The sequence below is a fragment of the Paramormyrops kingsleyae genome, chromosome 3, assembly GCF_048594095.1.
Source record: "Paramormyrops kingsleyae isolate MSU_618 chromosome 3, PKINGS_0.4, whole genome shotgun sequence".
NCBI lineage: Eukaryota > Metazoa > Chordata > Actinopteri > Osteoglossiformes > Mormyridae > Paramormyrops > Paramormyrops kingsleyae.
Window position 1 is genome coordinate 39,100,175 of NC_132799.1, and position 72,089 is coordinate 39,172,263.

Below are 72,089 nucleotides of genomic sequence, written 5' to 3' on the forward strand. Positions count from 1 at the left end.
CTATAGACAGGAGATTGATCACCTGGTGTCCTGGTGCAACGGGAATAACCTTGAGCTCAATGCCCTGAAGACAGTTGAGATGACTGTGGACTTCAGGAAAAGCTCTGCCCCACCTCTACCCATCTCCCTGCTCGGCTCACCAGTCACCGCTGTGGAGTGCTTCCGCTTTCTGGGCACCACGATCAGCAAGGACCTTAACCCCCTGGGACCGGCGATCCCGCCGGCGGGATTTGACAGAATTCTCGCGAGATCGTTTAAATAACTCCGCGAGTTTTTGTCATATACACATTTTAAAAATACCCTCAGAAACTTTGGACGGTCTACTTTTCAAATATATATAGGTAGAATAAATATATTTTTACAGCTTCGTGATACGAATAGAAAGAACAAGAGTGACTGACTTAAGCGTCTGCGTCTCGAAGCGGCTCTTATCACCCACCCACTTGCAAATCGCGCTATTCGCATGATAATAACATGATAATCCGACAGTTAGTATTGGGTGAAGAAATATGTGAATACGCCCATTGTGACCGAAATAAACAAGAGCACATGTCTGGGTAGTGTTTACACTGATCGGCTACAATATAGCACACGGATACGTCTCTGCCGCTGAAGCTTTGCGCCAGTGTTGCCACTTTCAGCAGCGAAGCTCATACCTGTGTTCATAGCTCAGTGGGCTAAGCCTGTGTGCCTGCAATCACGTGGTCGCCGATTCAAACGCAGCGTATTTAGAACGTGAATAGCGATCTTCCGCTGAGAGCGGTCCTACACGCTCCCGACGCAAGTAAAACAAAGAAAGGTGACACGATTTGCTTTTTTGCCTATTTAACCTAATTTTAAAAACTTTAATACTTCTGACAATGGAAGTTTTGAAAAGAAGACAGATAACGGATTTAGTCAGTGTTTTTTTCATGATTCTACATAATGATTTCAGCGAGATATAAACTGAAATACACGAGAAAGATACGCGGTCGATGATGCCCTCGTCCCCAGAGCGTCAATTATAGTCACTGCATCATATTTATCGCTTTCTATATTTATATAGTCACAGTTTTTCATTTTTCATTCCATCTATCAATAAACTGTGAAAGGGATTTTATTGTTGCTACTTTTCTTGCGTTTCAAACTGCCTTTCCAAAGTGATGGGTGTGGGGTGCAGTGACATTCCAGACTGATGGGCCATTGACAGTATGCAAACTACTACAGGTGTGAGGACACCTATCTCATCAATATTCATTGTGAAGACCACTGACTTTGAGAAAAAGAGTGTCACTCCAAAGTTCTAACACTTTAGTAATCAAACCATATAAAATTTCTGAAAGTCACTTTCACCTATGTGTAGCCAACCCCTGTGCCTATAAGCTTCAGAGCTCAAAAGTCTTACCTAGAAATGTCTATAATGTGATTTTTTACAATTTCTCAGCATGTCTGAAAATAGGTTTTTGAAAAGTATATGTTTAAAGTTGATTTTAACAAAAAATTTAATAATAACATTCTAAGAGGTCTCAGATTATTGGTGCTGAGTTTGTGCTGAATAAAAGCAAATGTATCACTTTGGGATAAGTGTTTTTTAGATAGGTGAAATATTTTAAAATGTCAAGGCATGTCAGACTACTTCGAAAGTGGAAAAAAGGCCTCAGGCCCCAGGGGGTTAAGTGGGAGATGAACATCTGTTCTCTCACTAAAAAAGCCCAACAGAGAATGTTCTTCCTGAGGCAGCTGAAGAAGTTCAGTCTGCCTAAGATTATGATGGTGCACTTCTACACTGCCATCATTGAGTCCATTCTCACCACCTCCATCACTATCTGGTACCCTGCTGCTACTGCTAAGGACAAGAGCAGACTACAGTGCATCATCCACTCTGCTGAGAAGACAATCGGCTGCAACCTTCCAACTCTACAGGACCTGTATGAGTCCAGGGCTCTGAAAAGAGCAGGAAGGATTATGGCCGACTCCTCTCACCCTGGTCACAAACTCCTTCGGACTCTCCCCTCTGGCAGAAGGTTGCGGTCCATTGGGACCAAAACATCACGGCATAGGAACAGTTTCTTCCCCACCGCGGCCCGCCTCATCAATAAGGCCAGGAACACCCGCTCAAATCCATCCTAGCACAAGTATGCACTGTGTTACATATGTATATATTCCACTGCTGTATTATATTCCACACACACTCCAACTATTTATATGTATATTAGTACCAGAACATACCCCATGTACATTTATATTTATATATTTATATGCTTATATATCAACCTCCTCATCTCTGGCACCAACCACCAAAGCAAATTCCTTGTATGTGTACTTGGCAATAAACCCGATTCTGATTCTGAAGAAGGCTTACTTCCAATATTTTACTCACTAGATCACATATTTCTGTTGTCAATGCATTACAAGCATCCAATTTTTGCACGATATCTAGAGTATAGAATTGCGTTGGAGTGGCTCGTAATTCTGATTTACAAGGTCATATCCACTTTGAATGTGTTGGTTTATTTTGTAAAGATCCTCTTTCGAACACAATTTCTTAAGACTTTTCCTACATTCTTTTGCTATCTGCTTCCAGGATCCATAAGCTTTCAAGAATGCCTTTACATGCCCTTTAGCTCCTTCTTCACACACCTGCTTGCCTCGTTCAGTGAATCGCCTCTCACGAGAACCAGAGACTATGTCTTGCGTGCCGACTGTTTTTTCTTCTCCTGTTGGAGGTTCTTCAGATAAGTCTCTCTCATCAGTGGATTTACCCTTTCCTTCTGACACAGACATCTTTACCTTAAGACTTCTGATTATGTGATTTGTAATTATCGTTAAGTGATAAAACAAAACTTACAGTGAGCTATGCCTTTAAGACTGTTCTGTTGCTTCTCACTTTAAACATTAGAGCATCAAGAATGAAAGGACAATGGGCCCATCACAAATAAATACTTTTTTAAACCGCATTGAATAATTTATGCCTATGCTTGCTTGATTTATCTTCATCCATCCATCCATCCATCCATCCATCATCTCCCGCTTGTCCGGGGTTCGGGTCGCGGGGGTAGCAGCTTCAGGAGAGACACCCAGACCTCCCTCTCCCCAGCTACCTCTACCAGCTCCTCGGGGGGGACGCCGAGGCGTTCCCAGGCCAGCCGGGAGATGTAATCCCTCCAGCGAGTCCTGGGTCTGCCCCGGGGCCTCCTCCCTGTAGGACATGCACGGAAAACCTCTCCGGGTAGTCGTCCAGGAGGCATCCGCACCAGATGTCCGAACCACCTCAACTGGCTCCTTTCGACGTGGACGAGCAGCGGTTCTACTCTGAGGCTCTCCCGGATATCCAAACTTCTCACCCTATCCCTAAGGGAGAGCCCAGACACCCTGTGGAGAAACCTCATTTCGGCCGCCTGTATTCGCGATCTCATTCTTTCGGTCATTACCCATAGCTCATGACCATAGGTGAGGGTAGGAACAAAGATGGACCAATAGATCGAGAGCTTTGCTTTTTGGCCCAGTTCTTTCTTAGCCACGACGAACCGGTTAAGCACCTGCAAAACTGTAGACGCCGCTCCGATTCGCCTATCCAGCTCCCGATCTCGCCTACCCTCACTCGTGAACAAGACCCCGAGATACTTGAACTCCTCCACTTGAGGCAGTACGTCTTCCCTGACCTGGAGTGGGCAATCCACCCGTTTCCGGCTGAGAACCATAGTCTCGGACTTGGAGGTGCTAATCCTCATCCCCGCCGCTTCACTCGGCTGCGAACTGCCCCAGAGCACGCTGGAGGTCCCCAGCAGATGAAGCCAACAAGACGACATCGTCTGCAAAAAGCAGCGAGGCAATCCTGAGGCCACCAAACTGGACACCCTCAACACCCTGACTGCGCCTAGAAATCCTGTCCATAAATATTATAAACAGGATCGATGACAAAGGGCAGCCCTGGCGGAGCCCAACCCGCACTGGGAACATGTCCGACTTATAACCGGCAATGCGGACCAAGCTTCTGCCCCGTTCATACAGGGACCGAATGGCCCACAACAGTGGACCCCGGACCCCATACTCCCGAAGCACCCCCCACAGAGCACCCCGGGGTACCCGGTCGTAAGCCTTTTCCAAATCCATAAAACACATGTAGACTGGATAGGCGAACTCCCAGGCCCCCTCCAGTACCCTTGCGAGGGTGTAAAGCTGGTCCAGTGTTCCACGGCCGGGACGAAAACCGCATTGTTCCTCCTGAATCCGAGAATCGACTATCGATCTCACCCTCCTCCCCAGCACCCTGGCATAGACCTTCCCAGGTAGGCTGAGAAGTGTGATCCCCCTGTAGTTGGAACACACCCTCCGGTCCCCCTTCTTAAATAGGGGTACCATCACCCCGGTCTGCCAATCCAGCGGCACTGTCCCTGACCTCCACGCACTGTTGAGAAGGCGTGTCAGCCACGACAGCCCCACAACATCCAGAGCCTTCAGGTACTCCGGGTGAATCTCGCCCACCCCCGGGGCGCGGCCACCACGTAGCTCTTTAACCACCATGGCCACCTCAGCCCCAGTGATGGACAAGCCCCCCCCAGCACCCTCGGGCTCCTTCAGATGTCTCAAAGGCAATGTGCGTAGATGTACCTGAGGCAGGATTGAGGAGGTCCTCAAAGTATTCCTTCCACCTCCGGATGATGTCCCCAGGTGAGGTCAACAGCACCCCCTCCCCACTATAAATAGTAGGAACCAGGAGCTGCTTCCCCCTCCTGATATTCCGGATGGTTTGCCAGAACCTTTTTGAGGCCGACCTAAAGTCACTCTCCATGGCCTCACCGAACCCCTCCCACACCCGGGTTTTAGCTTCAGCGACTGCCCGAGCCGCGTTCCGCTTAGCCTGCCGGTACCTGTCTGCTGCTTCCGGAGACCCCTGGACTAATAATTCCCGGTAGGCCTCCTTCTTCAGCTTGACGGCCCCCCTCACCCCTGGTGTCCACCATCGGGTACGGGGGTTACCGCCACGACTGGCACCGACCACCCTGCAGCCACAACTCCGTACGGCCGCTTCCACAATGGAGGTCCTGAACAGTGTCCATTCAGACTCAATGTCCCCGACCTCCCCCGGTATGCAGTTGGAATTCTTCTGGAGGCGTGAGTTAAAACACCGGCAGACAGGAGCCTCTGCCAGACGTTCCCAGCAGACCCTCACTACACGTTTGGGCCTACCAGGTCTGACCGGCTTCCTCCCCCGCCACCTGAGCCAACTCATCACCAGGTGGTGATCAGTTGACAGCTCTGCCCCTCTCTTTACCCGAGTGTCCAAGACAGAAGGCCACAGGTCAGATGATACGATTATAATATCGATCATCGACCTGTAGCCCCGGGCATGTTCGCACCATGTCCACTTATGGACACCCTTATGCTTGAACATGGTGTTTGTTATGGACAAACCATGCATTGCACAGAAGTCCAATAACAAAACACCACTCGGGTTCAGATCAGGGAGACCGTTCCTCCCAATCACCCCCCTCCAGGTCACACTGTCATTGCCCACGTGAGCGTTGAAGTCCCCCAGCAAAACAATGGAATCCCCTCGTGGCACGCTAGCCAGCACACCACTAAGGGAATCCAAGAAGCCGGGTACTCTGAACTGACATTCGGCACATAAGCTTGATTTATCTTAACCATGTAATTTCAAACATAAACAATTTGCATTTGAAATAAAGCCATTAAACATTAATTTCAATTAAACATTTCAAGCATTTTAGATAACCATATCATCTCAAGCATTTAACTCGAAGCTTCATTCACAAACAAAAGCACATTACCCATTGCTTAAATCAATCAGAAAATGGTGCTGCAAAGGTCCAGTTCGATTGGAATTATACCATCTCTCACCGCATCTGCAGTCTCTGTTTAAGCCGGTAGCACATTGCAACCTTGTCCGACTTCACGTGGAACAAAACCGAAGCCGGCTCAGTCTTCCAAAACGAAGCCGGCTGGAACAAAGTAGACGACTCAGATGTAGCGACGAGTTTCCCCTGTAGCAGCCCTTGGATCCCAAAGAGAGTCTCGACAGACGCTTAAGGTTTCTTTTATTTGAAGTTCATAGCAGCATCAACTTTAATCCATTTCGTCTTGTACCTTATAGCACTGTGAAAACTGTATCAGGACAAACAATAAACATTTAACAATCTAGTTCCCATGGATACAAGCTTCTTATCATGTAAATAAATACCAACACAAACATTCATATACACAACCGTCCATCTCATGCATACATAGATACAAGTTACAAATCATGACTAAACAAACATACCTCCCTGTGCTCACCAAAGAATGCAAAATGTATGATACAATAATCCTTTCTTCTGTCATTAAAACAAGCGTCAAAGTTTACTTTTAGTTATGTAAATGAAATACAAAACTTGGAGATAAAATTCATGCGGCTTAGGCCCAAACAAAGTGGCTTCCCATCATTTGCACCTGCAGGCTACCTTTACAAAGACCTCCCCCTTATGCAAAGTACGGTGTCACAAACAGGACAAAATTCAGTACCACAGGTACACAAAATATTCATTCACAAATTCACACACAAACCACATTAAAGCACATACAAAAAATAAAAATATTTGTGAATAAGTTAGAGAATAAATTAGACATATTTATATGTTGTTTTACCAAAACAAAATGACAAAACATACAAGGACAATTGTGGTCTTTTACAGTTATTCTTACCTAAAACGTAGGTTCTTTTTCCCCCCTCAACAACAAACATTAAGCGATGCTTATGTCACTGTTATGGGAGCGTATAGAGGTGGGTCAATATCTTATAAGGAAACACAATTTTGTTTATTTTAGCTTGTTTTAAAATCTAAAAAATATAGATTTATTTCCTCCCTCATATTTGCCACATCTTGTAATTGTTTAATGTTTTCTATGCCTGCCGCTGATTACAAACAGCCATGAATCTCTCAGTCTTAAGCTGAAATATGAGAAGCCGCACACTTGTCTGTGGGTGACATTGTATTTCTTATCGCCGTGTGTGTGGTGCTTTGGTGTGTGTATCAGGTGTATCAGTCAGATAAACAGCCAGCAGCACAGGAGATGAAGAAGAGAGCAGTTAGATTAGGGATGTTACTGTAGGAACTGCTGAAGGACAGAAGCAGGAGTAAAGCCTGCAAGATTTTCACTTTTTATGCAGTAAGCAGGAAGTAACTTTCCTGACTTCAGTATCACACCTACATTTCTGTGCTGTGGACCCCCCCCCCCCCATCTCAGAGCAGGAGAGCCCAGCAGGAGTCTCTATGGACAGATGTAGGCCCAGGAACCTGAAGCCTGGGACCCACTGCACACGGTCTCTGTTGATGTCTATGGGCTGAGGGGCAGATGTGTCTCTCCTAAAGTCCATGATGATTTCTTTGGTTTTTGTGGTGTTCAGAGTCAGCTTGTTCTCGCTGCATCATGTTGACAGTCTTGCCTCTTCATCCCTATATGTGGTCTCCTAGCCTCCCGAGATGAGACCGACCACGGTCGTGTGGTCCGTAAATTTAATGATGGCATTACTTGGGTGGGTGGAGGTGCAGTCATGAGTATAGAGAGTGTCCAGTAGGGGGCTCAGCACACATCTCTGTGGGGAGCCGTAGCAGAGGCTGAGTGCTGAGTGCTGACAGCCTACGTTGACTCTCTGTGACCGGTTAGTTAGAAAGTTTTTAAACCTGAGGCAGGTGGAGTTTGGGAAATCGAGGTTCTGTAATTTGGTTACCTGTATGTTTTTGGATGGCTGTGTTGAAGACTGAGCTGAAGTCAATGAAGATATGTGTGGCATAACAGCCCTTCTGCTCCAGATGTGCAGAGTTATATGGAGGGCTGTGGCTGTGGGGTCCTCTGTCCTTCATCATGGATAAGGGTCCATACCCCTGCATTAGAGTACATGAATGACTTCACCACCTCTAAGGGCTGGGAAATCCTGAGGAAAGGGATTCACACAGTATCTCACATAAAACCCATGGAAACTAATTCAATTCAATTCAAAAAACTTTATTTGTCCCCGAGGGGCAATTTTAAAGGCACGCACTAATGCCTTATTAATAAATGCAATTATATTTATTGATGCAATAATTTGCGAATGTGACAAAAAATGTCTAACCAAGGTGTAGAAGAAACAGAGGAGTTGGGTGTTACTGCATGTAACCCCTGGTTAACAAGAGTAAATGAACCCAAATCAGATACAGTACAACTTCCAGTTAGCTTGAAAGCTGCTGTTAGACCTGCAGACACTAGAAATCCTAGTCTTGTCTGCAGTTTACTGCAGTGACCCCAGCTGGAAATGGGGACCCTGTTCAAAATAAGGAAAGAGTGTTTCATCATTCGGCAGCATTCAGAGACTGATACACACCAGTGTTGAACAGAGGTATATTAGGGGTATATAGGAACAGAAGTATATTACATTAGGTATATTAAGATCAAGTTCAGACACGAGACATGAAAGAAGTTTGTGGTTTATTGCTGCTTTATTAAGGCTGAGTCTCTCTAATTTTCCATTCAGAAGGTAACCTTCTGACCACACATGCTCTGTGCATCCAGTCTTACACACAGTCCAAGAACCACCTGTTACTGTAGTTGGTGTTACACTTGAACAGCCATTTCACCTCACACAGAGCACCACAGTGTGTTCCATAAACAGCATAATTATATTACACACATGGCTTTAAACTAATGTAATACGTAAGAACATGACAAAAAATCCCTCTTAATTTTATATTAGAAACCAAAGAATCTTAATTACGCAAGAAGCATAGCGGCAAGCAACCTTATGAGGAGAAGGAGATGAGGAAGGCGTCTAACTTGCAATGCATTGCATGTATAAGCAGAAATAATTAAATGAATGGAGCAATAAGAAATGACAAATCTCTTTCCTAACTTCTATACCTATCGTTTTAGTATTTTGCCAATAACACAATGAAAATCATTCAGACCAATTAAATGTCACTTGTTGGAGACTTATTCCACCCTGCAATAAATGGGATTATGGGGAAAAAAAAAACAACAAACCCAGCATGATGATAAACTCGAGCCAAAAATACAGAATCAGAGTACATTTGAGACACATTTCTGATAATTGACATATCCAGGTACTGTTCAGCTTCAGTATGATGTACACAATAAAAACATGATCATTAAACTGAATTGCACCATATTGATTGGATGTCGTGTTCTGCCTGAACTATTTAACAACGGCACTTGATATTAGGCGATCAAAACTCAACAAATAAATGAATATCATCTCATGGAGTATTTTCACTCTCTTGGACTGAGATTCAGCAGTTTCACTTAACATCTTCCAGGACATGAACTTTTGTGTGTTGTAGCATCAAGTTGGGTTCCACAGGAAGAGGTTACCAGCAGATCACCTCAGTGCTCTCCCAGTTTGATGTGCTCCAGATGTGAGGTGTTTACCCACGACTTCTTACCCTGAAGCTTGGCTACTGATTGTGTGTCCAACAATACCCTATAGGGTCCTCATTGAGGGGAATCCAACTTCCCAGCCAACTGCAACCTGCCAGCTGGGTGTATGAGTCAATCCAATTTCAGCTGAAGTTGTGCTGTTCCACAAATGCCCTCAAATCCTCTATTGTGGGGTCTTTGCCTCATAGATGGTGTGAGTGAGTCCCTTTTGCTTTGTCGGATGTTTTGTCCGAAATTGCCAATCTGTTCTTGTGTTTTATCTATTTGTCTTCATGACATCAAATCCAATGGTACAACTGAAAGAAGCTTGAGTGGCAGACAAGGCGGTCCAGTCCCTTTGCCTTGAAGACAGTCAGCTTACTTTCAGGTTTCTACATCTAGCCCATCACTTTGATGTTGCATCAGGACTTGGGCCTTGGGCAAAACACTATGAGGTCCTGAGCCAGGCTATGAGCTTTCAATAGGGTCTTAAGCCGAAGCCAATGCTGCTTCCCAAAGATGATCTTGGTGCAGACTGTGGCTTCCTCCTTCTGATGTTGGGGCATCTTCCTCTCACTTCTGGTTCATACATTCACTACCAGGAACCATCATGACCAGACCTGCTGGGATCACAGCAGTGAGCTGTGGGGTGAGTAGTTATCTGCTGCAGCAAACGGTGAAGATTCCACTCCATCAGTATGACTACTTTTTACGTCTCATAATTTTGGTTAATAAATTGTTGAAGGGCTGTGGACTTTTGGACATAATATGTATAATGGTTTGTAAATGTATTTTAATATAGTTCACATTTAGAATCTGAGGCAATAAAAGTGAAAGTAGTTTTGGAGACTGTATGTCTTTAGGTAAATAATGCAGTGTCTTAAGAGATTTTATTTTTAAATCTTTACCCACAAAGTAACAGACCAACATTAATAGAATATGATTCTTTCCAGCAAAAAAGTCCCACTAAAGAGTATTCTTCTTCAGGGCTTAAATTTAAGTGTTTCTAACCCTGAAACGTATTTGATCTGATCCAAAGCCCCCCAGAGACAGCAGAATACATTCTGACTGTGCCAAGAGTTATGGTAATTCTTTCACACCTGCCTTTGCACTGGTGTAAGTGAGGCCCTTGTAGGTTCCACTGGTTGGAATCTCCAGAACACTGTCATCAAGGCAGGTAATTTTGACTGTGCCAGTATAGGGGAGATCTACTGGGGCCTGACCAATTGTGATGTCTGCTTTCACAGTTTTCCCAGGAGGAATATTGACAGTAAAATTTATCAGCTCTGTCTTCTCCTCTGTGTTCTCCAAATCATATGTGCTTTCACTTCCTAGTTTGTAACTGAATCCAGTTTTATTTTCTACAACCTCTGGAATTCCTGCATGCACTTTCATCTTGAAGGTTGAAGACATTTTGTTAGGCACAGACCAGGAGAACTTTTCGGTGATTTTCATTGAGGTTTTAGTTTTGTATTCTTGTGGTGCAGTGAATGTATTCTGGTAAGTCATGGATCCAATTTTCTCAACAGCCACACTGGGTACCAGCTGATGAAAAGTGTACTGAACCTTTGTTAACACAGTAGACTTGATGGTATTGATGAATACGAAGCCTAATCTATCAATGTCTGTACCTGATCCTCCTTTGATTCCCATGCAGATCCCAGATCCAGTATCAACCTGGTGTTCTTTTTTCAGCGGCCACTCTGTCATGTATGCGAAGAACTCCCGGCGGCGATTTGTCCCGAATTTGATGGCACCCAGACGTGTTCCAGCTCCATTATCCCACAGAGACAGAGAGGTAATCTGCTCTCCATCTTCAAATGTAAATTCTGAATAGTCCCCAGCAGGAATTCCAAACTGCTTGGACTGGTCATCAGTAAGCCAAACCTTCAAAGCTTTCACCTGCCAGCCACCCACCCACACCCTAATCTTCTTCAGTGTGGCTCCATTTGTGATACCAGTGAAGTCAAATGGTGAACCGCCTTGTCCGCCAATAATAATGATGGGAGCCAGGTATAACATGATGATGCTCTTAAAATAGACCTTAAACAAAAGAAAACGTTTTAATCAATTCAACTGGAAAGAAACATTTTGAAAATGGAGGATGAGTATGAAAATGTTTAAAGCCTGCATGAAGGAGGTTGTCCACCACCATCCAAGAACATCCTATCGCTTACATGAGATCTAGTTTTGTGTCATGAATCACTGTTCTTGCAGGGGGAAACAAGTCTATTTATGACTATGGTATGGCTTTGAAATGTTACTTGAGTTGTCAGGACTACAGTGCAGGCATGTGCAAGAGGAGTCCTGGCTGTATAGCACCTATATCAGAGATTTCCTGTTTTGCATTTATTTAATGTTAAATATTGTTAAGAACATAAGAACAATACAAACGAGAGGAGGCCATTCGGCCCATTGAGCTCGCTTGGGGAGAACTTAACTAATAGCTCAGAGTTGTTAAAATCTTATCTAGCTCTGATTTAAAGGAACCCAAGGATTCAGCTTGCACTACGTTATCAGGAAGACTATTCCATACTCTGACTACACGCTGTGTAAAGAAGTGCTTCCTTAAATCCAGTTTGAAATGTTCTCCCGCTAATTTCCACCTATGGCCACGAGTGTCACGTCCCGCTCCGTCCGCTCCCGATGTGTGCCACGCCCACCTCATTACCTCCTGTTTCGCCCTAATTGTTCTCACCTGTGGCTCGTTCTCCGTGGCTTGTCTTTTGTATTTAGTCCTCGTCTGAGTCAGTCTTCCCCAGACTCGTCATTGATGTTACCTGTTGTGCTTCCCCGGTCCCTTCAACCCGAATAAATCCCGTTCCAACCCGACCTCCTGGCTCCGTATCCCTGCTTCCCGGATCGCCTACCCACCAAACGTGACAGAATGACGAGTCTCCACGACAACACGACGCGGGAGACCGAGCACCACCGGCTCGGTCTCCTGCAAGATTTCGTGTATTGGCGATCCCAGCCCGAGGTCCTGGAGGATCCGGTAGCCCTGGAACTGGCCACCCGGGGCGCGGACCTCCTCAAGGAAGAGCGCCCGCCCGGACAACAGTACCCGCTGCAGAGGGCACGTAAGTGCCTTCGCCGCCTGAGCCAGCGCTTCGTTAACAGCCGGGAGAAGCGGAGCAGAGAGCTGGCGGAAGCAACTCCAACGCTCTACCTAGGAGCCTGCTCTCTGCTCCCCGCCTGGGAGGACACCGCCGCAACCAGCCTGGCCAGCTTCCCGACGGAGAAGCCGCCTCCCTTAGAAGCATACTTCTACCGGCCGGAGCGTCTGGGACTCGGAGGTATCCGCGCTATGCGGGACGGCATTCCCCGGGTCCCGAGAGCCCTTAAAGGGGCAGCGTCAACGCGCTCAGCACCCCTCCTGCCTGCTCCGGACCTGACCGCGGCACCGCCTGCTGCTGCCGCCGCCGATCTGCCCGCGGCTGCGCTGCCTGCTGCCGCCGCCGATCTGCCCGCGGCTGCGCTGCCTGCTGCCGCCGCCGATCTGCCCGCGGCGACGCTGCCTGCTGCCGCCGCCGATCTGCCCGCGGCTGCGCTGCCTGCTGCCGCCACGGATCTGCCCGCAGCTGCTGATGCCGCCGCTCTGCCCGCGGCACCGCCTGCTGCTGAGGCCGCCGCTCTGCCCGCGGCACCGCCTGCTGCTGATGCCGCCGCTCTGCCCGCGGCACCGCCTGCTGCTGATGCCGCCGCTCTGCCCGCGGCACCGCCTGCTGCTGATGCCGCCGCTCTGCCCGCGGCACCGCCTGTCCTGCCTGACCCGCCTGTCCTGCCTGACCCGCCTGTCCTGCCGGCTCCTGAACTGCCTGTTTCGCCTGTCCTGCCGGCACCTGAACTGCCCGTTTCGCCTGTCCTGCCGGCACCTGAACTGCCCGTTTCGCCTGTCCTGCCGGCACCTGAACTGCCCGTCTCGCCTGTCCTGCCGGCACCTGAACTGCCCGTCTCGCCTGTCCTGCCGGCACCTGAACTGCCCGTCTCACCTGTCTTGCCGGCACCCGCACTGCCTGAGGTGGCTGCGGTTGCGCCCCCTGCTGGTCGCGTGCTGGCGGCGCCCGCCGAGGCGCCCCCTGCTGGCCACACGCCCGAGGCGCCCGCCGAGGCGCCTCCTGCTGGCCACACGCCTGCGGCCCCGCCTGAGGCCGCCACTCCCGTCCTGCCCGCGGCCCTGACTCCCTCGCCTGTACCCCGGCAAGGCCAACGCCCCACAGGACCCCGCCTGTCAGTGTCCCGTAAGGGAAGAGGACACAGGCGTCGGGTCCGGGTCCCGCCCTCCCTGCCCCCTGGCTCGCCCGTTCGGCCCCTGGCTGTTGCTCGGTGGCTGCCTGCGGGTCCTCCGGCTCGGGGTCGGCGGTCGCCGCCGGGTCCCCCCCTGGATCCTCGGTGCCGGTCTTCGGTCTCTCCTCCGGCTCCATGTCGGTCGCCTCCGGGCCCCCCTGCTCCGGCTGGGCGTCGGACGGCGCCTTCGCCGGCTCCGGCTGCGCCTCCGCCTGCCACGGCTTCCCCCTTCTGCCTGCCTGCACCGGTGTTCCCTCCTGCTCCCTCCGTGTCCCCTCTGTCGCTCCCTCGTCCCGTTCCCTTGGCCCCTGGGTGGTCCCCTTCAGCTCCCTTCTCCCTCCCGCCTGCGGCCCCTCCGGCCGCTGCCCGTCGCCCGCCTGGGCTCCCTCGTGCTCCCCATTTTCCGCCTCCCTTTCCTTTGGTCCCGCCTGTTTCTGCTCCTCGTCCCTTTGTTCCTCCTTTTGGCACCCCTGGCCCTTTCGTGTTGCCTGTGGGTGTCCCCCCTGTGTCTCCCTTCTTGATCTGTCTGTCCGCCTTCCCTGTCCTCTGTCAGGTCCTGTCCTTCTTTTCGTCCCTGTTCTTGTTTTGCGTCTCCATCCTGTTCCCTGGTTTTGGTTGACGTTCTGTTTTGTCTTTCAGGTCCTGTTCCCCGGTTTCGTCCCGTCCGTCGCCTCCTCTCTGGCGCGCCCAGTGTGCGCGCCTTTGGGGGGGGGTTCTGTCACGTCCCGCTCCGTCCGCTCCCGATGTGTGCCACGCCCACCTCATTACCTCCTGTTTCGCCCTAATTGTTCTCACCTGTGGCTCGTTCTCCGTGGCTTGTCTTTTGTATTTAGTCCTCGTCTGAGTCAGTCTTCCCCAGACTCGTCATTGATGTTACCTGTTGTGCTTCCCCGGTCCCTTCAACCCGAATAAATCCCGTTCCAACCCGACCTCCTGGCTCCGTATCCCTGCTTCCCGGATCGCCTACCCACCAAACGTGACAACGAGTTCTTGTATTTGAACTAATGCTGAAGTAACTATTCGGTTGAACAGCATCCAAACCTGTTAGAATCTTATAGACCTGGATCATGTCCCCCCTCAGTCTCCTTTGCTTGAGGCTGAACAGATTTAGCTCAAATAACCTTTCCTCGTATGACATTCCTCTAAGACCAGGAATCATTCTTGTGGCCCTACGCTGCACCTTTTCTAAGGCCGCTATGTCCTTTTTAAGATATGGTGACCAAACCTGTACACAATATTCTAGGTGAGGTCTCACCAAGGAATTGTATAATCTTAGCATTACCTCCCTTGACTTAAACTCCACACACCTGGAGATATACCCCAACATCCTATTGGCCTTTTTTATTGCTTCCCCGCACTGGCGAGAATGAGACATGGAAGCATCAACATACACACCAAGGTCTTTCTCATAATCAGCTACCTTTATTTCAGTAGGTCCCATAAAATACCTGTACTTTATATTTCTGCTCCCTACATGGAGTACCTTACATTTGTCTATGTTAAATTTCATCTGCCAGGTGTCAGCCCAGTCACTTATTAAATTAAGATCCCGCTGTAGCTGCTGAGCCGCTAGTTCAGTGTCTGCTACACCACCCACCTTGGTGTCATCTGCAAATTTCACCAGTTTACTGTATATATTGGTGTCTATATCATTTATGTAAATTAGGAACAAAAGTGGTCCTAAAATTGTTAAAATGTTCAGAATAAAATGTCAGAGATTTCATCACTTTCCTGTTACTTGTGCGATAATAGGAACAGTCAAAGCTGTTTGTTTTTCATTTTAGATACAAAAAATACCTGGCAGAACAGACATGTGCCTAGAAGCATGAACTTAAACTCTGACAGTAACATTAAAGTACAGCACAGTAACAGTAAGGTAAAACACAGTAAATTGTTTTCCCCAGCAGAAGAAAATAACATTTTCTTCATTGGCATTTGGCAGACGCCCTTAGCCAGAGCGACTTGCGTAAGTGTTTAGAATTCTCATCAGTGAATAAATTCTAATGCCAGTTCAATAGAACCTGAACATATGTTTATAATACCAGAAAGCAGAGCAGTGCAGTGTGTTACAGTCCTGCATGAGGACAGCAGGACTGAGCGCCAAATAAACACACATCTTAGTAGTTTATAAAGAATTACTACAACCTAGAGAAGAACAATTTCACATGTATATAGTGTTATTTTATTCTTAACCTCACAGGAACAACAACGACATGTTTATAGTTTGTTAAATGTGTGCTAAATTTGTCAGGCTTAAAATATTTCATAAACTAAACATAGATACAAGATTATTTATTTTCTTTCCTCTTTTCCCCCAAAATAGTTGTCAACAACATGAATTAGTTGTTCTTACCTAAAATGTAGACTCTTTCCCTTCCTCAGCACAGCAAATTCTTGCTGGATATAATGGCTGATTTACCCTTTTTACCTTCATTTTATTTATTATGAAATGGGTGGTGTTTGTAGCATTGAGTAATGCAGGAAGTTTATCTCACTCCTGTTTATGGGGGCGGGTCTACGTCTTATAAGGAAACACCAATTTGTTTATTGTAGCTTGTTTTGAAATCCAGAAATATAGATTTATTTCCTCCTTCATATTTAGATAGATAGATAGATAGAATCTTTATTGTCATTGTAGCAATGAGACATTGTACAACGAAATTAAAGTGCAATTCTCCAGTGCAAAATAAAAACAGTCACTCTGAAAGAGCCTGAACGCTACTTTCTTTGCCACATCTTGTAATTATTTAATGTTTTCTATGCCTGCCGCTGATTACAAACAGCTATGAATCTAGCAGTCTTAAGCTGAAATATGAGAAGCCACACACTTGTCTGTGGATGACTTTGTATTTCTTACTTCCCTGTGTGTGGTGTTTTGGTTTGTGCTGTTACACACACCAAACATAAAATCTCTTTGTATGCGGATGACATACTAATATATATCAGTGAACCGATAACCTCAGTACCTGCGCTAATCAGAAACTTAAAAGAATATGGAGAACTCTCAGGATATCAAATTAACCAGTCAAAATCTGAAGCAATGATATTCGTTGGCCATTGGCCTCAACAACTAACAGAAAATTTGAAATATCGATTCCCCTGATATATCATACTTACACAAAACCAATTATGGTAAATTACTATGTGAAATAAAGAATGATCTCCAAAGATGGGAAATTCTCCCTCCATCCTTTTTGGGGAGAGTGGAGAGCATTAGAATGAACATACTCCCTGGGCTTCTCTTGATGTTCCACTCCCTGCCCATAGGGGTCCCCATATCCACATTCAAAACGCTCGATAAATGGTTATCCAAATTTAACTGGCAAAACAAAAGACCCAGGATTAAATTGAAAATACTGTTAAACTCAAAAGAGAATGGGGGTCTGGATTTACCTAATTAAAAAAATTATTACTTGGCAGCCCAACTTAGATCAGTAGTGGCATGGATATCCCAGGATAGAGCGACTTAGTGGGTAGGAAAGTAAAATCAGTAACATCTGGATAGGAAACACTCTGAAAATATGGTCAAAAGTGAGAGAAAAGCTGGGACTCCCTTCATCAACATCAAGAGCAATGAAAATTCCACATAATATTGATTTCATATCATCTAAACTAGATATTGGGTTTAATATGGAGATATTATTGGTGCAAAACACCTGAGCATCTGTAACAGTGCAATCTGTATCTGTAGAAAAGAGTCACACATGTGTATCAGTAAATTTGAAGTCACGGGATTTCCACAAACACAACACTTCTCAAATTCTTCATTACAAATGCACAAATCGTATTCCACGCATCACAGACTGTCAGGGTTAGGGTGAGACACTCCTGTTGCCTCAGTCTTTTGTGTCCCTTCCCCGTTTGCCCAGCAGGCATTGCCGGCCATCCTGTCCCTCTTGTTAGTCTTTGTGTTTCCCCTGTTTTCTGTCAGCCGCGTGGTTCAGTGTTGCCCTGCCCCCTCCTGGATTGGTTAATTGTCTGTCTCACTCCTGTTGTGTCGTTACCGGTTTAGTTTTGTATTTAAGTTCCTGATCCTGTTCTGTTCTTCCTGGAGTCATTGCTTGATGTCTTATGCTGTGTTCTATGTTGCCTGCCTGTCTGCCCACCCCTTGTTATAATTAGTCTTTGTTTATTTCCATTTATTTTTGACCCCCGTGGTCCTTTTGTTTTGTGTTTCTTGTGTTTTTTCTCTTTGTTAATAAACCTCTGTTTCTCTGCAAGCCACAAGTGGGTCGTCCACATTCCCTTCCTGTCTGCACCATGTCTCATCCTTGCGGCCGAAGCACCCAAGTCCATGACAACAAACTAATTAAGAAATTCAAACGCTCACAGTTTAGCTACATTTGCTGCAGTAAATATGGTGCAAAACACATTTGCACTCCCGTAATCCAAAAATGTGAACTTATGTACAAAAGTGACACACTGGCTTATTAGTTCGTGAATTCGTAGGCTACAGCACAGGTGCATCAGTCAGATAAACAGCCAGCAGTGCAGGAGATGAAGAAGAGAGCAGTTAGATTAGGGATGTTACTGTAGGAACTGCTGAAGGACAGAAGCAGGAGTAAAGCCTGCAAGCTTCTCACTTTTTCACACTGAACTTTCCTGACTTCAGTGAGGAGCATGTGAGCGGAGTGGAGCGGTGAGAATTTCCGCTCCTCGCTCACGAGGCTGTTGGCTCCGCCCGCTCCTCCGCTCTAATTCGCACTAAGCCGCTCCGCTCAACACCGCTGCTCGCTCCACTAAAATTTCCTCCCGCTCCAGTCAAATCTCTCCATGCTCGCTCCAATTTAAAAGAGGGACAAATTATCTGCATGCCTAACAAATGTCACCTTAAACCGAAGCCTTATATCATACAGAAATATGAGCAACGGCAACATTGTCACTCAGAACAGGAAATATATATTTTTAAACATCATATGGGCACCAACGGACACGTTTGGCAATGGCATTCCACACAAAAATAGGCTTAAAAATAAAGGAATCGGTGGGCTTAATAGCTTAAAGAATATACAAGCTAAGCATCCACGTTTAAAATTCCTCAATTTTTTTCTGTTGATGCTACTGCTGCGTCTCCCTATAAAATAAAATTTCACTGACAGGGTTACATGAAATTTTAAAATCCTATTAGACCTACTTTGAATGACAAATAAACTAATTTATTTGATTACCAATATTTACTTTATAGGCTTTTATACTTTTATTTACTTTATAGACTTGATATGCTACAACCATATAAAACTTGCTCACGTTCTGCTCTGGCATCCGCGTGTTTGCGTAGCACACTCTCATGTTTCCGAGAATGGTGTCTTTTTAGATTCCAAAGTGAATCTTTACTCACTGAAACAGTTTCACCACATTGTTGTTCTTGCTCTACATTATTGTCATGTATATGTTTGATAGGTCATACAAGTGTACTATTCTTATCAATTTCCTTTGTGAAATACTTTGCGAATTCCATCTCGGCCAATTTGTGTAACAGTCTTGATAACTGTAGTCTTGTGAATTCTGGGCAGATTTGCGCACGCCCCAAAGTCGCAGTGTGAGCGGTATCGGAGCGAAATCGGAGCGAGACGGAGCGACCGCTCCAACTTTAATTAAAAAACCGCTCCGCGCTCTGACCAAATTCCGACCACTGAACCAGAAAACTGAGGGAGGTGGTAATCAGGAAATGAAAAACAAAACAACGACAATGGAGGCAAAACAGCCTTGTGAATGAGGAGCGGAAATTCTCACCGTTCTCACCGCCAATCAGGGGCCAAACCCCACAGGGATGAAGAAGGTGCCTGTTTAAGCTTTCCAACCACTTGCCACATATGGCCAGCCAATTCTCCAGAGTTACCGTGGATGTAGGTACAGGACTCTGAACCCACACTATTGATCTCATAGTATCTGAACATACTAACCGAAGCCAAAGACCTCACTGTCCAGGCCACAACTCAGGTTTTTTCCATGTTCTTTCAACAACCATATTGGGTACCACCCAATGAAGAGTGAGGCACTGAACATTTGTTAACACAGTAGACTTGATGGTGTTGATGAATATGAAGCATAAGCTATCAATGTCTGCACCCGCTTGTCCTAGGATTCTCATGAAGATCCCAGATCCAGTATCAATTGGTTACTCTGTTTTCAGCCCCCACTGTGTCATGTGTGCGAAGAACCACCGGGAGAGATTTGTCCTGAATTTGATGGCACCCAGACGTGTTCCAGCTCCATTTCCCCACCGAGACAGAGAGGTAAACTGCTCTCCATCTTCAAATGTAAATTCTGAATAGTCCCCAGCAGGATTTCCAAACTGCTTGGACTGGTCATCAGGAAGTCAAACCTTCAAAGCTTTCACCTGCCAGCCACCCACCCACACCCAAATCTTCTTCAGTGTGGCTCCATTTGTGATACCAGTGAAGTCAAATGGTGAACCGCCTTGTCCGCCAATAGTAATGGTGGAAGTCAGGTATGACATCATGATGCTCTTAAAATAGAGCTTAAACAAAAGAACACATTTTAATCAATTCAACTGGAAATAAACATTCTGAGAATGGAGGATGTGTATTTATCACTGGTATGGCTATGAAATGTTACTTGAGTTGTAACTCTGTTGTGACTACAGTGCAGGCATGGACAAGAGAGGTACTGGCTGTTTTGGCACCTACATCAGAGTTTTTCTGATTTGTATTCATTTAATGTTAAATATCGTCGAAATGTCCAGAATAAGATGTCAGAGATTTCATCACTTTCCTGTTACTTGTGTGATAATAGGAACAGCTGCTTGTTTTTCATTTTAGATACAAGAAATACCTGGCGGAACAGACATGTGCCTAAAAGCATGAACTTAAACTCTGACAGTAACAGACGCCCTAAGCCAGACCAACTTACGTAAGTGTTTAGAATTCTCATCAGTGAATAAATTCTGATACTGTTTCAACAGGACATGAACATGTGTGGTAGAAAGCAGAGCAGTGCAGTGTGTTACAGTCCTGCATGAGGACAGCAGGACTGAGCTCTTAGTAGTTTATCACAAATTACTACAACCTAGAGAAGAACAATTTCACATGTATATAGTGTTATTTCATTCTTAAACTCTCAGTGTCACGCCCACAGGGGCGGGACTCGACAGATGCAGCTCATCGTCTGCCATTCAGCGCCCTTCATAAACTGAGCGGTGACAGACTGTCTTTGCGAAGTATTGAGCCTATGTTTAGAAGCCATACTGAGCGTTATTCTCGTCTCCTGTCAGCCCCGTTATCCCTGACTTGCTTGTCCTCCTTTCGTTCGGTCCTTACCTTCTTACCTTCCCTCCTTAGACCCGCTCCCGTCCTTAACCTACCCGTCCTGCTGAGCCCGGCGCCTCCTGTCTTCCCCTCCTCGTGTGCCCCAGTCTTGTGCCCTTTCGTTGGACGGATACTACGGATAAAGACCCCTGGACCTGAACCTGGACTACGACTTCTGCGCGCCCCTCTGGTACCTCGTCCTCGGCTAGTATCCTTCGGGATCGCCGCTGCCTCGCCGACGCTTACCATCTGCGTCCCGGCTAAGACAGCGCACCTGGCAAGCTCAGCGTCACGACCTACCTGTGTCTGCTCGTCTCAGACCTTAATAAAGGCTCTTGTTCCCTGCATTCCTGGATCTCCGTTCCCGTTCTTGCCCGCGAGTGACACTCAGGAACTACAACAACATGTTTGTAGTTTATTTTTGTGTGCAAAAATTGTCAGTTTATGAATGTTTCATAAACTAAACATAGATACATAAAGATTACAGTCGTACCTCAGTACTCAAACATTTTTTACCCACTCATTTTTTTTACTCAAAAAAAGTCGAACCAACCAGTTTAAAAAAAAAAATGACCTGCTATGCCGCTTATTGAGGTAAAAAAAAACTTTAAAAGTTGGCACACGCATTATTCGCACGTGCCCTCCCGCTCACGGTATTTTACTCAATGGACCTATGCATTTAGCGATAAAATAGTACAAGGGATGGAATGGGGTGATGTTTGTTTTAGAAGGGGGATGATTTTGACTGTTTTTATTTCAGGGGGGATGACATCCCTCCTCATCCCCCCTCAACTCGAGTACTGGTGGTACCTCAGTACTCAAACTCATTAGAACTCGAATTTGTTAAAAGTCGAACCAACCAGTTTGAAAAAAAAATTACCTAGAACTCAATTTGAATCTCAGAAGTCAAACCGTGAACGCCGACCTAAGATAACTTATAGGTGTGGGGAAATAAGTTACGCAGCACGTCTCTCAGCAGAAACAAAGGATAAAGCTTCAGTCTCAGCCTCGCATTCTCTGTGATAGCATCATTTGTTGGTGATAGTGCTTTTTTATTGAAAATATCAGGTAATACACTGTACTTGTATTCTACATTGTTTGGATACATTTTCTTACTTTACAAATTTGTCACGCCCGGCTCATACGATCCTCCAGTGTGCCACGCCCCCCTCTTTAACCTCATGTGATATCCTGATGTCATCAGCTGTTTCTCGTCATTTCCAATTAGTCGTGTAATTAAGTCCACGTTCAAGTATGTTTCCCCAGTCCTGTCATTGAACTCTACTCTGTGCTGTGCCTTGATTGCCAGCAATAAACCCTGTTCTTGGATTTCTGTCTGCCTGACCCTGATTCCGCGCTCCCTGCTCGCTCGTCCTGTGTGGTGTGACAAAATTACTCTTTTGATAAATGTGCTTAGATGTGTTTAGTATATGCCCTTCTTGTTTTATCCTGTTCATTTTGTGTTTAAATGCTAAAAAAATCCTTTTTGTGTTAAAAAAAAAAACATATTTAGGTGTAATTTTTGGGGGCTGGGAACCAATTAATTGGTCTTCCATTATTTCTTATGGGGAAAATTCCATCAGAGCTCAAACTTTTTAGGATTTGAACCCAAGTTCTGAACGGATTAAGTTCGAGTTCTGAGGTACCACTGTATTTATTTTGTTTCCTCCTTTCCCCCAAAATAGTTGTCAAAAGTATAAATTAGTTGTTCTTGCCTAAAATGTAGACTCTTTCCCTTCCACAGCACAGCAAATACTTGCTGTACAAAGTGCCTGATTTACCTTTTTTACCTTCAATTTATTTATTATGAAATGGGTGGTGTTTGTAGCATTGTAGCAAGTTTATCTCACTCCTGTTTATGGGGGCGGGTCTACGTCTTATAAGGAAACACCAATTTGTTTATTTTAGCTTGTTTTGAAACCCAAAAATATAGATTTATTTCCTCCTTCATATTTGCCACATCTTGTAATTATTTAATGTTTTCTATACCTGCCGCTGATTACAAACAGCCATGAATCTCTCAGTCTTAAGCTGAAATATGAGAAGCCACACACTTGTCTGTGGGTGACATTGTATTTCTTATCGCCGTGTGTGTGGTGCTTTGGTGTGTGTATCAGGTGTATCAGTCAGATAAACAGCCAGCAGCGCAGGAGATGAAGAAGAGAGCAGTTAGATTAGGGATGTTACTGTAGGAACTGCTGAAGGACAGAGGCAGGAGTAAAGCCTGCAAGATTTTCACTTTTTGCGCAGTAAGTTTCACACTGAACTTTCCTGACTTCAGTGCCAGAGTTTTACATCACACCTCCATTTCTGTGCTGTGGACCCCACCCCCCATCTCAGAGCAGGAGAGCCCAGCAGGAGCCTCTATGGACAAGTGAGCATGTTACTACAGATCCTACAGTCATGTTTACAGAAGCCCAGAGAGACATAGGTGCTCAAACTCTAAACCAGCTTGAGGAAATGCACCAGAATAAAATATATTACAATATTTAATTCATCAGCACAGTAAAATGAATTATGTATGATGGAATGACCACCCCCTTTAAAGAAAAGACTACATTTCAAATTTATGTTCAGTTTGCCTCCAGTGAGAAGGTGGACGTCAGGACAGAAACATTGCCAAACCACTGATAATTAAATGTAAAAATTAGTCCATCTAACATTAAGTGATCTATCTATCTGAGTTATCTGTTTGGTAACAAGACTTTGGACACAGAAATAAAAATGAGATAAATCACTGAATCTGCAGTAAAACAACAATGTACTGCCAATGTACATGTAAAGCAAATTTTGTTGTTGAAAGGAGGGGGTTTGCATGTACAATACCATGTTTACTCTCTACTTCACCTCATTTTTAGAAGCACAGGCTCTCTGACTAGTTCCCCCATTACCCATATAAGGCATGGACCTCAAACTGACTTTCTTACCTCAGGGCAATGATGTGCCTTAGGAAATATCAAGGAAAACTGGTTTTGCAGAAACTTCTTTTCACTGAATCACTGTCAATGTTTTGTCTCCATCATACTAAAATTTTGCAAAATACTTGAGTGCCAGAAACGAGTTACAGGTTGCAGTGAAGCAGGCATGCAGACCACATTTGTTACTCTTCAATGTATCTAGCCTAGGTCGTAATTAGGGTGTTAAAAGCAGGTGAGAAAAGTGTCAACTCAATCAGGGCTCTTAATTAGGCAAGATAATTATAGAGTAGCACACAACTGGGCTGAGCTAGAAGTTATCCTAAACACCCGCATAGACATCCACCGATCATGGATAAGGATCCATACCCCTGCATTAGAGTACATGAATGACTTCACCACCTCTAAGGGCTGGGAAATCCTGGGGAAAGGCCTTCACACAGTATCTCACATAAAACCCATGGAAACTAATGCCTTATTAATCAATGCAATTATATTTACTAATGCAATATAATATAAATGAATGTGACAGAAAAATGTCTAACCAAGGAGCAGAAGAAACAGAGGAGTTGGGTGTTAATGCATGTAACCCTGGTTAACAAGAGTAAATGAACCCAAATCAGATAAAAGTACAACTTCCAGTGAGCTTGAAGGCTGCTGTTAGACCTACAGACACTAGAAATCCACTATGCACAGTTTGCCAGTTCACCATGACATTGCAAGAATAATAATCATTCATTCAGAGTCTTGTCTGCAGTTTACTGCAGTGACCCCAGCTGGAAATGGGGACTCTGTTCAGGACAATCACTAAGGCTCCTAGCTGTGTGAGCCAGACGTGAGGGGAGATGCTGCAACACAGGAGAAAAGGACCAAGGTCAGTATAATCAACAGCAGTAGAGACAATATCAGGTTGAGGGCAAAGACAGAGGTGAAGGCAGGCGTGGGGTAAAACCAATTGCTGTTTTATTAAAGTGAAGTAAACTACAGGCAGGGCAAAGGAAGTGGACCTAGATTCCTAATAAACCAGCATTCCTTGATCTCTCGTCTCCCCGTTCCTGCTTCCACGATCCCCATCGTGACATGTGCCTATAAGCATGAAATTAAACTCTGACAGTAACATGAAAGTACAGCACAGTAACAGTAAGGTAAACACAGTAAATTGTTCCTGTGTCCCCAGCAGAAGAAAAGAACATTTACATTTACGGCATTTGGCAGACGCACTTAGCCAGAGTGACTTATGAGTGCTTAGAATTCTCATCAGTGAATACATTCTAATACTGCTTCAATAGAAGCTGAACATGTGTGTATAATGCCAGAAAGCAGAGCAGGTCTAACACAGACCACCCCTATAAAGAGCAGTGTGTTACAGTCCTGCATGTGAAATAAACACACATCTTAGTTGTTTTTTTTTTTTCCCATGGTTTATTTAAGGATTTTTCTTACATATATTCAACAAACTGGTTATAAAGAAAACAAAAAAAAAAAAAAAAGGGGGGGGGGTCTCAAGTATAAAGAACACAGACATTAATGAACAGGACTTGTTCCTCCTTTACAGGTTAAACATAATATTATAAGTCTACATATGACCCAAGTATTCTGCTTACAAGGGAGGCTCTGGGGTTTCTAAAGTGAGGGATTCAATATGATGAAAAAGGGGCTGCCATACTCTATAAAAGTGGGACAGACACCCTTTAACAGAGTAACGTATCTTTTCCAGCTTAGAAAACATCAACACATCCCTTATCCACTGCGTATGAGAAGGCGGGCGTGATTTCTTCCAAAGAATCAAAATAAGACGCCGAGCAATTGAACAAAGAAAGGCTACAAAGTCTGATTTAGATTTGGACATTTGAATATCGTCTGGTAAAACTCCAAATAGAGCTGTAAGTGGAGATGGTTCGAGGGTTATTTGCAAAACATCCGAAAGCGTAGCAAATACAGAGGTCCAATATGTGCGCAGAGAAGAACATAACCAAAACATATGGATCAGTGTGCCATGATTTTTCCGACATCTATCACACACAGGGTCAATATTGGGATATACACGGGCTAATCTAGACTTAGTCCAGTAAACTCTGTGTAAGAGGAATGCACACGTTCAAGAATAGATCCCCACAAGTCAGTGAGATCTTCACCTAAATCCTGAGCCCAGAGTGCCTCTAACGTCTGGTTTGAGGTAGAACAAAGAGAGGATATTAAATTATAGATTGTGGAAATAGTACCCTTTAAAGTAGAGGGTATCTTAAGGATGTTGTCAATAGGCGTGTCTGGTGGGATATTTGGAAAGCTATTAAATACTCTCCTGTAAAAGTCCCTCACCTGAAAATATTGGAATAAATGAGAGATTGGAAGACCAAACCCATCAGCTAACTGTTGAAAAGACGCAAAAACACCCTCAACAAATAAATCTTTAATAGTCACAATGCCTCTTCGTGACCAAAATTCAAATGCACCATCATTCAACGAGGGAGGAAATAAAGGGTTTCTGCAGAGTGGCATTGATACTGGTAAAGTTTGGATTCCAAAATGCTTACGAAATTGAGTCCAAACCCGTAATGTGGTCTTAACTACAATATTTTTACAGAACCTGGATACATTAAAGTCAGGAGGGCAGGAAAGTAAGGCAGAGAGAGAGGCAGGGGCGCAAGACAACGATTCCATTAAACACCAGATTGGTGACACAGCAGGATCAACCTGTACACAATAGAGAACTGACCGCAAATTAGCTGCCCAATAATAAAGTAAAAAATTAGGCAATGCCATTCCGGCAAGTGGTTTAGACTTCTGCAACACCTCTTTACGTAAGCGTGGGACTTTTTTATTCCTGATAAATTGTGAAACTAAGCCATCAATTTTATAAAAGAAAGACTTGGGAATAAAAATAGGGATGCACTGAAAGAGATAAAGAAGTTTGGGAAGGATGTTCGTTTTAACTGAGTTAATTCGACCAGCTAAAGATATAGGCAAGTGGGACCAACGCCAAAGGTCATCTCTAATGCGTGATAGGAGTGGATCAAAGTTATTTTTAAAAAGTTAATGAAATTTATCAGTAACATTCACCCCTAGATATGTAAAACCACTATTCACCACTTTAAATGGCAGAGATGATAGCGGATAGGAACGTGCAGCCTCATTTACTGGGAAGACTTCACTTTTATCCAAGTTTAGCTTATAACCGGAAATTTTCCCAAAGCCATCCAGTACTGTTAAAATGTGTGGTATTGAAACAGATGGCTGAGAAACAAAAAGTAGCAAATCATCTGCATATAATGATACTTTATTATCTTTATTAGCTTTAAACGTGGATTAATTTCTGTTGTGCATACTGAACTCGAAGCGATTTGAATGTTTTAGTATGACTTTGGTAAACTGCAAAGCCGCACCACTAGCATTAAGGCTACAGTAATCAGGTGTGTCAAGAGTTATTATGAATACGCTGACTTTTGATTTAGCGGTATAGGACCGTACTATAAGTGTTCAATTTTGAGTTATTGTTAATAGGCTGACTTTTGATTTAGCGGTATAAGACTCTTGTTTTTTTACGTGTTAAAGAGTAGTGAAGACGCTCATAAACGTTTGAACAATGTTGACAGTCATTGTGAACACGTGATGTAAAATAAATTTTGGTTGACTGGCTTATCTGACTGTTTTGTTTTGCTTAAAGCGCCTTAAAGTCTGGTGCGCCTTGTATGTGGAAAAAGTTTGAAAATAGACCACTGATTGACGGTGCGCCTTATAATGCAGTGCGCGTTATAGTGCGGAAAATACGGTAAGCTTTAAAGGTCTCCCAGACCAGAGAGGCCGAAACTCCTGGAGTAGCATTAGTAGTCAATCTGATTCGAAATAAAGTTGACAAAGGCTTCATCAGAGAGCAGCAAAGAATTGAAACGCCAGGGGCCACGAGGCATCGGTTTTCCAGGAAAAGGGAGCTCAAGAGTTACGGGGGCATGGTCTGATATGACAATAGCATTATAAGAGACAGTGCAAACTGAAGGTAATCATTTTTTATCTAATAAGAAGAAATCTATACGTGAAAAGGAGTGATGCACAGGGGAGAAAAAGGAACATTTTTTAGACTGGGGATTCAAGACCCTCCAAGGGTCACATAACCCATATTCCTCAATAAACGAAACAACCACCTGTGCAGACCTAGAGACAGATGTAATCTTAGACGAGGATCGGTCTAAAATGGGATTTAAACAACAATTAAAATCACCACCTAAAATAAGATAGTGTGATTCGAGATCCGGAATCATTGGAAAAAAAAATCTGAAGAAAGCATTGTCGTCTATGGTAGGGGCATAAATATTTGCTAAGACCAGTGGTGTGTTATACAATCTACCTGAAATGATAACATAACGACCATAAGGATCCGAAAGACTGTGTGATACTGTAAATGGAAGTGCTTTGTGAATTAAGATTGCTACACCCCTTGATTTGTGAGAAAAGCTAGAATAATATAGTTGGCCCACCCACTTTCTTCTCAACTTATTATGCTCTAAAAGACCCAAATGAGTTTCCTGAAGATAAGCTACCATCGTATTAAGGTCACGTAGGTGATTTAACACTTTGTTGCATTTGGCCGGGGAGTTTAAGCCCTTAACATTCCAACTAGTAAATATTGCATTACCCCCATGTCCCAGTGGTGCTGTTAGAGTAGCCATCAATGATGGTTTAGGTCACTGCAGAAAGAAGTTTAGAAGGAAAGTCACCCTGGACATATGGAATGACAATATCATAGAATAGAGACCATATATTACAGAAGAAAAAAAACAACCAAGGAAAAACTACAAAATACTGAAGCCCACCCAAAACACCAACCCACCCGACACTGCTCCCCAGCTGAGCAGCATTAACTAACCCAAACAAACTACCTTTCCGGAACTCAGTGCATAGCATTGTACTGCTACAAACAGGGGTCATGTGACAATCAACTAACAGTAAAAGATATCAGAACACAAGAATAATCGACAAGCTACAGAAACATAGCCAACAAGGAGAGATAGTACACAGCTAAGTATTGGATTCAGCTGAGGAGTGATGTTAAACAAAAGCTTCTGCGTCCGCTGGGTCGTCTAATCTGTGCTGTTTACCGTTCTGAAGAGTTATCCTCAGCTGGTCAGGGTAAAAGAAGCCGTACGCTATAAATGCTGGATTGTCTCGTAGTAGAAGCAGCGCGTTTCTTCAGCAAAGCCGTGGAAAGACCTGGAAAAATATGGACTTGCCTTCCGTTGTAACACAGAGATGCACCCAGTTCGTTGGATTTTTGTAAAATACTGATTCTGTCCCGATAGTAATGCAGCCTGACAATAAATGGCCGCGGGGCTTCATCCACTTTCGGTTTCGGGCGTAATGTCCGATGTGCTCGGTCAATTACCGGATCCACGTCGAGACGGAGAATGTCACGAAGCACGCGACCGATAAACTGAGTGGGCTGAGAACTTTCCGTACCTTCCAAAATACCCACCACTCTAATATTGTTACGCCTGGATCTGCTCTCAAGATCATCACATTTTGCATTCAGACGCGAAACCTCTTTGGAGAGAGTGGTAACAGTAGTTTGCAGGTCTTTAACCGAGTTGTCGCAGAAAGCGGCAGTCTTTTCCAGTTCACCAAGCCGGTCCGCGTGAGACTCAGATGTCGCCCGTAAGGAGTTAACAGAAGAGGCAAGCTCCTCACGAACCGACAATATCTCACTCCGAAGCGACCCTGCCATTGAACCTATTTTTCAAAAATGTCCGACCCGAGTAATTTCAGTTGATTGGTGAAAGTTGTGAGGCTTAGCTGGTCACCAGTCGTGTCGGTACATTGGTCTAGGCCACTCGGGGAGTCACGTCCGCCATCATGGCTTTAGCTTGTCGAGTATTCGGCATAGTTGCTCTCGCGGTGAAGCGCAGAAAGAAAATCTCCTTATAGCAAAATATTACGATTTCTGCACTCCAAAAAGTTTTTGCCCTGTACAAAAAGCATATGTATAATATGTCGCCAAAAATACCAATTTATGTCACATGCCCAAGGAGCTACACTCACACACATCTTGTCTCCTCCATAACCCGGAAGTCCTCCCATCTTAGTTGTTTATCAGAAAAAACTACAAATTGGAGAAGAACAATTACAGAAGTATATAGTGTTATTTCATTCTTAACCTCACAGGAACTACAACGACATATTTGATGGAGGAGATCTAATGTCCTTCTAACAACTTTTTACATCACACCTCCATTTCTGTGCTGTGGACCCCCCCCATCTCAGAGCAGGAGAGCCCAGCAGGAGCCTCTATGGACAAGTGAGCATGTTACTACAGATCCTACAGTCATGTTTACAGAAGCCCAGAGAGGCATAGATGCTCAAACTCTAAAACAGATTGAGGAAATGCACCAGAATAAAATATACTGCAATACTTAATTAATCAACACAGCTCATCCTGTTATGTCTGATGTAATGACCACCCCCTTTAAGGAAAATACATTTCAAATTTATGTTCAGTTTGCTTCCAGTGAGAAGGTGGTCATCAGGAGAGAAACATTGCCAAACCACTTATAATTAACTGTAAAAAACAAATTTAAGTCCATCTAACATTAATTGATATATGTATCTGAGTTATCTGTTTGGTAACAAGACTTTGAATCTGCAGTAAAGCAAAAATGTACTGCTGATGGTCATGTAAAGCAAAATTTGTTGCTGAAAGGAGGGGGTTTGCATGTACAATACCATGTTAATACTCTACTACATCTCATTTTTAGAAGCACAGGCTCTCTGACTAGTTCCCCCATTACCCATATAAGGCATGGACCTCAATCTGTCTTTCTTACCTCAGGGCAATGTTGTGCCTTAGGAAATATCAAGGAAAGCTGGTTTTGCAGAAACTTATTTTCACTGAATCACTGTCAATGTTTTGTTTCCATTACACTAATATTTTGCATAATGCTTGAGTGCCAGAAATGAGTTAACGGTTGCAGTGAAGCAGGCATGCAGACCACATTTGTTACTCTTCAGTTCCAACCTGCTTTTCTACATTTTCTCTTCTTATTAATCATGATGAGCCAATGAGCTCTTGCATCCAGATGTACAACTGGACGTGGTGCTTGACCAAATGGTCCCTGCTGCTTCCTCTTCGTACATTCAGCCACAACCCCATCTGTAGGGCAGCTTGGTTTCTGTCCATGACTTTTCTGTATTTCCACAAACTTTGCACGATGTATTTGTTGCCCTATATGGCTCTAGGACTGGTATATATGCAGGTAACCTCTAGCCTAGGTCGTACTTAGGGTGTTAAAAGCAGGTGAGAAAAGTGTCAACTCAATCAGGGCTCTTAATTAGGCAAGATAATTATAGAGTAGCACACAACTGGGCTGAGCTAGAAGTTATCCTAAACACCCGCATAGACATCCACCGATCATGGATAAGGATCCATACCCCTGCATTAGAGTACATGAATGACTTCACCACCTCTAAGGGCTGGGAAATCCTGGGGAAAGGCCTTCACACAGTATCTCACATAAAACCCATGGAAACTAATGCCTTATTAATCAATGCAATTATATTTACTAATGCAATATAATATAAATGAATGTGACAGAAAAATGTCTAACCAAGGAGCAGAAGAAACAGAGGAGTTGGGTGTTACTGCATGTAACCCTGGTTAACAAGAGTAAATGAACCCAAATCAGATAAAAGTACAACTTCCAGTGAGCTTGAAGGCTGCTGTTAGACCTACAGACACTAGAAATCCACTATGCACAGTTTGCCAGTTCACCATGACATTGCAAGAATAATAATCATTCATTCAGAGTCTTGTCTGCAGTTTACTGCAGTGACCCCAGCTGGAAATGGGGACCCTGTTCAGGACAATCACTAAGGCTCCTAGCTGTGTGAGCCAGACGTGAGGGGAGATGCTGCAACACAGGAGAAAAGGACCAAGGTCAGTATAATCAACAGCAGTAGAGACAATATCAGGTTGAGGGCAAAGACAGAGGTGAAGGCAGGCGTGGGGTAAAACCAATTGCTGTTTTATTAAAGTGAAGTAAACTACAGGCAGGGCAAAGGAAGTGGACCTAGATTCCTAATAAACCAGCATTCCTTGATCTCTCGTCTCCCCGTTCCTGCTTCCGCGATCCCCATCGTGACATGTGCCTATAAGCATGAAATTAAACTCTGACAGTAACATGAAAGTACAGCACAGTAACAGTAAGGTAAACACAGTAAATTGTTCCTGTGTCCCCAGCAGAAGAAAAGAACATTTACATTTACGGCATTTGGCAGACACACTTAGCCAGAGTGACTTATGAGTGCTTAGAATTCTCATCAGTGAATACATTCTAATACTGCTTCAATAGAAGCTGAACATGTGTGTATAATGCCAGAAAGCAGAGCAGGTCTAACACAGACCACCCCTATAAAGAGCAGTGTGTTACAGTCCTGCATGTGAAATAAACACACATCTTAGTTGTTTTTTTTTTCCCCCATGGTTTATTTAAGGATTTTTCTTACATATATTCAACAAACTGGTTATAAAGAAAACAAAAAAAAAAAAAAAAGGGGGGGGGGGGGTCTCAAGTATAAAGAACACAGACATTAATGAACAGGACTTGTTCCTCCTTTACAGGTTAAACATAATATTATAAGTCTACATATGACCCAAGTATTCTGCTTACAAGGGAGGCTCTGGGGTTTCTAAAGTGAGGGATTCAATATGATGAAAAAGGGGCTGCCATACTCTATAAAAGTGGGACAGACACCCTTTAACAGAGTAACGTATCTTTTCCAGCTTAGAAAACATCAACACATCCCTTATCCACTGCGTATGAGAAGGCGGGCGTGATTTCTTCCAATGAATCAAAATAAGACGCCGAGCAATTAAACAAAGAAAGGCTACAAAGTCTGATTTAGATTTGGACATTTGAATATCGTCTGGTAAAACTCCAAATAGAGCTGTAAGTGGAGATGGTTCGAGGGTTATTTGCAAAACATCCGAAAGCGTAGCAAATACAGAGGTCCAATATGTGCGCAGAGAAGAACATAACCAAAACATATGGATCAGTGTGCCATGATTTTTCCGACATCTATCACACACAGGGTCAATATTGGGATATACACGGGCTAATCTAGACTTAGTCCAGTAAACTCTGTGTAAGAGGAATGCACACGTTCAAGAATAGATCCCCACAAGTCAGTGAGATCTTCACCTAAATCCTGAGCCCAGAGTGCCTCTAACGTCTGGTTTGAGGTAGAACAAAGAGAGGATATTAAATTATAGATTGTGGAAATAGTACCCTTTAAAGTAGAGGGTATCTTAAGGATGTTGTCAATTGTTACGACCCTGTCTAGGGGTTAGGGTGTAACAGAGGAAGGGAATGGGGAAAGGGGAACACAGGGTGTGGTGTACAAGGGAACACACGTGGACAAAGGGGATATTTTTATAGTTTTTTTTTTATATTTTATTCACGCAAGACAGACACATAACAGCAAACCTGGTGCAAGAGCTTCAGGAGTGATAAAGGCCAAAACAATAAACAAAACCCCAACTACCGAACGAAACCCAAGTCTAACTGAACTACCAAAGAACACAGAAACAACAAAACCTATACCTAACTCCCTATCCAAATCAGTGGACACAAAGTATAACAAAACAAAACGGCAACCACTCCCTACGCACCAGATACATACACAAACACACATACAAGCCAAAGCGTAAAGTCCGAGGGGCGCGCGAAGTCGTAAACCAAAAACCGGGCGAAAGATCGAAAACCAGAAATCAAACAAAACCAGGGCAGAAGTACAGAGAAGGGCAAAGCGAGAAATCGTAATCCGAGAAACCAAAACCGTCATACACAATAATCATTCAAATAAGCAAACCAAAACACAATCCAAAATATGAGCAGAGCTCTCGAGGGTACTTTCTGTCCGGCTTTTCACTTCTGCCGGACGGAAGTGACGGCCGGCTTGCGGGGAAAGGTGGGCGGGGTCCAAACGGGGAGGCGGAGCAAGGGCCGAGCCAAGTGGTCCTGGTGGAGGGGGCGGAGCGAACAGCAGCAGGACGTAACACCCCCCCCCACAAGTGTGAACCTCATAGGTTCCACAAAACACAGTTAATTAGAAACAGGGTATATTACCCCAGTATATACAAAAAGGTCATACGCGTGAGAGGGCGTCAGCCACCAAGTTACTAGTACCTTTCTTATGGACAATCTGTAGGTTGAATGCCTGTACAATGAGGGACCAGCGCATTAGTCGTTGGTTGGAATTACACATTTTGTTCAAAAACACAAGGGGGTTGTGATCAGTAAAAACGGTCACAGGTTGGGGACTATCACCTACGTACACTTCGAAGTGCTGCAAAGCGAGTAACATCGCGAGGGCTTCCTTCTCTATCGTGCTGTATCCCAACTGGTGCTTAACGAATTTCTTTGACCAATATGAAATCGGATGGTCTAAACCCGCGGCGTCCTCTTGTAGAAGGACAGCGCCGGCTCCAGTACCGCTGGCGTCTACCTCCAATTTAAAAGGCTTTCCAAAGTCAGGGGCAGCTAACACGGGGGAACTAGTAAGCAGGGATTTTACCGAGTCGAAAGCAGATTGGCATTCAGCAGACCAATTCACTTGGGCGTCCTTACGGAGTAAATTGGTTAGGGGTGAAACGACATCCGAAAAATTTCGGCAGAAACAGCGGTAATAACCCGCCATCCCCAGGAAGCGGCGAAGGTCTTTCTTTGTCTTTGGTATGGGGAACGACGTAATTGCTTGGACTTTGGCGTCCACAGGCTTGACTGTTCCGTGTCCCACCAGTTTACCCAAGTAAGTGACAGTGCCCTGTCCGAATTCACACTTCTCGAGGTTTAACACTAACGAAGCCTCCTTTAATCTAGTAAAGACTAGGTCTAACACCGTCATATGGTGTTCCCACGAGTCAGAGTAGACAACCACATCATCTAAGTAAGCTTCACAATGTCTAACACCGCCGAGTACTATATTCATTAGTCGCTGAAATGTGGCTGGGGCATTACGTAATCCGAAGGACATAACCGTGTATTGTAGGAAGGTGTCTGGGGTAGCGAAGGCGGAGATCTCCGAAGCACGAGGGGTTAATGGTACCTGCCAATATCCTTTCAGGAGGTCGAGCTTGGTTACGAACCGAGCGGACCCAATGCGGTCCACACAATCTTCCATTCTAGGAAGCGGAAAGGCGTCGGGTTTGGTTACCGCGTTGACTTTCCTATAGTCGGTGCAGAAACGAGACGTACCATCGGGTTTTGGGACAAGCAAACAGGGTGAACTCCAGGGACTGGAACTAGGAACGGCAAGACCCGTTTCCAGCAGGTAATCAGTCTCCTTTTTTAATAGCTCCCGCTTATGAGGACTAACGCGATAGGGGTGCTGTTTAATGGGGATATGATCTCCAACATCAATGTCATGTTCTAACACAGGGGTCTGCGAAGGGGTGTCGGAGAATAGCGACGGAAACTTGCGCACTAGGGCCTGGATATCCGATTGGGCGGCTCTGGGTAAGTGAGCAAGCCTTTTCTCGAGGACTTTAAGGGCTTCTGAATTTGGTAGGCGAGCGCATGGTAAACAATTTCTCCCGAGGTGCAGCTCATCGAGTTCGGGCGAGTACTCGCGCACCGGCACAGTAACCACAGCAGAGGGGAGCAAAACAGAAGCGGACGAAGGAACGGGGTCAGCACGATCAACGTAAGGTTTTAGCATATTGATATGACACAGGCGAGTTTTCCGCTTGCGGTTTGGGGTCTCAATGATATAATTTGTGGGACTTACTTTTTCCTGTATACTATAAGGACCTGAAAACCGGGCTTGAAGAGACGAGCCAGGCAAGGGCAAAAGGACTAACACGCGATCTCCCTCTTGGAAAGACCGTTCTCTAGCGGTCTTATCGAAACGAGTTTTCATCACCTCCTGTGACGAACCTAACGATCGCTTGGCCAAGTCCCTGGCTGCACCAAGGCGCTCACGCAGAGACTTAACATAGCCTAACACATTCCTAGTCTGAGGAGGTGGATTCGGGGACAACCACTGCTCTTGCAGTACCTTCAAGGGACCACGTAGCGTATGCCCAAAAACAAGCTCAGCTGGACTGAATCCAGTGGATTCCTGTACTGTATCCCGAATTGCGAATAAAAGCAAAGGTACTCCCTCATCCCAATCTTTTCCTGCCTCTGAACAGTAAGTTCGCAACATTGTCTTAAACGTTTGGTGAAAACGCTCGAGGGCACCCTGGGACTCCGGGTGATAAGCACTGGAGACCTGATGTCTAATTTTCAATTCCCGTAATACCTGGGAAAACAACCGGGAAGTAAAGTTTGACCCTTGGTCGGACTGTACATATCTCGGTAAACCAAATGTGGTACAAAATTTTATTAGCGCTTTCACCACCCCTTTTGTTTTTAAGCTCCGCATGGGTATTGCTTCGGGGTAACGGGTGGTGGCACACATTAGGGTAAAGAGATAACTATTCCCTGAACGAGTTTTGGGTAATGGACCCACACAATCAATAAAGACATGTTCGAAGGGTTCCCCAATCGCTGGGACTGGGCGCAGGGGAGCGGGGGGAATAATTTGGTTCGGCTTTCCGACTATTTGGCAGGCATGGCACGAACGACAGTATCTTTTTATGTCTGAATTTATTCCTGGCCAATAGAAGCACTTGGTTATGCGGGCGAGCGTCTTCCTAATTCCAAGGTGACCTGAACACGGGTGATCGTGAGCTAAGGCTAATACTTGAGGTCGAAGGGGACATGGAACAACCACCTGAAATACCGTAGCCCATTCCTTGGGAGACTGAGGAGGTGTCCACTTCCTCATTAGCACACTGTGATCCAAGAAGTAAGCTACTGCGTGGTCTGCTAAGTCTGCTTTCTCCACGGCCGAATCAAAGCACTCCTTCAGGGAGGGGTCAGCTTCCTGAGCGATGATTAACTCTCCCCGTGTACATATGCTACCAGTGGCTTGGGGTGGAACAAGTTCTTCTAGTTCAGGTTCTGGACCAGAGCACGGGGGCAAAATGGTGATCTCCTGATCAGCCATAAAGGTGTCAGCTAGCTCAATGTCTGCAAATTTTCGAGCCTGGGACCGAGTGAGAACACAAGTGGGGAATACAGCAGGATAGTCAACATCCAAATTGTCGGAGCAGCACCCTGGCTCTGACGCTACCTCAGGTAGTGGAACTACCTTACCTCCCGCTATGTCGTTCCCCAAAATGAATGTAACACCCGAAACAGGAAGACGAGGTCGAACAGCCACTTTAACAACACCACAGAAATCATTGGTTTTCAAATACACTTGGTGCAGAGGCACTCTCACAGTTCCTAACTCAATCCCTTGCACAAGAACATCATAACCAGTGTACGTCGAGTCAGTAAAGGGTAACACATCGTCTAGTATAAAGGACTGAGCAGCTCCAGTGTCACGCAAAATGGTTACAGGGGTATTTACATCGGCATCATCGAACGAAACAAAACCAGAAAACACAAATGGTTGGAAGGCAGGTTCAACAGAGTGGGCTGGCGGCGAGACATCAATAACACAATCAGCAACATTTACCTTCCTAACAGCCGAACGGGTATTCTTGCGCCGAAGCGCAGGACAAACGGATATCAGATGACCAACTTCATGGCAATAGAAACATTCCCTGGTTTCTACGCGTGAGGTAGAAACAGCCGTCTCAGGGGTCGGCACCGATCTAGGGTGGAGTTTACGAGGCATAGGAGTAGGAACAAACACGGTTCGATGGGTCAGTATGAATTCATCAGCGAGGGTGGCGGCTTCCGCAAGAGACGTCACCTTTTGCTCATTCAAGTATATAACCACACGATCAGGTACACAGTTTTTAAATTCCTCTAACAAAAGCAGCTCTTTAAGATGATCAAAGTCAGTCACACCACTAGCGGTACACCATTTATCAAAGAGGAGTGACTTCTCCCGAGCGAATTCCACGTGAGTTTGCTGGGCGGATTTACAAAGTTTCCGAAAGTTCTGCCGGTATGCTTCGGGCACTAACTCATAAGCCCTTAAAACAGTGGCCTTCACCACATCATAATCTAGACTCTGTTCTAATCCAAGAGCCGAACATACCTCCTGAGCTTTCCCTACGAGTTTGCATTGAAGCAAAAGCGACCAAAGGTGCCTGGGCCAATTCAAAGTGGTCGCGATGCGCTCGAAGATGGGGAAATATGCATCCACTTCATTTTCTCTAAATATGGGCACGAGTCCAATATGGCGACTCACGTCAAATCCAATGTTCTCCTTTTCAGGAGATCGAGTTAAACCCAGCGGAGATTGAGGATTAGGACGCACGTTCTCGTCCGGCGAACCTACACCGGCACGAGCGGTGGAGCGAGCAGTTTCAAGGGGCGAGCTTACCTTCCGCGGCGGAGGAACAGGCTGTGGCTGGCCTACCCTCGCCCTTTGCACGGCAGCGTCCCGCTCTGCTTCCATCTCCAAAGCCCTAATTCGTAAGATTTGGGCTTGGCAGTCCTGCTTCTTAATCTCCAATTCGGTTTCTCTCAGCCGAATTGTGAGGAGGATCTCCTCCTTAGACGAGCCGAGATTCTTGGGATCCATGCGAGACCCTGGCACCGGGCCTCCGGCTTCCGCCGTCGTAGGCGACCGGGCTGGGCTAGGTGCAACACCCGAGAGATCTCCAGGCTCTGGCAGGATTCCTTGCATAACCAACTCGTCGTGCAGGACCTGCTTAATCACCTGCTTCGAGGCACCGACAGGGATCACCACGTTGAAGAATCCCGCTATGGCTACCAGGTCAGACTTCCTGCAAGCCTCAAATTGTTCCGCTGTGGGGTTCAGCGTAAACTCAAGCAGGTCGAACGTAGCCATACTAAACCTAGTTACACAAACTATCCCTACCACAGATAAACCGCCAAGCAAACCCGAAAAACACACAGCAACCGAGTGACAACACAGAGGGATGATGCAAAACAGTGAAATCCCAGACAATGGGATCCCGGGCGAGCCCCCAATTCTGTTACGACCCTGTCTAGGGGTTAGGGTGTAACAGAGGAAGGGAATGGGGAAAGGGGAACACAGGGTGTGGTGTACAAGGGAACACACGTGGACAAAGGGGATATTTTTATAGTTTTTTTTTTATATTTTATTCACGCAAGACAGACACATAACAGCAAACCTGGTGCAAGAGCTTCAGGAGTGATAAAGGCCAAAACAATAAACAAAACCCCAACTACCGAACGAAACCCAAGTCTAACTGAACTACCAAAGAACACAGAAACAACAAAACCTATACCTAACTCCCTATCCAAATCAGTGGACACAAAGTATAACAAAACAAAACGGCAACCACTCCCTACGCACCAGATACATACACAAACACACATACAAGCCAAAGCGTAAAGTCCGAGGGGCGCGCGAAGTCGTAAACCAAAAACCGGGCGAAAGATCGAAAACCAGAAATCAAACAAAACCAGGGCAGAAGTACAGAGAAGGGCAAAGCGAGAAATCGTAATCCGAGAAACCAAAACCGTCATACACAATAATCATTCAAATAAGCAAACCAAAACACAATCCAAAATATGAGCAGAGCTCTCGAGGGTACTTTCTGTCCGGCTTTTCACTTCTGCCGGACGGAAGTGACGGCCGGCTTGCGGGGAAAGGTGGGCGGGGTCCAAACGGGGAGGCGGAGCAAGGGCCGAGCCAAGTGGTCCTGGTGGAGGGGGCGGAGCGAACAGCAGCAGGACGTAACACAATAGGCGTGTCTGGTGGGATATTTGGAAAGCTATTAAATACTCTCCTGTAAAAGTCCCTCACCTGAAAATATTGGAATAAATGAGAGATTGGAAGACCAAACCCATCAGCTAACTGTTGAAAAGACGCAAAAACACCCTCAACAAATAAATCTTTAATAGTCACAATGCCTCTTCATGACCAAAATTCAAATGCACCATCATTCAACGAGGGAGGAAATAAAGGGTTTCTGCAGAGTGGCATTGATACTGGTAAAGTTTGGATTCCAAAATGCTTACGAAATTGAGTCCAAACCCGTAATGTGGTCTTAACTACAATATTTTTACAGAACCTGGATACATTAAAGTCAGGAGGGCAGGAAAGTAAGGCAGAGAGAGAGGCAGGGGCGCAAGACAACGATTCCATTAAACACCAGATTGGTGACACAGCAGGATCAACCTGTACACAATAGAGAACTGACCGCAAATTAGCTGCCCAATAATAAAGTAAAAAATTAGGCAATGCCATTCCGGCAAGTGGTTTAGACTTCTGCAACACCTCATTACGTAAGCGTGGGACTTTTTTATTCCTGATAAATTGTGAAACTAAGCCATCAATTTTATAAAAGAAAGACTTGGGAATAAAAATAGGGATGCACTGAAAGAGATAAAGAAGTTTGGGAAGGATGTTCGTTTTAACTGAGTTAATTCGACCAGCTAAAGATATAGGCAAGTGGGACCAACGCCAAAGGTCATCTCTAATGCGTGATAGGAGTGGATCAAAGTTATTTTTAAAAAGTTAATGAAATTTATCAGTAACATTAACCCCTAGATATGTAAAACCACTATTCACCACTTTAAATGGCAGAGATGATAGCGGATAGGAACGTGCAGCCTCATTTACTGGGAAGACTTCACTTTTATCCAAGTTTAGCTTATAACCGGAAATTTTCCCAAAGCCATCCAGTACTGTTAAAATGTGTGGTATTGAAACAGATGGCTGAGAAACAAAAAGTAGCAAATCATCTGCATATAATGATACTTTATTATTGACACCTCCCTCCCGGGTTATTCCCTGAAAAATTAACGAACTTCGGTGTGTGATGAGGCTAATGGTTCAATTGCCATTGCAAATAAAAGGGGAGAAAGAGGACATCCCTGTCTGGTCCCCCTGTAAAGAGAGAAGGCCTCAGAGAAGTTGTCGTTTGTACGTACTGATGCGACTGGAGAGGAGTAGATAAGCTGCTTCCATGCTATAAAATGTGGTCCAAATCCAAATTTACTAAGGGTTGTAAAAAGAAATTTCCACTCGACACGATCAAAAGCTTTCTCAGCGTCCAGAGATACCACCATCTCAGGACACACAGAAGACGAAGGGTCATAGATCACCTTAAAAAGGCACCTTACATTAAAAAAAAGAATGTCTGTCTTTAACTCTCTGGGGTCGAGTATGTCGTCGGCGACATGGCGTACTTTTCGCTTCTATTTCAGTTTATATCTCGCTGAAATCTTAATGTAGAATCATGAAAAAAACGCTGGCTAAATCCGTAATCTGTCTTCTTTTCAAAACGTCCATTGTCGGAAGTATTAAAGTTTTTTTAATTAGGTTAAATAGGCAAAAAAGTAAAACATGTCATCTTACTTTGTTTTACCTGCATCGGGGGCGTGTAGTACCGCTCTCACCCGAAGATCGCTATTCACATTCTAAATAGCCGCATTAGCGTGTATTCAGATCGCATTCGCATGGTAATTTGATTAACAGCGCAACGGTGAAACGCGATCCAGATACATCCCCTTCAGCGCCATAAAAGGGGGGTAGGGACGTGGCCAGGTGACAATGGCTCAGAAAGGAGCCAGAAATAGTGACATGAGTTAGGTTTTTCTTATGTATTTATCCAAATGAATGTTGCATCTACACCATTTAGTCATCTTCATGTAGCCAAGACTTTGGTGATCAGATATCTGGGATCAAAACAAACTGCCAGCATTGCTTACTATGTACTTTTATAATGATACTGCAAGTGTTCCAAACTGCATTTTGCAATGTCTATACTTTGATGTCAAATTTCAAACTTAACAAAAATCTGACATATTTACAATATATATTAAAATAAAGATGAGTGTAATGGCAAAACAAATATATAAGAAATAATTTATTTGCCATGAATTAAGTTTATGATATTTGAAGAAATGTGTGATCATGCCCCAGTCAGTGAAAGTGTGTTTCCTACCCCTAGACCCCATAGGGTTAATGAAACCAGTCTGATCTGAATGGATAATAGAAGGTAGGATAGACTCTACTCTAAGGGCAAGGTAGGACGAACACTGTACAGGATCTTTATTCTTTTTTAATATCAGGGAGACAGATGCTTGGCGGAGGGAAGGAGGAAGAATACCAGATTTTAAGTTCTAGAAGTTCTAACAACTTTTTACATCACACCTCCATTTCTGTGCTGTGGACCCCCCCCCCCCCATCTCAGAGCAGGAGAGCCCAGCAGGAGCCTCTATGGACAAGTGAGCATGTTTCTACAGATCCTACAGTCATGTTTACAGAAGCCCAGAGAGGCATAGGTGCTCAAACTCTAAAACAGATTGAGGAAATGCACCAGAATAAAATATACTGCAATACTTAATTAATCAACACAGCTCATCCTGTTATGTCTGATGTAATGACCACCCCCTTTAAGGAAAATACATTTCAAATTTATGTTCAGTTTGCTTCCAGTGAGAAGGTGGTCATCAGGAGAGAAACATTGCCAAACCACTTATAATTAACTGTAAAAAACAAATTTAAGTCCATCTAACATTAATTGATATATGTATCTGAGTTATCTGTTTGGTAACAAGACTTTGAATCTGCAGTAAAGCAAAAATGTACTGCTGATGGTCATGTAAAGCAAAATTTGTTGCTGAAAGGAGGGGGTTTGCATGTACAATACCATGTTAATACTCTACTACATCTCATTTTTAGAAGCACAGGCTCTCTGACTAGTTCCCCCATTACCCATATAAGGCATGGACCTCAATCTGTCTTTCTTACCTCAGGGCAATGTTGTGCCTTAGGAAATATCAAGGAAAGCTGGTTTTGCAGAAACTTATTTTCACTGAATCACTGTCAATGTTTTGTTTCCATCACACTAATATTTTGCATACTGCTTTAGTGCCAGAAACGAGTTACCGGTTGCAGTGAAGCAGGCATGCAGACCACATTTGTTACTCTTCGGTTCCAACCTGCTTTTCTACATTTTCTCTTCTTATTAGTCATGATGAGCCAATGAGCTCTTGCATCCAGATGTACAACTGGACGTGGTGCTTGACCAAATGGTCCCTGCTGCTTCCTCTTCGTACATTCAGCCACAACCCCATCTGTAGGGCAGCTTGGTTTCTGTCCATGACTTTTCTGTATTTCCACAAACTTTGCACAATGTATTTGTTGCCGTATATGGCTCTAGAACTGTTATATATGCAGGTAACCTCTAGCCTAGGTCGTAATTACTGTGTTAAAAGCAGGTGAGAAAAGTGTCGACTCAATCAGGGCTCTTAATTAGGCAAGATAATTACAGAGTGGCACACAACTGGGCTGAGTTAGAAGTTCTCCTAAACACCTGTATAGACATCCACCGGTCATGGATAAGGATCCATAGAGTACATGAATGACTTCACCACCTCTAAGGGCTGGGAAATCCTGGGGAAAGGCCTTCATACAGTATCTCACATAAAACCCATGGAAACTAATGCCTTATTAATCAATGCAATTATATTTACTGATGCAATAATCTGTGAATGTGACAGAAAAATGTCTAACCAAGGAGCAGAAGAAACAGAGGAGTTGGGTGTTACTGCATGTAACCCTGGTTAACAAGAGTAAATGAACCCAAATCAGATAAAAGTACAACTTCCAGTGAGCTTGAAGGCTGCTGTTAGACCTACAGACACTAGAAATCCACTATGCACAGTTTGCCAGTTCACCATGACATTGCAAGAATAATAATCATTCATTCAGAGTCTTGTCTGCAGTTTACTGCAGTGACCCCAGCTGGAAATGGGGACCCTGTTCAGGACAATCACTAAGGCTCCTAGCTGTGTGAGCCAGACGTGAGGGGAGATGCTGCAACACAGGAGAAAAGGACCAAGGTCAGTATAATCAACAGCAGTAGAGACAATATCAGGTTGAGGGCAAAGACAGAGGTGAAGGCAGGCGTGGGGTAAAACCAATTGCTGTTTTATTAAAGTGAAGTAAACTACAGGCAGGGCAAAGGAAGTGGACCTAGATTCCTAATAAACCAGCATTCCTTGATCTCTCGTCTCCCCGTTCCTGCTTCCGCGATCCCCATCGTGACATGTGCCTATAAGCATGAAATTAAACTCTGACAGTAACATGAAAGTACAGCACAGTAACAGTAGGGTAAACACAGTAAATTGTTCCTGTGTCCCCAGCAGAAGAAAAGAACATTTACATTTACGGCATTTGGCAGACGCACTTAGCCAGAGTGACTTATGAGTGCTTAGAATTCTCATCAGTGAATACATTCTAATACTGCTTCAATAGAAGCTGAACATGTGTGTATAATGCCAGAAAGCAGAGCAGGTCTAACACAGACCACCCCTATAAAGAGCAGTGTGTTACAGTCCTGCATGTGAAATAAACACACATCTTAGTTGTTGTTTTTTTCCCCATGGTTTATTTAAGGATTTTTCTTACATATATTCAACAAACTGGTTATAAAAAAAAGGTGTGGGGGGGGGGTCTCAAGTATAAAGAACACAGACATTAATGAACAGGACTTGTTCCTCCTTTACAGGTTAAACATAATATTATAAGTCTACATATGACCCAAGTATTCTGCTTACAAGGGAGGCTCTGGGGTTTCTAAAGTGAGGGATTCAATATAATGAAAAAGGGGCTGCCATACTCTATAAAAGTGGGACAGACACCCTTTAACAGTGTAACGTATCTTTTCCAGCTTAGAAAACATCAACACATCCCTTATACACTGCGTATGAGAAGGCGGGCGTGATTTCTTCCAATGAATCAAAATAAGACGCCGAGCAATTAAACAAGGCTACAAAGTCTGATTTAGATTTGGACATTTGAATATTGTCTGGTAAAACTCCAAATAGAGCTGTAAGTGGAGATGGTTCGAGGGGTATTTGCAAAACATCTGAAAGCGTAGCAAATACAGAGGTCCAATATGTGCGCAGAGAAGAACATAACCAAAACATATGGATCAGTGTGCCATGATTTTTCCGACATCTATCACACACAGGGTCAATATTGGGATATACACGGGCTAATCTAGACTTAGTCCAGTAAACTCTGTGTAAGAGTTTACACTGAATAACACCGTGCCTGGCACATATAGAGGAGGAATGCACACGTTCAAGAACAGATCCCCACAAGTCAGTGAGATCTTCACCTAAATCCTGAGCCCAGAGTGCCTCTAACGTCTGGTTTGAGGTAGAACAAAGAGAGGATATTAAATTATAGATTGTGGAAATAGTACCCTTTAAAGTAGAGGGTATCTTAAGGATGTTGTCAATAGGCGTGTCTGGTGGGATATTTGGAAAGCTATTAAATACTCTCCTGTAAAAGTCCCTCACCTGAAAATATTGGAATAAATGAGAGATTGGAAGACCAAACCCATCAGCTAACTGTTGAAAAGACGCAAAAACACCCTCAACAAATAAATCTTTAATAGTCACAATGCCACTTCGTGACCAAAATTCAAATGCACCATCATTCAACGAGGGAGGAAATAAAGGGTTTCTGCAGAGTGGCATTGATACTGGTAAAGTTTGGATTCCAAAATGCTTACGAAATTGAGTCCAAACCCGTAATGTGGTCTTAACTACAATATTTTTACAGAACCTGGATACATTAAAGTCAGGAGGGCAGGAAAGTAAGGCAGAGAGTGAGGCAGGGGCGCAAGACGACGATTCCATTAAACACCAGATTGGTGACACAGCAGGATCAACCTGTACACAATAGAGAACTGACCGCAAATTAGCTGCCCAATAATAAAGTAAAAAATTAGGCAATGCCATTCCGCCAAGTGGTTTAGACTTCTGCAACACCTCTTTACGTAAGCGTGGGACTTTTTTATTCCTGATAAATTGTGAAACTAAGCCATCAATTTTATAAAAGAAAGACTTGGGAATAAAAATAGGGATGCACTGAAAGAGATAAAGAAGTTTGGGAAGGATGTTCGTTTTAACTGAGTTAATTCGACCAGCTAAAGATATAGGCAAGTGGGACCAACGCCAAAGGTCATCTCTAATGCGTGATAGGAGTGGATCAAAGTTATTTTTTAAAAGTTTATGAAATTTATCAGTAACATTCACCCCTAGATATGTAAAACCACTATTCACCACTTTAACCCCCTGGGACCGGCGATCCCGCCGGCGGGATCTGACAGAATTCTCGCGAGACCGTTTAAATAACTCCGCGAGTTTTTGTCATATACACATTTTAAAAATACCCTCAGAAACTTTGGACGGTCTACTTTTCAAATATATATAGGTAGAAACTAAATATATTTTTACAGCTTCGTGATACGAATAGAAAGAACAAGAGTGACTGACGTAAGCGTCTGCGTCTCGAAGCGGCTCTGATCACCCACCCACTTGCAAATCGCGCTATTCGCATGATAATAACATGATAATCCGACAGTTAGTATTGGGTGAAGAAATATGTGAATACGCCCATTGTGACCGAAATAAACAAGAGCACATGTCTGGGTAGTGTTTACACTGATCGGCTACAATATAGCACACGGATACGTCTCTGCCGCTGAAGCTTTGCGCCAGTGTTGCCACTTTCAGCAGCGAAGCTCATACCTGTGTTCATAGCTCAGTGGGCTAAGCCTGTGTGCCTGCAATCACGTGGTCGCCGATTGTAACGCAGCGTATTTAGAACGTGAATAGCGATCTTCCGCTGAGAGCGGTCCTACACGCTCCCGACGCAAGTAAAACAAAGAAAGGTGACACGATTTGCTTTTTTGCCTATTTAACCTAATTTTAAAAACTTTAATACTTCTGACAATGGAAGTTTTGAAAAGAAGACATATAACGGATTTAGTCAGTGTTTTTTTCATGATTCTACATAATGATTTCAGCGAGATATAAACTGAAATACACGAGAAAGATACGCGGTCGATGATGCCCTCGTCCCCAGAGCGTCAATTATAGTTACTGCATCATATTTATCGCTTTCTATATTCATATAGTCACAGTTTTTCATTTTTCATTCCATCTATCAATAAACTGTGAAAGGGATTTTATTGTTGCTACTTTTCTTGCGTTTCAAACTGCCTTTCCAAAGTGATGGGTGTGGGGTGCAGTGACATTCCAGACTGATGGGCCATTGACAGTATGCAAACTACTACAGGTGTGAGGACACCTATCTCATCAATATTCATTGTGAAGACCACTGACTTTGAGAAAAAGAGTGTCACTCCAAAGTTCTAACACTTTAGTAATCAAACCATATAAAATTTCTGAATGTCACTTTCACCTATGTGTAGCCAACCCCTGTGTCTATAAGCTTCAGAGCTCAAAAGTCTTACCTAGAAATGTCTATAATGTGATTTTTTACAATTTCTCAGCATGTCTGAAAATAGGTTTTTGAAAAGTATATGTTTAAAGTTGATTTTAACAAAAAATAGAATAATAACATTCTAAGAGGTCTCAGATTATTGGTGCTGAGTTTGTGCTGAATAAAAGCAAATGTATCACTTTGAGATAAGTGTTTTTTAGATAGGTGAAATATTTTAAAATGTCAAGGCATGTCAGACTACTTCGAAAGTGGAAAAAAGGCCTCAGGCCCCAGGGGGTTAAATGGCAGAGATGATAGCGGATAGGAACGTGCAGCCTCATTTACTGGGAAGACTTCACTTTTATCCAAGTTTAGCTTATAACCGGAAATTTTCCCAAAGCCATCCAGTACTGTTAAAATGTGTGGTATTGAAACAGATGGCTGAGAAACAAAAAGTAGCAAATCATCTGCATATAATGATACTTTATTATTGACACCTCCCTCCCGGGTTATTCCCTGAAAAATTAACGAACTTTGGTGTGTGATGAGGCTAATGGTTCAATTGCCATTGCAAATAAAAGGGGAGAAAGAGGACATCCCTGTCTGGTCCCCCTGTAAAGAGAGAAGGCCTCAGAGAAGTTGTCGTTTGTACGTACTGATGCGACTGGAGAGGAGTAGATAAGCTGCGTCCATGCTATAAAATGTGGTCCAAATCCAAATTTACTAAGGGTTGTAAAAAGATATTTCCACTCGACATGATCAAAAGCTTTCTCAGCGTCCAGAGATACCACCATCTCAGGACACACAGAAGACGAAGGGTCATAGATCACATTAAAAAGGCACCTTACATTAAAAAAAGAATGTCTGTCTTTAATGAAACCAGTCTGATCTGAATGGATAATAGAAGGTAGGATAGACTCTACTCTAAGGGCAAGGACCTTAGCAAGGACTTTCACATCCACATTTAACAATGAGATGGGACGGTAGAACGAACACTGTACAGGATCTTTATTCTTTTTTAATATCAGGGAGACAGATGCTTGGCGGAGGGAAGGAGGAAGAATACCAGATTTTAACGATTCATTGAACATATTCAGCAGCAGAGGTACAAGCTTTGAGGAGAATTTCTTGTAAAATTCTACGGGAAACCCATCTGTCCCTGGACATTTCCCACACTGCATAGAGCCAATTGCTTTGCTGAGTTCCTCCCCAGAAAGCTCTCTATCCAAGATTTCCCTCTGATCTGCAGTGAGAGTTGGAATATCAATAGACTGAAAGAAAGAATCCAGGGCATGGGAATCAAAATCCTGATTATGGTCAGATTTATATAAGTTGCAATAAAAATTCTTAAAACTACAATTGATATCCTCAGGATCCGTGGTTATGCCCGATGGTGTAGATATTTTAGGGATAAAACGAGATGTGCTTGTCTGTCTAAGCTGATGAGCCGTATCTTAGTAGGTTTGTCCCCTGATTCATACACAGTATGTCTAAATTTTAACAGCATACTTTCTGCTTGCTCTGTTGCCAGCCTATCAAACTCAGATTTGAGAATAAGTATTTTTCCATATAACTCCGGAGAAGGGGAAGAGGAATATTCATCGTCACACTTTGTTATTAATGTGAGTAGCTCAGATTGCCGAGTCATACGTTGTTTCCTCTGGTACCCAGAGAATGATATAATTTGACCTCTGATATACCGTATTTTCGGCACTATAAGGCGCACTAAAAAGCCTTTGATTTTCTTAAAAAATAACAGTGCGCCTTATAATCCAGTGCGCTTTAAACGTGGATTAATTTCTGTTGTGCATACTGAACTCGAAGCGATTTGAATGTTTTAGTATGACTTTGGTAAACTGCAAAGCCGCACCACTAGCATTAAGGCTACAGTAATCAGGTGTGTCAAGAGTTATTATGAATACGCTGACTTTTGATTTAGCGGTATAGGACCGTACTATAAGTGTTCAATTTTGAGTTATTGTTAATAGGCTGACTTTTGATTTAGCGGTATAAGACTCTTGTTTTTTTACGTGTTAAAGAGTAGTGAAGACGCTCATAAACGTTTGAACAATGTTGACAGTCATTGTGAACACGTGATGTAAAATAAATTTTGGTTGACTGGCTTATCTGACTGTTTTGTTTTGCTTAAAGTGCCTTAAAGTCTGGTGCGCCTTGTATGTGGAAAAAGTTTGAAAATAGACCACTGATTGACGGTGCGCCTTATAATGCAGTGCGCGTTATAGTGCGGAAAATACGGTAAGCTTTAAAGGTCTCCCAGACCAGAGAGGCCGAAACTCCTGGAGTAGCATTAGTAGTCAATCTGATTCGAAATAAAGTTGACAAAGGCTTCATCAGAGAGTAGCAAAGAATTGAAACGCCAGGGGCCACGAGGCATCGGTTTTCCAGGAAAAGGGAGCTCAAGAGTTACGGGGGCATGGTCTGATATGACAATAGCATTATAAGAGACAGTGCAAACTGAAGGTAGTCATTTTTTATCTAATAAGAAGAAATCTATACATGAAAAGGAGTGATGCACAGGGGAGAAAAAGGAACATTTTTTAGACTGGGGATTCAAGACCCTCCAAGGGTCACATAACCCATATTCCTCAATAAACGAAACAACCACCTGTGCAGACCTAGAGACAGATGTAATCTTAGACGAGGATCGGTCTAAAATGGGATTTAAACAACAATTAAAATCACCACCTAAAATAAGATAGTGTGATTCGAGATCCGGAATCATTGAAAAAAAAAATCTGAAGAAAGCATTGTCATCTATGGTAGGGGCATAAATATTTGCTAAGACCAGTGGTGTGTTATACAATCTACCTGAAATGATAACATAACGACCATAAGGATCCGAAAGACTGTGATACTGTAAATGGAAGTGCTTTGTGAATTAAGATTGCTACACCCCTTGATTTGTGAGAAAAGATAGAATAATATAGTTGGCCCACCCACTTTCTTCTCAACTTATTATGCTCTAAAAGACCCAAATGAGTTTCCTGAAGATAAGCTACCATCGTATTAAGGTCACGTAGGTGATTTAACACTTTGTTGCATTTGACCGGGGAGTTTAAGCCCTTAACATTCCAACTAGTAAATATTGCATTACCCCCATGTCCCAGTGGTGCTGTTAGAGTAGCCATCAATGATGGTTTAGGTCACTGCAGAAAGAAGTTTAGAAGGAAAGTCACCCTGGACATATGGAATGACAATATCATAGAATAGAGACCATATATTACAGAAGAAAAAAAACAACCAAGGAAAAACTACAAAATACTGAAGCCCACCCAAAACACCAACCCACCCGACACTGCTCCCCAGCTGAGCAGCATTAACTAACCCAAACAAACTACCTTTCCGGAACTCAGTGCGTAGCATTGTACTGCTACAAACAGGGGTCATGTGACAATCAACTAACAGTAAAAGATATCAGAACACAAGAATAATCGACAAGCTACAGAAACATAGCCAACAAGGAGAGATAGTACACAGCTAAGTATTGGATTCAGCTGAGGAGTGATGTTAAACAAAAGCTTCTGCGTCCGCTGGGTCGTGTAATCTGTGCTGTTTACCGTTCTGAAGAGTTATCCTCAGCTGGTCAGGGTAAAAGAAGCCGTACGCTTTAAATGCTGGATTGTCTCGTAGTAGAAGCAGCGCGTTTCTTCAGCAAAGCCGTGGAAAGACCTGGAAAAATATGGACTTGCCTTCCGTTGTAACTCAGAGATGCACCCAGTTCGTTGGATTTTTGTAAAATACTGATTCTGTCCCGATAGTAATGCAGCCTGACAATAAATGGCCACGGGGCTTCATCTGCTTTCGGTTTCGGGCGTAATGTCCGATGTGCTCGGTCAATTACCGGATCCACGTCGAGACGGAGAATGTCACGAAGCACGCGACCGATAAACTGAGTGGGCTGAGAACTTTCCGTACCTTCCAAAATACCCACCACTCTAATATTGTTATGCCTGGATCTGCTCTCAAGATCATCACAATTTGCATTCAGACGCGAAACCTCTTTGGAGAGAGTGGTAACAGTAGTTTGCAGGTCTTTAACCGAGTTGTCGTAGAAAGCGGCAGTCTTTTCCAGTTCACCAAGCCGGTCCGCCGGTGCCAGAAAAAAAAAGACCTGAAAAACTTTTCAGATGCCCTTAGTAAAATGAAAAATTCAAAGGCAGTAAACTTGCTTGATCTGTTTGTATTATATAAGCTGTGATCCCTTTTTATTTTTTTATTTATTTATTTATTTATTTTTTATTACTATTCTCGTTTAGTCTCTATTTCCTATCTGTATACTTGATTCTCCTTCTTGCAATATTTTGTTATACACATTGCATGGAATCTAATATGGTTGGATTGTGTTGAGCCTTCCATACTGTAATTCTTTTTTTTGTACACTAAATAATGACAACTTGTATTCAATTCTTTTTGTACTCAATAAAAAAAAATAAAAATAAATAATAACTTAATTTTCTTTTACAAAGTGCCTAACCGCACATTAAATAAAGTCACACAACAAAGGCGCACAACAGTGTTCAGATGTTGTGCTATCGGTTGGCTGAAATTTAAACGTTTTCTTGAGAGACAGGGTGGTAACGCCGAAAACACGAGCTAAACGCAGCAAACGAAAGGCTACCTGAAATTACTTAGCTGGCTGAACTTTTACCGGAACTACGTCACACCGCTCTGTGGAGAGAGTGGTAACAGTAGTTTGCAGGTCTTTAACCGAGTTGTCGCAGAAAGCGGCAGTCTTTTGCAGTTCACCAAGCCGGTCCGCGTGAGACTCAGATGTCGCCCGTAAGGAGTTAACAGAAGAGGCAAGCTCCTCACGAACCGACGATATCTCACTCCGAAGCGACCCCGCCATTGAACCTATTTTTCAAAAATGTCCGACCTGAGTAATTTCAGTTGATTGGTGAAAGTTGTGAGGCTTAGCTGGTCACCAGTCGTGTCGGTACATTGGTCTAGGCCACTCGGGGAGTCACGTCCGCCATCATGGCTTTAGCTTGTCGAGTATTCGGCATAGTTGCTCTCGCGGTGAAACGCAGAAAGAAAATCTCCTTACAGCAAAATATTACGATTTCTGCACTCCAAAAAGTTTTTGCCCTGTACAAAAAGCATATGTACTATAATATGTCGCCAAAAATACCAATTTATGTCACATGCCCAAGGAGCTACACTCACACACGTCTTGTCTCCTCCATAACCCGGAAGTCCTCCCATCTTAGTTGTTTATCAGAAAAAACTACAAATTGGAGAAGAACAATTACAGAAGTATATAGTGTTATTTCATTCTTAACCTCACAGGAACTACAACGACGTATTTGATGGAGGAGATCTAATGTCCTTCTAACAACTTTTTACATCACACCTCCATTTCTGTGCTGTGGACCCCCCCCCCATCTCAGAGCAGGAGAGTCCAGCAGGAGCCTCTATGGACAAGTGAGCATGTTACTACAGATCCTACAGTCATGTTTACAGAAGCCCAGGTGCTCAAACTTTAAAACAGATTGAGGAAATGCACCAGAATAAAATATACTGCAATACTTAATTAATCAACACAGCTCATCCTGTTATGTCTGACGTAATGACCACCCCCTTTAAGGAAAATACATTTCAAATTTATGTTCAGTTTGCTTCCAGTGAGAAGGTGGTCATCAGGAGAGAAACATTGCCAAACCACTTATAACTAACTGTAAAAAACAAATTTTAGTCCATCTAACATTAATTGATATATGTATCTAAGTTATCTGTTTGGTAACAAGACTTTGAATCTGCAGTAAAGCAAAAATGTACTGCTGATGGTCATGTAAAACAAAATTTGTTGCTGAAAGGAGGGGGTTTGCATGTACAATACCATGTTAATACTCTACTACATCTCATTTTTAGAAGCACAGGCTCTCTGACTAGTTCCCCCATTACCCATATAAGGCATGGACCTCAATCTGTCTTTCTTACCTCAGGGCAATGTTGTGCCTTAGGAAATATCAAGGAAAGCTGGTTTTGCAGAAACTTATTTTCACTGAATCACTGTCAATGTTTTGTCTCCATCACACTAATATTTTGCATAATGCTTGAGTGCCAGAAACGAGTTACCGGTTGCATTGAAGCAGGCATGCAGACCACATTTGTTACTCTTCAGTTCCAACCTGCTTTTCTACATTTTCTCTTCTTATTAGTCATGATGAGCCAATGAGCTCTTGCATCCAGATGTACAACTGGACGTGGTGCTTGACCAAATGGTCCCTGCTGCTTCCTCTTCGTACATTCAGCCACAACCCCATCTGTAGGGCAGCTTGGTTTCTGTCCATGACTTTTCTGTATTTCCACAAACTTTGCACAATGTATTTGTTGCCGTATATGGCTCTAGAACTGTTATATATGCAGGTAACCTCTAGTCTAGGTCGTAATTACTGTGTTAAAAGCAGGTGAGAAAAGTGTCGACTGAATCAGGGCTCTTAATTAGGCAAGATAATTACAGAGTGGCACACAACTGGGCTGAGTTAGAAGTTCTCCTAAACACCCGTATAGACATCCACCGGTCATGGATAAGGATCCATACCCCTGCATTAGAGTACATGAATGACTTCACCACCTCTAAGGGCTGGGAAATCCTGGGGAAAGGCCTTCATACAGTATCTCACATAAAACCCGTGGAAACTAATGCCTTATTAATCAATGCAATTGTATTTACTGATGCAATAATCTGTGAATGTGACAGAAAAATGTCTAACCAAGGAGAAGAAGAAACAGAGGAGTTGGGTGTTACTGCATGTAACCCTGGTTAACAAGAGTAAATGAACCCAAATCAGATAAAAGTACAACTTCCAGTGAGCTTGAAAGCTGCTGTTAGGCCTGCAGACACTAGAAATCCACTATGCACAGTTTACCAGTTCATCATGACATCATGCAAGAATAATAATCATTCATTCAGAGTCTTGTCTGCAGTTTACTGCAGTGACCCCAGCTGGAAATGGGGGCCCTGTTCAGGACAATCACTAAGGCTCCTAGCTGTGTGAGCCAGACGTGAGGGGAGATGCTGTACCACAGGAGAAAAGGACCAAAAATCACTTCTGATATATTACACAAAGATGTAAGGTCAGTATAATCAACAGCAGTAGAGAGAAGAGCTGACATCTTGGCAATACTGTGCTCATCATCTTCCACAGTGTGTCTGCTGTTCACCTTCTTCTGAGTGTGTCAGTTGTCTGATAGGGGAGAATTGGCATTCTTTCCCAGGACATGAACTGTCATTTCTTTGTGAAAATGTACTTCAAATTAATATTTCATAATTTGGAATAAAACCTCACTTCTGCTGGATAATTGCTCAAAAAAGAGATATTTATTTACTTTATATGATTTGTTAAATTTGTTATCCATAAAGATTGTAAGCATGCACCCGCCCATGCCACATGTTTGTTTGCACTTTAAGAGTTTATTTATTGTTTAACTGATAACCGCTTATGGAGTCGTCATGGCCTCCACTCTGGTTGGGACGTTGGAAGCCTGCAGCACAGGTGTCTCTCGCCGGACACTTTGGCTGTATACTCTTCCTCCTCGGACTCCATGCTGGTCCTGCTGCTGCACTTTTGCTCCTTCCCTCTTTGCCCGTTGCGAAAGCAGCCCGGTTCCTTCGGACCTTTGCGGCTCACCATCCCACCGCCGCCACCCAGCAAGGCTGCACCATCCCACCGCCGCCACCCAGCAAGGCTGCACCATCCCACCGCCGCCACCCAGCAAGGCTGCTGTTTTCCCGCAGCTTCAACAATGACTAATTAACACCCAGCAACTGTGACAACGTCATGTCAACATTGGGCAATACCGTTTTCAAACCTAAGGGGTCAATACTGGGGATTATTTGGTGCCAAAATGTATGTAATTGTCATGTCAGACTTTTTTATGATCTTTGTACCCCAACAGTCGAAGAGATTGAGTGTAGCTGTCGCCAGGAAATTGGTTACTTTTGCATTCATTTAGTATTTATTTATTTGTTTGTCCATTGAAGTCATTTTGTTTCATTTTCTTGCTAGCATCATTATTTCCAACATTATTTGTAAAAGGTATAATTTTGAGTGTTTTGGGTAACAGTGCCATCTACTGTTCAGTGGGAAGAGCTACACTTACATGATCACATGACCAAGCTTAATGAGCAATGGAAAGAAGGGAAGGTTAACAAATGGAATGCAAAAATAGCTAAGAAGAGAAAATCAAAAGATTGAAAGACAGAGATATACAGTAATGTCTCAAGTCTGCTCAGAAGGAGCACACGGTATGTTACTGTTTTTTTTTCTTTTTATATGAATGTTTGTGATTTTGCACAGTATTGTAAATACAGTAGAAACAAAGAGATTGTTTACTTAATGAGACATGTGAATGATTACCATATGGACAAGAGGGAAGGAATTCAGTAAAATGTAAATGTAATATTCCTTTATTTCAGTTTTTCACAATGTTTGACGGTGTTTGGTTCATCATGTTGAGGAAAAGAAGAAATTAAAACATCGTGTTGAACATCAGTCAAAGCGTGACCAAATTTCTGACAGAAGGAAACATTAGGAGCCGTTATATTGAATGACTAGTCAAAAAAAGGTTACCTGGTACATTGGGCGGAGCTTAAAGCTCTCTCCCATCTCTGACGTCATAAGCAGGAGGTGGTGCGTATCCTTTGTTCTGATTGGTCGGGGGGTTTTGGCCAAATGGTATACATGCTTATGCCACGTGTTGCCGATAGGGGGGTTGTAGTGTTTGGTGGTTGTTAAACTTTAATAGAATAAAAATACATTACATGTATTTTATTAATGTGTTATTTTTAATTACGTTTTTAAGGAATAATAAAACATATAGCAGGATGAACGTAAGCTATGGCAAAACTTTAGTGTTACATTTAAAAGAAAGAAAGAAAAGCAGGCGGAATTTAAACAAGTAGAGACATGCCCCCCAGCGAAACACCGTATTTTAAGCAAACGACAAGTCCCAAACTTTTAACTTTTAAAAAGAAAGAAAGAAAAGCAGACGGAATTTAAACAAGTAGAGACATGCCCAGCGAAACACCGTATTTTAAGCACAAACGATACAAGTCTCAAACTTTTACTTTTAAACAAGCACAAAAGAGCAAATGTGAAACAAGCACAAACATTTTAAACCCATTACATTTAACCAACGTATTTAAAGAAGAACAAGAAAAACTTTTAGCAATATTTACCAGTGTTAGGTTGAAGAAAACATTTAACCAGCAAACATTTTAGCCCCGCAACGGAGCGAAGCCGTGTGCTGACTGCCAGTTCAAACTTGCGGTTCCAATGAAGCACGGTGGGGGCAGCACGCGTGACGCAGACACACGTTCAAAATGGCGACCTAGATGCATTTACGGAGCAAATGCGAAACAAGCACAAACATTTTAAACCCATTACATTTAACCAACGTGTTTAAAGAAGAAAAACTTTTAGCGATATTTACCAGTGTTAGGTTGAAGAAAACATTTAACCAGCAAACATTTTTGTCCCGCTGCTCAGCCGTGTGCTGCCGTCCAGTTTACAACTTGCGGTCGAATGGTTGCCCCGTGCTGGTAGCTGTTGTGGATGCAAGAAGACGGACATTGACGTGGCAAGCTGTAAGTCCTGATCGTTTATTATATTCTTCTTGTAGGAAGATCAGAAGTTCCCAGGACCAAGCCCGAGAGCGTGGCTGAAACTCAGGCGGGGAGGCAGGTTGATTGGCTTCGGTACAGACGGGGAAGAGGCGAAAAACACGGTCGGGAATCCAGGCAGGGGTCGGGCGATCGGCGTCGGTCCAGAAAGGGGCAAAGACGAAAAACACAGTCAAGGGTCCAGGCAGTGGTCGGGCGATCGGCGTCGGTCCAGAAAGGGGGCCGGCAGAAACTCGGAGTCTAGAAAACGTAGCAGAGGTCAGAACACAGGGAAACACACACCGGAAAAAATGCTCGAACTCAGGGCAAACCATGAAGATCTCGCACTGATCAGAGAGCCGAGTTGCCTGATATAGTAACACCGAAACTGGGGAAAACGAGACACAGCTGGGAGAAGAGTGTCTGAAACGGGAGCAACCGGTACGGCCAGAACAACTGGTTGACAGGACGCAAACACCTCGGGGAAGCCCTATCGACCGGAATCCCCGGAGGGGCCTGGCTGAGACGACGAAGAGGGTTCCCTAGTGCTATCCATGACAGTACCCCCCCACCGACGACCGCCTCCAGGCGGACGAGACGGGAGGTCAGGACGACGGCAATGAAGGTCCGCAATCAACGAGGGTTCAAGAACAAAACGGGCTGGCACCCAGGAGCGTTCCTCTGGGCCATAACCCTCCCAGTCCACCAGGTACTGGAGACCCCATCCCCTGCGGCGCGCATCCAACAGACGGCGGACTGTGAACACCTCGCCCCCATCCACCAACCGGGGCGGGGGCGGAGGCAGACTCGGGGAAGCCTGAGGACTGGTTGCATAAGGTCGAAGCAGAGACACATGAAAAGCCGGATGGATGCGCCGCATGGAGCGTGGAAGCTGCACCCGCAACACTGAGGGACTAACCACCTTAGAGACTGGAAACAGACCAACAAAACGAGGAGCCAGCTTACGGGACTGGATGTGTAGAGGCAGGTAACGGGTGCTCAACCAAACCTTCTGCCCAACCCGGTAGACAGGTGAGCGTGACCGGCGTTTATTCGCATAACGTTCCATCCGTGCTCTGGATTGAAGCAACGAAGAACGGGCCAGGCGCCACGTGCGACGACAGCGTTGCAGGAACCGATGCACTGCGGGTACCGTGACCTCTTCTTCTAGGGCCGGAAACAGAGGAGGCTGGTATCCCATGCAGCACTGGAAAGGAGACAACCCTGTAGCAGACACAGGTAGGGAATTGTGTGCATATGCAATCCAAGAGAGGTATCTACTCCATGAACTGGGAGAGTCAGAAGCCAGACAGCGCAACATGCGCTCCAAATCCTGATTGGCACGTTCCGTCTGACCGTTAGTCTGAGGGTGAAAACCTGAAGACAAGCTTGCGGTGGCACCGAGTAACTTGCAGAACTCCTGCCAAAAACGTGACACGAACTGAGGACCCCTGTCGGAAACAATGTTAGTAGACAATCCATGAAGCTTGAATACATTGTCGACCAGTAGTAGAGCAGTCTCACTTGCAGAAGGGAGTTTAGGGATGGGGATAAAGTGAACAGCCTAAGAGAATCGGTCAACCACCGTAAGAACGCCCGTGTTCCCCGCTGATTGAGGAAGGCCAGTCATGAAATCCACAGCAATGTGTGACCAGGGTCGCCGAGGAACAGGTAGGGGTTGCAATAGACCAGCTGGAGACCGGTACGGAGTCTTGTTTCGCGCACAAACCTGGCAAGCAGCGATGTAGCTCCGAACGTCCCGAAGCATTGTGGGCCACCAAAAATGTTGCTTAAGGAGGGCGACAGGTCCCCGAACTCCTAGGTGGCAAGCTAAGAGAGACGCATGTCCCCACTGGAGTGTTCGGGAACGTAGAAACTTGGGTACGTAGAGCCTGTTTGGAGGCCCCCCTGCAGGAGGACGGAAGAATCACTGGACTGCCTGGACGGCCTCCTCAATACCCCAGGCTACGGCTCCGATGAAACGGCTGGGAGGCAGGATGGGACCGGGGTCGTCATTACGAGTCTCCCCCTCGAACTGACGAGAAAGTGCGTCCGGCTTGCCGTTCTTCGCTCCTGGTCTAAATGAGAACAAAAAGTGAAAACGAGCAAAAAACAGAGACCACCTAGCCTGGCGGGCATTCAGGCGTTTAGCGGTGCGTAAGTACGCGAGGTTCTTATGGTCGGTCAAGACCAGGAACGGATCCGTTGTCCCTTCCAACCAGTGCCTCCATTCCTCCAGAGCCAGCTTCACCGCCAGCAGTTCGCGGTTACCGATGTCATAATTCCTTTCGGCCGCCGACAGTTTACGGGAAAAAAAGGCACAGGGGTGCACCTTGTTATCCTCAACGGAGTGCTGGGATAAAACGGCCCCAACTCCTGAACCCGAGGCATCCACCTCGACGATGAACTGGCGAGACGGATCAGGTAACTGCAAAATGGGAGCAGATGTAAACGTATTTAGTGAAGGCGTCTTGGGCAGCAGGAGTCCACTGGAAAGGAACCTTGGACGACGTGAGAGCCGTGAGAGGAGCAGCTACCATACTATAACCCTGGATAAAACGTCGGTAAAAATTAGCGAACCCTAAAAAACGCTGCCGATCCTTCCGTGTGCGAGGCTGCGGCCATTGACTGACCGCCCTCACCTTGGCGGAATCCATTCTGACCGTGCCCTCTGCAAGAATGAAACCCAAAAAGGAGATGGTGCATTGATGGAACTCACACTTCTCAGCTTTCACAAATAAACCGTTCACAAGGAGCCTCTGCAGGACCTCGCGTACGTGCTGCACATGATCCCTCTTATTCCGGGAAAAGATCAGTATGTCATCCAGGTACACGAAGCGGTTTAGCACATCCCGAAGGACCTCGTTGACCAGGTTCTGGAACACAGCAGGAGCATTAGTAAGCCCAAAAGGCATCACCAGATACTCATAGTGACCAGTGGGCGTGTTAAATGCGGTCTTCCACTCGTCACCCTCCCTGATCCTGATAAGATGGTAGGCGTTCCTCAAGTCCAGTTTCGTGAAGAACCGTGCCCCCTGTAACTGATCCAGAACAGAAGATAACAACGGCAGGGGGTAACGGTTCTTAACAGTGATCTCATTCAAGCCCCTATAATCAATACAAGGGCGGAGCGAACCGTCCTTCTTGCCAACGAAAAAGAAACCCGCCCCCGCGGGTGATGAGGATGGTCGAATGATGCCAGCTGCTAAGGACTGTCCTATGTATTCCTCCATGGCTGTCCTCTCAGGAGCAGAAAGGGAATATAGAAGTCCCCTAGGTGGACTAATACCCGGAAGCAACTCGATGGGACAATCGAAAGGAGGGCGGGAAGGGCTGCTGCCCGGGACTTACTAAACACCTCCTGAAGGTCCTGGTATTCTGCGGGTATATTAGACAGGTCCGGGGTCTCCCCCGGAGCTGTAGACGCCACAGGTGACCGGGCAGAGCGTAGACACTGGGAATAGCACGTCGGACCCCAGGCGGTGATATAACCCCTTCCCCAATCAATCTGAGGGTTATGCCTGAGGAGCCAAGGGTGACCTAATACTAATGGAACCTGTGGCGTATCAATAATAAACAGAGAAATCTTCTCAATATGGTTGCCAGATAGACGGAGACTCACCGGAACAGTAGCGTGGGTCACCGTTGCCATTCTTCGTCCCGTGAGGGATTGAGCCACCAGGGGTACTTGAATAGGTGTTGTGGGTATCCTCCACTGCTGAACCAGGGTGGCGTCAATAAAACTGTCCTCTGCCCCGGAGTCAATAAGAGCAGCTAACGACTGCTGCTGACTCCCCCATGACAGCACAGCAGACACTATGGGGCGCTGGGGAGAAGAGGGCAAACCCGAAGCCACGCCCTCCTCCTTACTGGTGGGCGCGTCCTTTTACTGGACACGACGCAACGAAATGTCCCATCTTCCCGCAATACAGGCATGCCCGGGAGGAAAAACGCTGCTGCCGTTCGGCAGGTGACAACCGAGCCCTGTCAACCTGCATAGGCTCGGGCATGGCCTCTAGGGGGCTAACAGTGGATTCCGCAGGTCGAGAAACACGTGCCCCGTCCCGCCGTTCTCTCTCGTGTTGGGACAGCCGGTTATCTACACGGAGAGCCAAGTCGATGAGATCCTCTAACTGGTCAGGAAGATCGCGAGTGGCCAGCTCATCCTTAATGCCTTCGGACAATCCCTGGTAAAAAGCATCAAACTGAGCGGTCCGACCCCATCAGCAAGACGTAGCCAGGGTGCGAAAACGGATGGAATACTCAGAGACGGAGCGACGTCCTTGGCGAAGCTGCATTGACTCTCGCGCTGCTTCTCTGCCGGACTTGGAGCGATCGAAAACACGCCTCATCTCTTCCGCGAAGCAGGAGAAGCCTGCGCAGAACGGAGCTCCGGTATCCCAGGCTGCAGTCCCCCACTCCCTCGCCGGTCCGGTGAGCAGCGTAATTACATAAGCAACCCTGGAGCGCTCGGTCGGAAATGTGGAGGGCTGCAGTTCAAACACAATTGAGCATTGAGACAAAAAGGACCGGCATGAACCCGGATCCCCATCGTACTGACTGGGAGGTGATAGGTGAGGCTCGTTCGTCGGTCGATTTATTGAAGCGGCGAAAGCACCGGAATGAAGCTGCTGGACCTGGGAGGCTAATCCCGTCAAGCCCGCGTGGAACGACTCCAGGGATTCCCCGATCGCCGTCAATTCGGCCTGATGCTGTCCCAGGAGAATCCCCTGCTTACCCAGAGCGTCCGTGACGCGCTGGACACCATCCTGATCCGCTGGGTCCATCTTACTGGCGAGATCTTCTGTTGTGGATGCAAGAAGATGGACAATGACGCGGCAAGCTGTAAGTCCTGATCGTTTATTATATTCTTCTTATAGGAAGATCAGAAGTTCCCAGGACCAAGCCCGAGAGCGTGGCTGAAACTCAGGCGGGGAGGCAGGTTGATCGGCTTCGGTACAGACGGGGAAGAGGCGAAAAACACGGTCAGGAATCCAGGCAGGGGTCGGGCGATCGGCGTCGGTCCAGAAAGGGGCAAAGACGAAAAACACAGTCAAGGGTCCAGGCAGTGGTCGGGCGATCGGCGTCGGTCCAGAAAGGGGGCAGGCAGAAACTCGGAGTCTAGAAAACGTAGCAGAGGTCAGAACACAGGGAAACACATACCGGAAAAAACGCTCGAACTCAGGGCAAACCATGAAGATCTCGCACTGATCAGAGAGCCGAGTTGCCTGATATAGTAACACCGAAACTGGGGAAAACGAGACACAGCTGGGAGAAGAGTGTCTCGGGGAAGCCCTATTGACCGGAATCCCCGGAGGGGCGTGGCTGAGATGACGAAGAGGGTTCCCTAGTGCTATCCATGACAGGTAGCACGCGTGACACAGGCGCACTTAAGCAGACACACATTTCAAAATTGCTGCAACAAACGGAGCGCCCTGTTATTTCAAATAAACCCCTTAACCATAACGTTTTTTAAACTAAAGAAGCACTTTTCGGCCAATGTGAATAATAAAGTAAAGCGCCCTAAGCATTTCGACTACAAAAATCAAGGACTAACGCGGAGTAATACTTGTTAAAATTAGCGTACCGCATTAACCCAGAAGCAGTGCGGGAATTTGCACATGTCCCTGCACGCCACACTGTCGCAATGTGAACAGCCTAAACAATAAGTTTTAAGGCAGAATTAATATGCTTTAACATAAGGTGGCGGCGAAGAGCCAAGCGCTATCGTCCCCAAGATATTAAACATTTGTCGTAATATCATAAACCGCGGCACCCTGGATTGCGAGAAGAACGCAACCATCCTGACAGAACGCACATTAACTCTACTTGTTAATCTGACTTATTTGTAAACAGTATAAAATAATCTATTTCTAATTAAAGTAAAAGTCGGACTCTAACACCACAAGTCCCGACTGTTTAGCAACATTTAGCTAATTTCATCAACGGACGGCAGCTGTAGGAACTGGTGAACGGTATTTAGCAACATACCATGTTAGAATAATGCAATGGGTATATTATTTTTAAGGGCTAAAACATCAAACGTGTCTGTCAAGCATATCACAGCGGCCATGCACGGAAGGCCCAGAAGCGATGCGGCTATTTGCATATGTCCCCGCACGCCACACTGTCACAATGTGAACAGCCTAAACAATAAGTTTTAGGGCAGAATTAATATGCTTTAACATAAGGTGGCAGCGAAGAGCCAAGCGCTCTCGTCCCCAAGATATTAAACATTTGTCGTAATATCATAAACCGCGGCACCCTGGATTGCGAGAAGAACGCACCCATCCTGACAGAACGCACATTAACTCTACTTGTTAATCTGACTTATTTGTAAACAGTATAAAATAATCTATTTCTAATTAAAATAAGTCGGACTCTAACACCACAAGTCCCGACTGTTTAGCAACATTTAGCTAATTTCATCAACGGACGGCTAATCAAAACGAGTAAATAACTTAAAAGACGTATTTAGTTGTATTTTGTTATCAGGGCTTCAGAGTTTAACTTCAGGTCTGTGAAATCAGGCGTAATTATTTGTCAGGAGAACGACTTGTATGCAGACCCAAAGCACCCTAACTTAGGCGTTCACGCAACTTATCGCGAAAAACAGATAGAAATAGACTTGTAAAATTAAAAAACATATTAACTGTTTTTGTTAACGTTTAAAGGTATAAAAAAACTTTTAGACAATAAGTTTTAGGGCTGAATGCATGTGGCGCCTCAGAAGGCGTGTGGTTGACAGCCCCACATACCCTCGGCATCCAACCTCCACTGGGTAGATGGTGGTCTTCCAGCCGCCCTCCCTGCACTCCTCAGCCAGCTCGGAGTACTTGGCCTTCTTGCGCTCGAAGGCGGAAGATGTAACACCTCTCCAGGCCCACTGTTTAAATCTCTCATCCAACTTAGCAGGTGCAAAGTTTGGATCATACGCTATCCAGTTTAGTATTCTAGCCTGTTTTTCTAAATGTATTTTCTTCAAAATTCTAAACCACAACTTTATTGAAAATACAGTTGTAGGATCACACATGCACATATCACAGGGCCTAAATTCCAGGTGGCCTGAGACAAGGCCGAGCCTGGTACGAGAGGCACCAAAGGGGGGTTACACACACAAACACACACACACAGATAACCAGGGAGGCTAGCACTCCAACTTTTATTGCCCAAAGATTTAGGGACCTACAGACAAGCAGGGTGGACTTCACGGACAGGGGTCCCTCGACTTGGCACACAACCCCCTCCCCATACATTCTGCCTTACATTTCACTCACCCAACAGACAAACACCCTAAAGGAGGTTTCATTTAAGTTTGGCTTTTGTATACCCTGTATATTGATTTACTCACGACTACTAGTCTCAATATACAGATAGATTATGTTTGTATGTGTCCTTAGACAATCTTAGTGTTTTGTGTGCCACCCTTGTAACCATGTTCACGGAGTATCACCTATTTTACCCCTTTACACTTGAACACGTATAAATTTAAATAAATAGATAGGTATAGCTACCATTGTATATATGTTCTCATGGTATACCAGAAGAATCTGGAAAGTGAGTGTAAACAATGTGTCCTAACTTTGTTAAAAACCCCCCCTTCTCTTCCAACATTCCTTTGTGGTCCTTATCTGATCTTGGTGGACCTCACCAAGTTTCTTTGTTTCTACCATGCTATGTTAAAAGAACTGAATTAAGGTGTATTTTATCCATTCTGGAGAAGATGAATTGGCATAAGCCACACCAAACAAATTATGTTGTTTCCAGATGTGCAACTTATATTGATATTACCACAAACTAACGGCCACGCCTATCTATGGATAAGATGTGCTGTTTGTAATATGAATATTCGATGTAATATCCGCACAAAGTGTAACATCTGTTGAGGTGCAACCCAAAACACCTGTATCCTATACTGATGTGAATCAGTCACATAGATACAATAATTAATTGTTTAATCAATTAATGCAGATGGTATGAGGTATGTACCTGTGAAGCTGGTATGGCATGTTTGGTATCAAACTGATTGTTAATCACCCCTGATTCCAAATCTGGTCAGTGATTACCATAAAAGTGGATGTATCAAAAGTTATATCAGCTTAATGAAAATCATCAGTAAAGGGAGAATCAGTCGGGCCATAAATCTCAAAAGGACTGATACAGACCCCCTTCCGAAAGCCCGCCAAATGGATGGCTAGCCATTGGGCCAGGAGTCGAATTCCTGGTCATCCCTATTCATGAACTTTACAGCATAAAATTCTGGCACCTCAGAACAAAGGCGCTGAGAACAACCAGCAGCAGCGCAGAGAATAACCGCCAGCCCGAAGGAGAACATCAGCCCGGGAGGAGAGAAGCCCACAAGAAGCCCTCCGGTGAAGGCCCAGCTGAACAGAGAACAGCACCCAAGACAAAGCTTCACCAGGAGAGAGAATCTAAAGGGACTCCACTCCACAGCTCCAAACGCCGCGCCTTCCTGAGTGCCAGCAGCTCAGCAGCTCTGCCATCAACTGCCAAGACCCCCCCCCCCCCACTCTTCAACCAAGTAAACCAACTTCCTTTCATTCTAACAACTTAAGCTGTTCTGTTAACCTGCTATAAGACTTTAGGGTCGTGTTTCCACAAACTGTGCTTGCTTTGCAGAACAGTATTTCCCATTTCAGGTTACTCATTTAAATCCGGTCATTGCATTTTCATAATTACATTGTTTGTTTTATTCCGTTATTTCGTGTTTGTTGTTTGTGTTAGGTGTAATGTCTGTCTTATGTCAGTTGTAGTGTTAGCTAGGAATAAATGCATGTCTTCTACACAACTTTAGCCTCCGTCATTGTGTGTCTCATAATAAGTTCCTGCCTTTGTGCGATCTTGCTACACGCTCTGAACCTCAAACTCGCCTGAAACATCGCGAGACTCTCTCTCATTGGCCGTGAGGGGAGCTTCGCTACCAATCGTGTACATTACCTGGTGATGCAGCTCGCTGGACGAGCCTTCTAACCCAGGTTACTAAGCGATACTGGTAATTAGTGAATCCCATTTAACCCTATGGAGTGCACCAGGGGCCCCTTGCATGGGGGGCATTTCTTCCCTCTTTGGAATAATTACCTTATAACTTCAGATATAAAAGTCACAGACACATGCCTGATACCTAAAATCAAAGTTGACCCCTTTACAATTGATTGTAGGAAGTTCAATAACGAAATGAATAACCTGTGTATAATTTATGGACATGCGAATGTAACAAAAACAGCTGGAAAAATACAAAATCTGTCTTTTTGTCTTGGATTTTTGTAAATATTTCAAAAACTACATGATGGAATAGGTCCAATTTTAAAAATCTGGTTCCCAAACTTGTTTTCTACATGTGTGCCCAATTTCATATCATTTGATGCAGCCCAACAGGTTTTACGGAGGAAAGAGCAAATGGTGCAACTGGGAGCTTTTCCTATCCAAAACCTAACCTAAACTAATCTGAAACTTATCCAAAATGGCAATAGTGTAACTAGCAGTGTTTTTTGGGGTAGCAACTTTCTTTCTAAATGCATTACCACTTATAGGTCATGAGTAACAATTTGTCACACATCATCACCACACATTTGTAGGAAAATCTATATTTTGTTCACACGACTTGTGCCAAACTTATCCAAAACCTATCCAAAACCTATCCAAACTGGCCACAGTGTAACTAGCAGTGTTTTTTGTGGTAGCGTCTTTCTTTCTAAATGCATTACCACTTATGGGTCATAAGTAACATTTTGTCACACAAAATCACCACACATTTGTAGGAAAATCTATATTTTATTCACACGATGTCACGTTCGGGCGTAGAAGGCGAGCAGGCAAGCAGGCGAGTAGCCAGAACTTCGGGTATACGTGGGTTTATTGCACAAGACACGGACATCGACGGACAATACAGTGACAAGTCTGGGGAAGACTGACTCAGACGAGGACTAAATACACAAGACAAGCTAGACTTAACAGGACACAGGCAATCACAATTAGGACTGAACACGAGGTAACGAGGTGGGCGTGGCACACATCGGGAGCGGACGGAGCGGGGCGTGACATAACCCCCCCCCCAAAGGCGCGCACACCGGGCGCGCCCGAGAGGAGGCGACGGACGGGACCGGGGAACAGGACCTGGAAGACAAGAACAAAACCATCAACGAGACCAGGGAAACAGGACAGAGACACAAAACAGGAACAAAGACGAAAAGAAAGACAGGACCTGACAAAGGACGGGGAACGCGGACAGACAAACCAAGAAGGGAGACACAGAAGGGGAGAAAGGCGGAACAAAAGGGCCAGGAGTGAACGGAGGAGGAACAAAGGGATGAGGAGCAGAAACAGGCGGGACCAAAAAAAAGGGGAGCCCGAGGGAGCCCAGGCGGGCGACGGGCAGCGGCCGGAGGGGCCGCAGGGGAGAGGGAGAAGGGAGCAGGAGGGGACCACCCAGGGGCCAAGGGAATGGGACGAGGGAGTGACGGAGGGGACACGGAGGGAGCAGGAGGGAACACCGGTGCAGGCAGGCAGAAGGGGGAAGCCGCGGCAGGCGGAGGCGCAGCCGGAGCCGGCGAAGGCGCCGTCCGACGCCCAGCCGGAGCAGGGGGGCCCGGAGGCGACCGACATGGAGCCGGAGGAGGGACCGAGGACCGGCACCGAGGATCCAGGGGGGGACCCGGCGGCGACCGCCGACCCCGAGCCGGAGGACCCGCAGGCAGCCACCGAGCTACAGCCAGGGGCCGAACGGGCGAGACCCGGGCCCTACGCCTATGTCCCCGTCCCTTGCTGGAGACGGAGAGGCGGGGTCCTGGGGGGCGTCGGCCTTGCCGGGGTACTGGCGAGGGTGTCAGGGCCTCAGGCAGGGCCGCGGGCATGACGGGAGAGGCGGCCTCAGGCAGGGCCGCGGGCAGGTAGCCAGCAGGAGGCGCCTCGGCAGGCACCTCAGGAAAAGCGGAGGCAGCAGCAGGCGTGCGACCAGCAGGGGCCGCCTGGGCAGGCGCCTCGGGCGTCCAGTCAGCAGGGGGCACCTCGGCGGGCGCCGCCAGCCCGCGACCAGCAGGGAGCGCCACAGCGGGCGCCGCCATCACACGGCCAACAGGGGGCGCACCCGCAGCCACCTCAGGCAATTCAGGAGCCGGCAGGACGGGCGAGACAGGCAGTTCAGGAGCCGGCAGCAGGCAGCGCAGCCGCGGGCAGGTCCGGAACAGCCAGGTCCGGAGCAGGCAGTGCGGCCGGTAGGTTCAGCACGGGCGGCAGGAGGGGTGCCGAGTGCGTCGGCGCTGCCCCTTTAAGGGCTGTAGGGACCCGGGGAATAGCGTCCCTTACGGCGCGTATCCCGCCTAGACCCAGGCGCTCCGGCCGATAAAACCAAGCCTCCAGCGGAGGTGGCTTCTCCGCAAGCCGAGGCTTACCGGCAGGGCTGAGCGGGTAGGCGGCAGCAGTGTCTTCCCAGGCGGGGAAAAGCGAGCAGGCGCCCAGGTAGAGCGACGAGGTCTCCTCCGCGTCGTCCGCGGTGGACGGCAGAGCTGCCTCCTGCCCGTCGCCCTGGTTCCAGGCCACGCGTCTTGCTTTTCCCTCTGCGAGCCGGAGCTGCAAGCGGCGGAGGCATTTCCTGGCTCTGGTAAGCGGGTATTCCTGCCCGGGCGGGCGCTCCTTCGTGAGGAGGTCCGCGCCCCGGGTGGCCAGCTCCAGGGCTGTCGGGTCCTCCTGGACCTCGGGCTGGGCTTGCCAATACACAAAGGTTTGCAGGAGACCAAGCCGGTGGTGCTCGGTCTCCCGCGTTGTGTCGTTTTGGAGACTTGTCATTCTGTCACGTTCGGGCGTAGAAGGCGAGCAGGCAAGCAGGCGAGTAGCCAGAACTTCGGGTATACGTGGGTTTATTGCACAAGACACGGACATCGACGGACAATACAATGACAAGTCTGGGGAAGACTGACTCAGACGAGGACTAAATACACAAGACAAGCTAGACTTAACAGGACACAGGCAATCACAATTAGGACTGAACACGAGGTAACGAGGTGGGCGTGGCACACATCGGGAGCGGACGGAGCGGGGCGTGACACACGACTTGTGCCAAACCTATCCAAAACCTATCCAAAATGGCCGCAGTGTAACTAGCAGTGTTTTGGGATAGCGTCTTTCTTTCTAAATGCATTACCACTTATGGGTCATAAGAAACATTTTGTTTCTAACCATAACCCTGCATAACTGTGCCCAAACAAAGCCCGACAAGTGCCCCGCATAACTTTGCCCAAACAAAGCCGACAAGTGCCCCGCATAACTTTGCCCAAACAAAGCCGACAAGTACCGTACATAATGTTGCCCAAACAAAGCCGACAAGTACTGTACATAACTTTGCTCAAACAAGGCCGACAAGTGCCCCGCATAACTTTGCCAAAGTGAAAGCCAAAAGCGCTGCATTACTTTGCACACTTCAAAGCTTGACAAAGGCGATGCGGAACTTTTCCCAATGTACCACAATACAAGTGTTACCAAAGCAAATGTTAATTGTAATTTGCTGACTCACGGAATTATAAAAATCTATAGAATAAAAGAGTAAAATGTAAACTGTAAATAAATGTACTTATGTCGAGCGTTGCATCCTCTCCGCGCAAAAAAGCGTCCTCCTTCATCGAATCAATGGATAAAAGCGACACTTTCTTCCCCCGAACCACTCTTCAAAATCATCTTCTGTGCTTTCTCAACAGTGAAAGTCATCCGAGCCATTTTTCTTCAGTCAAAAAAGTTGTTGTCGGAAAATAACTGGGTAAACTCACGGAGACTACGTGCGCAATGCGTAATCGAGACACTCCCACAAATACTGCACCTGCAGAGAATAAGTTGCGCATTCATGTCCCCAGCGCGAAAAACGATGCCCAATCAGCACATCCCATACCATTTTGCAAACCTTAGACACACCTCTATTGGATGAAGCAAATGACACTGTAATTTGATGTTCATGTAAAAAGTTTATTATGGTGAAACATAACCATGGGCAAAGGTTCAGTGCGTAAAAAATAATGTGCTAGCAGGGAAGCAGAGCATATATCTGAAAAAATACTTGACAATGAAGGATTACAGTGATTGATTTATGTACATAAGAGATCAAGCTTTCAAACGAGGGTAACTTTGTCATTTTATTCATTGGTTTTCTTCTAAAACTCCGAAGATGAAAAACATTGCACGAATGTACAGAATGCCGACTGACATTTTTCCGCGATGAGTGAGCAAGCTATTTGAGAGCATTGCAGTCATATTTATGGAAAAATGCGTGTTTTGTCTTAATACTGTGACGGTTTATGAAGTATTGGCCGTGAAAGAAATAGTTTGAAGTGCTTAGTTTTCATTTTATTAACACTTATATTTTACTTCCTGACACTCGACCCGTTTAAAGATGGCTACCATCGTCATTTTATTTTTACTTGTTACAAAAAACCATGGCACAAAAACTGCGCAACTTTCTACAGATATTATCTGAAAGGTTTTTTGTAGTGTAACAAGCCGTTTTTGGTTGATTTGATACATTTGTTTCTTTTATTGAACGTCATTTTTTTTTTTATTGAAAATCCGGACGTATGCGTCCGAACCACTAGGCGGCGACAGTGAAAGAGTTAAGTCTCACATTAACAGACTGTAGGATCACGCAGGCCCCACAGCCAGTATTTTATGGCCGCTGAGGGAGTGAGTCGGCCATGCCAAGATCTCCCTCCGTACCTCTTTGACCCAGGGCCCCTCTCCAGGAAGCCGAAGCCCGCATTCCAATGTTTATGGCCCTCAAACGGAGGACCCAGATAGTGGAAAGGGGGGGAGATCCTGCATCTCTCTGGAGTGGGACAAAGCTAAAATCATATGCCATCTATTGTGTATTTGATTGTGTGTTATCCTCACTATTAGTTGGCATCATTACTGTAAACTTGGTGGATGTGTATGTGTCAGTCACAATTGTCTTTTATTTTTCTTATGAATGTCCCATTGTATCTTTGCCACTTGGACAATTATATACATATATATATATATATATATATATATATATATATATTAATAGGCACAGATAGGTAAACACTGGGGTTATCCAACCACGTGCTCACACCTCTCTCAGAGAATAGGGGAAATGAGTTTAAGTGGTGTAACCAAGTAGGTAGAAATGTTTGAGCACATAGTTATTTAGTTAATAGAACTAAGGAAGGCCCCCACCCCTCACCAAAAGGGGGGGGGAAGGGGTAGAAATGCGGTTGCTTATCTATGCCTTACAGTCGTAAATCAGAGATTCGCGCTCTTTTCCTGCCTCCCTTTGTCTGAAAGAGACCATGCAATGTATGTGAAAATTTGTGTACTGAACCCCTTTTAATAGCCCAATTTGCTACATTTTATAATTTTGCAATGTATAATCAACACTGTTCTTTTACTGAAGTAAAGAAAGTTACCCAAGCCATCCTTAATTAGGACACACTGTATGCAATGGGGTACAGCTTCAGTAAAATATACCTGAACTTGTCACAGCTGTGAGATATGCCACCTAGCCATGTATTCTGTACATTGATGGCAATAATAAGCATGCACCTCATAAGAGGAATTATAAATTAATCAATGAAAATTAGCAAAGGTTTGGATCAAAGGTGGAATATCATGTTTGGTATCAATGTCATCCTAAATTATGTCCGAATATGAATCCGGGGACGGATTACTACACAATTGAACCTATCCAAAGCTAAATTACTGAATTAAAATCAGCACAAAATTTGGCAAAAGACCACCATAAATCTATGGTGCCATTCGGGGAGCCTGCAACCGGCCCCTCGGATCCAGGTACCAATTCTCATTGGGTATGAGTTGGACCCTGGGTCATGAATATTCATGGGACCCATGGGGCATAAAAACCTCACACCCAGAGAATCAGGAGGAGAAAAAAAAAAAGTCATCGAAAGAAGTCATCGAAAAAGGAGAAGAAAACGTAAAGCCTCCAATCCAAGACTGCGGGAGAAACTACGCGCGGAGAAGATTAAATCTACCATCGAAACTACGAAGCCTCTCCGCCGCGAGTTTCAACAAAAGATAAAGCTGATCCCCGCTGCAATCACGTAAACTCACCGTCAACTCTCTCATAGGCAGCTAGTACCGGCTGATTTACACTGAAATCTGGGTTGCCTGTTTAGATCCTAGGCTTGCCGTTGCAGAACAGTATTTAATCAAAGCTGATCACTGTTTCCTACTGTAAATCCATTTTCCGTAATTTAGTTATTGTGTTTGTATGTATTATGTTATGTTTAATGTTTGTCCTGTTTTAGTGTAGTATTAGAATAAACGCATGCTGTTCACATTTTAAATCTCCCTCTCTGTGCTTACAATAAGTCACTTTATTGGTCT

The 72,089-nt window shown here is 44.9% G+C and overlaps 1 protein-coding gene, 1 long non-coding RNA gene and 1 pseudogene across 4 annotated transcripts; 1 reads left to right on the forward strand and 2 right to left on the reverse strand.

Moving 5' to 3' along the window:
* Positions 1–9,155: 9,155 nt before the first annotated feature.
* LOC111840288 (aerolysin-like protein) lies at positions 9,156–16,144 on the reverse strand. The gene is made up of 2 exons (XM_023804939.2): positions 16,031–16,144; positions 9,156–11,433 (listed from the first exon to the last, which is right to left on the reverse strand). The coding sequence occupies exon 2, from the start codon at positions 11,410–11,412 to the stop codon at positions 10,471–10,473; it is 942 nt and encodes a 313-aa protein (XP_023660707.2). The 5' UTR covers positions 11,413–11,433; positions 16,031–16,144; the 3' UTR covers positions 9,156–10,470.
* Positions 16,145–19,594: 3,450 nt separating this feature from the next.
* LOC111840287 (aerolysin-like protein) lies at positions 19,595–20,137 on the reverse strand (annotated as a pseudogene).
* Positions 20,138–33,942: 13,805 nt separating this feature from the next.
* LOC140588312 (uncharacterized) lies at positions 33,943–36,011 on the forward strand. Of its 3 annotated transcripts, none has more exons than XR_011989673.1 (4): positions 33,943–35,176; positions 35,284–35,361; positions 35,450–35,548; positions 35,653–36,011. It is a non-coding gene; the product is annotated as an uncharacterized lncRNA (long non-coding RNA). The 3 variants fall into 3 exon arrangements; XR_011989674.1 differs by having other exon boundaries at positions 33,943–34,792; positions 34,895–35,176; positions 35,284–35,548; XR_011989672.1 differs by having other exon boundaries at positions 35,284–35,548.
* The last annotated feature ends 36,078 nt before the right edge of the window (positions 36,012–72,089 follow it).

Excerpts from the sequence above, each read along its gene's own strand:
- LOC111840288 (XM_023804939.2), bottom strand. The coding sequence starts at position 11,412 with ATGTTATACCTGGCTCCCATCATTATTATTGGCGGACAAGGCGGTTCA.